General features: G+C 43.2%; 2 protein-coding genes across 2 annotated transcripts; both read right to left on the bottom strand.

Moving 5' to 3' along the window:
* Positions 1–11,703: 11,703 nt before the first annotated feature.
* On the bottom strand, positions 11,704–28,595 carry AP1S3 (adaptor related protein complex 1 subunit sigma 3). Its single transcript, XM_058031562.1, has 5 exons — positions 28,566–28,595; positions 15,525–15,703; positions 14,240–14,348; positions 13,134–13,271; positions 11,704–12,180 (listed from the first exon to the last, which is right to left on the bottom strand). The coding sequence occupies exons 1-5, from the start codon at positions 28,566–28,568 to the stop codon at positions 12,145–12,147; spliced, it is 465 nt and encodes a 154-aa protein (XP_057887545.1). The 5' UTR covers positions 28,569–28,595; the 3' UTR covers positions 11,704–12,144.
* A 7,026-nt stretch (positions 28,596–35,621) lies between these two features.
* Positions 35,622–58,857, bottom strand: WDFY1 (WD repeat and FYVE domain containing 1). Its single transcript, XM_058031561.1, has 12 exons — positions 58,694–58,857; positions 52,770–52,837; positions 51,966–52,039; positions 50,745–50,799; positions 49,248–49,398; positions 46,501–46,613; positions 44,051–44,177; positions 42,450–42,555; positions 40,995–41,096; positions 40,193–40,323; positions 39,127–39,235; positions 35,622–38,446 (listed from the first exon to the last, which is right to left on the bottom strand). The coding sequence occupies exons 1-12, from the start codon at positions 58,828–58,830 to the stop codon at positions 38,387–38,389; spliced, it is 1,233 nt and encodes a 410-aa protein (XP_057887544.1). The 5' UTR covers positions 58,831–58,857; the 3' UTR covers positions 35,622–38,386.
* Between the last annotated feature and the right edge of the window lie 983 nt (positions 58,858–59,840).

The raw sequence follows: 59,840 nt of genomic DNA, 5'->3' as shown, positions 1-59,840 counted from the left end.
GGGCACCAAGAGTCTCTTGGTTCATGGTCTCCAATTGTTTGTGACAGGGTATGTACAGAACCTCTCATTGCTGACATCTGTAAATTGAGCTCTACCCCTGCCAAAATCAATGCAAACCTCATTTCCTTCTGATCACACCTTCCATGGGGGTTTGACAATGCTCCCCACTCACTAGAGCATGGCAGTGACCTGGGAAGGTACAACCCTCATAACTAGAACTGCTCTCCCCACCCTTCTGGCTCTGGTTTCCCCACCCAGGACAGTCAATCTGTTGCTGGCATCCCATCCCAGATTTCACCATCCCAATGAACCCCCCTGCTCCCCTCCATAAGATTTCACGCATCGTCTCTGCTGGGCCTTGGCTGCTACCCCTAAATAACTAAATAGCCACCCCACCCGGAGGCCTGGCCCTGCCCAAGGAGCAAGGCCAGCTCTTCTGAAAGGGTCCAGACTGGCCATTGTATCTGCAGACTGAGAAGTGGGCTCTGGAATTCATCTCATTGCAGAAATGGCAAATCATCAGCTATTGCAGCTCCAGGACAGCTCTCTTCCACAGGGATGGTATCTGGTTTCATCTGCCAGGATTTTTTTATCTATCAAAAATAACTCAGCCCATTGAATGAGCACATTTTAGGAAGCTGTAGATGTTGGGGCTAATGTGGGTATGGAGGAGCTGATATGATCAGTTAAATTTTGCACAAAACAATTCAAGAAAGCAAACCCACAGTAAATTGGCCACAGTGCTGAAAGATGAAAAACATAGCCAGTTTTCAACAAACCATTTCAAAGTTTCTCTTTCAAGAGCTCTAGTTAATCAGGTTCTGCCTACATATCCCTGGGCTTTCACAGGTCCATGAAAACAACGCCCCAAGACAGAACGGTTCATGAGACTCAAATGGTTTTGTTGTGTGTGCTCTCTCTTATTTGTCTGACAGGCAGAACAACAACTTCCTCATCACATTGTACAGATAATTAAAGTCAGGGTTTGTAAGCACTCCTACACCCCATGGTCCCAGCACTCCACCTGTGTAGGCAAAGCTAAACCTCATATTTTGTCAAGACCAAGCACCATCCTGTTCTAAGGCAGCTTCAACTGACCACCTAGGGGTTGGGATTGCTTTGGGAGTAAAACTGCCCATCTTCTTCTACCTCTGGGTAAAAGGCAGCAGCTCTCGTCCAAGACATTAACAACTAGAGAGGAAAAGTTCAGCAGTGAATAATTCAGTATTTAGAAATTTATCCAGCTTTGACCTTGTCTGAAATAAAAGTCCTACTCACCCAAAGCAGATCCAATGAATTCTTTGATCGTGGCATGTTGGCAGCTGAAGTTTAAAGCTCATCACAACGAGTGCAACATCTCTTGTCATGACACCAATTTAGCAGCAGCTCCAAATGATCCAGTCATCCCCAGAAGATGTTTATGAACAGGAGAACTATCAGTGAACAAACTTGGACAACTCTGTGGGGGGATGGAATGTAAGAGAATAGAGATAGTGTCTCACCCCTGAGGAGTTGCAGCTGTACTAATCACCAAAGATTAGGAACAGGCCTGCCCTTAATAGGCTACAGCTGTGTCAAATAAGGATGAGTGCTATAGAAGAGTGGATGAGCTGGGTGAGGAAGGAGCTGGAGTTGGTTGTCTGTGGTGTGAGGAGTTACCTATGAGAAACCACTAAGAAGCTATGGAAGTTTTACACTAAAATGACAACACAACTCTGCTTTCTTTAAAAATACACAACTTTAGGCTATGAGATACATACAGAAACCCAGCCTTCCAGTAAAATCCATGTCTTGCCCTATCAAGGGCATTTGGTTTGCCAAGAACTCTCTTCTAGAAAACATAAATATGGTTAAAGTGGTTGTGGCAAGTGAGATGTAGATGATGGTCAGAACTACATTACATAAGCTTTACATGAAATTGTTAAGTCATGCCTATGCTTTACTGATACCAATGACTATCTAAAAGCTATTTACAGTGGTATCAACAAATCAGTGAGATCATTGTCCTCTTCTCTCACTTCCCAATACCTGGATTCTAGCAGATCCAGGTAAATCAACTGCATCTTCATAATGAAAACAGAAATTTAATTATTCACAAGCATTCCCCTGGAGCTTTCTCTGGGCTTTTTGTGAATGATTAACAGAGCAGCTGCTGCAGACAGCACTCTCAATCCCTGCTTGCTGGCCTGTTAACAGCAGTGACTCATCAGCACATGACGTCAAAGCCTCCTCTCCTCTGAAATGGCAGGAAGGAGGTTTCATTAAAAAGATAAAAAAAGGTATCAACATAACAGCCTGAACTTCCTCCCAAACACAGGGCTTTGGTCAGGGGTCATCTCTGCTGCTGCTGCCTGAGCATGTACCCACAGCACCTTCCAAGTGTAAACTTTTCTGTTGAGACCATGAACATCTTCAGGCACTCTGATTTATCAGACACTGGCTGAGAAATGAAACCAAACCTCCCAGCCCTAGGCCTTCTGGCAAGCCCTGCTTGTGCACCCCCCAGGAACCTCCCTGCTGGGCAGGGCAGTGAGTGCACAGCCTGTCCTGGCCCTCCCCATGCTCATGGCAAGGTGGGAGGGCCTCGGGAGATGCTGACACAGCCCAGAGCAGCTGTTCATCAGTCCTTGGAGAGCCCCAGGGATGCTGCCCAAAACACCTGGTGAGGGTGCCCAAACAGACTGGAAGAGAAGCACCAACAAGTCAGGTGCTACCAAACTGCAGAGTCCTCTGTCCCCTGTGCCTTGCTAAGGCTGTGTGAAATGTGAAGGCATGAAAATGTCATACATGAACACAGCCCGGAATTTGTGAAACAAATGGCACTGAGAGCCATACAAGTTAAAAGCAGAAGAAATAACCTAGAAAGGGGCTATTTCTAGGTAGTTAAAACTCGGATTTTTACTCAAGTCTGCAAGTCCTGTTAGATGGACCTTGGCATTTTACCCAGAAAACCTTCAAAGTGATGGAGAGGGGAACAAGCTGGGTAACTTGAGATTTAGCTCTTACATGAATTAATTACTAACACCTGTGATATATATTTTCCGTGCTAGCTTTAGGCAGCACAGCCAAGCCCCAGCCCCCTGTGAGCCCAGGCAGCACTCTCACTCCTCAGTTGGGAATGGCAGGGGATATATTTAGCTGCAATCCTGGCTGCCTGGAGGGCAGCATCACTTACAGCTCCTGAGTCCTGACCTCCCCAGCACGGTGTTGGAAGCAGAAATGCTGCTGTTAGCTCCATCTCTTCACCAAAGTCAGTCAATGAGGGAGCAAAGTGGAGGTTAGGAAAGTGCATGGGGCAGTGTGGGGCTGGCCACACCCAGGGGGTTCACACAGACATGGAAAAGGCTGCTGGGGTATGGCTGTGCTCCCACCCGAGCTCCTTCCCCCAGGCCTGCCCAGGCTGCAGCCACAGTAGGAAAGGCAAGGGTGTCTGAAATGGCAGACCAGACATGTAACAGAAAAAGTGCAGAAAAAACTGTCACACACAGGCCAAGAGTTGCCATGACACCAGGCTCTGCCCAACACACTTTTCTATTTAAAAATAATCAACAAAATCAACACCACCTTTCTGTCATTTTGGTGTGAAATGCATTTCCTGTCTGACCTTTTGGCTCTGTTAGCATTCTTAGCCTTGGCTTGGTTTAACTGCTTACTTTTCTGTGGGGTCTCTGTTTTACCTGCATTCCAAATCAGTTTCTCAAACAGATCTGCAGCAGAGATGGAAAGTTCACAGCAAAAATGCCCTCTGGGTGCCCAAGTTAACTCTGGACAACAAACATGTTGAAATGTGAGTGAAAATACTCTTGTTGCTCATCTTTCTAGTATTGATTAGCAATGAAGTCTAAACAATTTTCCATATGGCTCTTAATCTCATATTTGGACTCTAAATAACATTCCAGTTTGGAAAAGCACCAAGTTGCCATCTGATCTAGTAGCAGAAACATCCAATGCAAAGCATCACAAACTGCAAAACCCACCTGAGCTAGACTGAGCTCTGCAGTTACTTGAGGGGAGAAATGGGAAATTCAACATCAGAAATGTGGTCATTCCCCAAACAAAGCCTCCCAACAGACTTTGCATTCTTGTCAGAAGCTCACACAGAAGGGAGACAAGAGAGAAAGGTCGTGGAAGTGCCATCAGCAGGAGCTGAGGGTGAGCAGAACACGGGTCCCAGGCTCCACTGCTCTCTGTCCCTGGAGAGACAGAGCTTTGCCTTCCCCCTGAGGAAAGTCAGTTCAAAATGAGTAGAGAGAGGAAGAGACAGGAGGTGAAGGAGCCTTTATGCAAGACTAGACATCAGGAAAAGGAAAGGAAGGAAAACCAGGCTGGAGAAAACAAGGGAAGTTTACAACAAAAAAAGGTTGGTCAAGAGAATGGGGACAGCAGTGATGCAGAAAGAGAGCAGGATGAGGGAGAGCTGTGGGTAACACCACCAAAATGGTGTGGAGACTGCACCTGAAGGCCTCCTGCTCAATCCTCCCCCTTGCAAAAGCCCCTCCTTGCCCTGCCCCTGCAGGGATGCTGGCAGCAGGGCAGTCTGCCTCTGCTCCCACCAGCTGCCACTGGGCACCTCTCTAAGCTCTTGGCTGCCCTCCCTGGCTAAGAGATTTCCTGCTTCCCCAGCCTGTGCCAAGGGGAAGCTGAGTGCCAGAGACCTGGGCACCTCCCTCCTGCTCCTGGCTGGGATCACCTTGGGGCAGAAGGGGAGCAGGAAGCGTTTTCACTCCTCTTGACTTGTGCCAGTGTTACTGCTTGGCCTCACACACACACAGCCCTCAGCAGCTACACAAAGTCATTACTAGAGGAAATGGCAGAAACCCCTCAACAACCATCAGTACATTTATAAACAAATTTTGTGTTTTCATTAAGGAACAGAAGGCAAATGGAGGTTCTCTCTCTCTAAGGATCCATTTGCTTTTCTGTTAGTTTTTCCTTTTACCAGAGTAATTAGAGATATTTAGGGTCCCTGATTTTTGGATGCTCCAACATGGCTGTTATGACAACTTTCTTAGCACATGACACACAGGTTTCTCTGCCTGTTAATGCATGGCAGGACAGGCCAGCCAACAGCAAACCCTTGTGTCTTGCTGCCAGCCCCTCAATTCCTCCTGCTGTCCCAAAGGATTTCATTTCCCATTTCCTCTCCAAGCCAACACATCCTGGGACACTGTTACGGCACTTAGCTCCTGAGCAGGACTGACCTGGCCACCACTCTGTCAGAAACCAGCTGTCCATGGGTGCTCTTAGCCCTCCCCTCCACAGGCACCAGGCTGCAGCTGTCCCACAGGAGGAGCCAGACAGCCAGAAATCATCCCTTCTGACATTTCTTCCTTCACTGTCTTCCCTCAAACCACACCCCATTTCATATTTTCATTTCCTGCCATCCAGAAAAGCTCTGCCTGTTAGGGGTGAGCTCTTCCAGCTTCCCACCTGGAAAATTACATGTGGGAACCTCACACCCACAGCCAGAACCTGTTAGAATTTAAACAAGCTTCATTTCTCATTAATTTTATCTTGAAACATGACTCCAGAGTTTTAACAGTGAAAAGAACTCCCCTTTTCCTACACCTGGAAAGAAACAGCTGTTTCCTCAGTGCTGAGCCAGCCTGGCAGGGGGTAATTTAAACTCAAAAATGCAGGTACCCATTTAAAGCAGTCTGAAATTTCTACCATGTTTGTAACAGAGTAGAAAGCATTTGCTGAATCCAGGCCTCATGCTCAGCTGTTTTGAGCAGTTAAGAGTGTGAGAAAACAAGAGAAAGGAATGATGCTCCTGCTTTTAACTGGTTGAGTTGCTATTTACATTTTCTGACCAGCTCATCACCACCACGACTGAGTGCAGTTCAAGAGGACTGAGGTTACCACCACCCAAGAGCCCATTCTGAATGCACAGCCAGCCTTGAGCTTCCCTGCTGCTGAGCATTACCTGGCAGCTGGACCGCAGAACAGAGAGCCCTCAAAGGGCTGCTGCAGGGAAATGAATGGAGGCTTTTCTTTATCTCTGCTTGGTATCACAAGTTGTACTGGGCTTATGTTGCAATAAAGGACCTGGCATCAGGAAAAGCATCTCATCTCAGAAGGGGAGTTCAGTTTCAGGACAGATGCTTCAGGAATGTTCTGAAATGTCCACCACAGGCTGATTTAAAGATGTTACAAAAACATCACTCAGAATTTAAGAGCAGCTGATCCTGCCTGGGACTGAAGGATGAACAAGATTTCTTGAGGTCTTAGGCTTTCCACTCTTGTACCAGACTTAAACATAAATATTAGAATATACATTAGGACATAACCTTTTTGACAATTTTCATCATCATTCAGACAGAGCTGTCGTGCTAAATGTTGATGTTTCCTCTTATTAACCCAAGCAGAATGAATCCATGTTTTACTACTGTATTTTAAAATAACTTATGCTATTTCATTGCTCTCTGTGGTACCTTTTTGCCAGCAGAACATTCTTGTCATTGCCAGCATAACCCTGTGTCAGCCTTTGCCAAGCAAGAACTCATTATCCAAGCCAGTTTTCCCTCTGAGAACAAGCAAGGACCACCTTGTCCTTGACAACAGACACCAGAAAAAAACCTCCTTCACCCCAGCGTGGCTGTCAGTTTACAAACCCAGCCAGCTCCTTGTTCATTTTCCCAGAGTATTTCCTTCTTGCTGCATTGTCAGATTGTGCTTTCAGAGATGTTATCCAGCATAAAACTCACCTAGAACCCCACCCCAAGCCCTCTGGAGAAATAAAAAGATTCTTTCACGTGAAACTTCTGTGAAGATGTTGCCCTGTGACTTGTCATTGTTGGCTCAGCCCAGCTAAGGCTGACCCCTCGCTGTGAGCTTGGAGGGCCCCAAAGTGTGATCTCCACAAGGCAGGGAGACCTAGAGCTGCTGGTAATTTATTCATGCAAGATCCTGGTCCAGAGGGCAGCTGAAATTCACAGCAAGCTGTAATGAATTTGTCACCCTGTGTAAACCAGAGATTCTACATTCAGCGCTGTTTTTTACAGCAGACACAGAAATTCACTTCTGCAGGAGAAAAACATTCTATTCCCCATGGCAGAATCTGTGCAATGATACAAATTGGGTTTGGAGCAGGAACTCCAGAAGAAAGACATCTCAGTGGGAATTCTAAAAGGAAATGGCAGATGGGTGACACCAACTTCAAAACACCTTTTGTGTGTTTCCCTCACGGTTTCCTTTCAGCATTACAGAATAGCAACCTTACCGCACCAGTACACAGGACTGACCAGATTTCTCCAAATGGCTAAGTCCACAGAAATGTTCCCTACCTCATATTCCTGAACTCTACCTGAAACCTACCACTACAGTCAAAAGGCAAAAATCCTCAGCTAAACTGCTACTATCCCCTGGCATTTCAGACCAGCCACAAGTTTGTATTCAGTGTGTGTTTTCCACAAAAGTTCAACAAATTTTGTAGTGTACTGGAAGTGCAAGCAACATGCTATTTCTTTCTAGTCAGCCAGAGGATTAGCTTTGAATTACTTTTTTTGCACAAAAACATGTGATTATAAGAGCTGCAGAATAAGTAAATTAAAAGACAAGGTTAAGTGAACTAGACAACAGAATCTGAAATAACTAAAATTCATAGTATTGTATACTGCTGGTCTTGCTTAGGGTTTGCTGAACACTAATTTCAAGAATAGCTTCTCCCTTTCCCTTAGCCTGTGTCATTAATCATGTTCCAAGGCAACAGGTTTCCATGACAGCAAACATTAACTCTCCTGCAGCACAGCCTGTTATTTCTGCTACAAACACAAAGCTTTCACTCATACACTGTAACCCAGCCCAGCTACGCTCATGAAAAAAGATCCCTGAAATATGCTAACAGACATTTAAATCAACAGCTCTATTTCCTTTGTACTGTGATCCTGCCTAGGAGCACGCACACTGCTGAATTGAGCAGGAATGCTGTCAGCTCCCCCAGAAGGACACTGCTACCTGGTCTGAGCTCAGAGCTCTGCCAGCCCTCTAAACCACAAATCCAGTGATGCAGCAGGATGATGCAGACTCCACGCTCATAAAGACACTGGATAAAGGTAATGAAAACCCCACCATACACATCAGCTGCAGAACTGAGACCTTTGGGTTTAGTCATCTCAGGCAGGGTGAGAGCAACTCCCCCTCACAGGAGCTGTGCAGACAGAAATAAATTCCTTCACACGCACTTGCAGGGGAGCAGAGCGTCAGGGACAGGCAGGGATGGGAGCTCTCCTTTTCCCTCTCTCTCTGGGACCTGCCTTGTTATTTTGAGGGGACTGTGGACTGAACATCTCTATCTTTGAAAGCTCCACTCACATTTACACTCTGATCTTCCCTTATAAGCCAGCCCCACCCAACACCTCATGTATTGGTTCTGCATGCTCCATTACCAATGCAGCACTTACTCCTCCTAAGCAGAGGATAAAAAAATATGTTTTCTATTTAAAGGGCTGTGAAATAAAGGGAAAAAAATAGTAATTCACTCTTTTGTAAGTACATTATTCTGTCCAAGGAAAATTCAGATGCAGAATCACACCTGAACTTTACCTTGAGTTTCCCACTGGGGTTTCTGAAAGCACAGGTGGGTTGCAGGAGCAGCTGGGGAAGGTATTGAAGACATTCAATGGCTCTTGGTTAAACAACTGATAGGAGGCAACCTAAATGTCAGTTTTCTTAAATTATTTTGAAGAACTGACACCTTTTAATGAACACTCAGAAATTCACAATGAAAAAAGAAACAAAAATTATAAAAAAAATTCATGAATCCTGTGTGATCCTGCTGCTCTTGCCTCTCACTCATCATGATTTGTCACATCTCTTTCACTTTGGACACTATTACATTTATTTTTATCTCAGTCTAATGTTTGTCTCTTCTGCCATGTTATGTTCAGAGGTGTCTCAACTTATGTGCTGCAAATAGTTGCATGACAGAGAAGCAGCTCTGTCCCAACAACTGAGCAGCAAGATCACACTAAGAGTCCTCCAGGCAGGGATGCTCACATGAAAATCAAGCAGCTTTTTGTTACATGCAGCTGGTGAGAGCAAGGAAGGGAATCTAGGCTAGCAGCATAACTATGATTGATGGTTATTTTAGTAAATGCAATTTTGCAAACTAGGACATGTGCTGGAAGCTTGTCAGCAAGGTGAGAGTTTAGATAATGGCAAAATATTATCAGATGGGGAATATTTAGGAGCTTGCTAATAGTTTCTTTGGATAATAATTTCATACAGTTTCTCAGAAAACTTGACATTGAGCATTGCCTAGCATAGTCAGGCAAGCTGGAAAGAGAAACATCAACAGCAAATATAAATGGCAATGCTTCAGAGATTAGTGAATATGTACACCAAGATATATGCATCTCCTGCTCCAAGAAAAATCATGGAATTAAGACATCAGGAGACACAAATCCTCTGATGAGCTAGGCACTGCAGTGCACCAATCTGTTTAGGGTTCAGTTAGTGGCAATGAAGCTCACAAAGATGGGAACAGGTGCAGTCTGACAGCAACCTAAAGGTGACCCAACAACAACTGGGCTTCATTTGGGCTTCTTCCCTTTGGAGAAAGACCTGAGGTAAACTGAATTCCATTACAATGTTACTTACCTGAGTGATCTCTTTCTCACTGAAGGTTCTAAGAAGTTTAAATAAATGTTTTATGTTTCAAAGCCACCTGTTTTTAAGTATGCAGGCAAAAGTCACATCAGCTAAGGCTCACCTCCTGCTTTGTGCAGCTCTCCTACACACAAAAGCAGCAGGAGCCTATAGATGTTTCTTGAAGCATGAACATAATTCAGCAGTTCTTTTATAGTACTTAACATGCTTTCCATTCATCTTTGTAGCACAGAGGCAGGTGGCACAACAGGCACACCATATTCCCAGGAATTTTTGCACTAGGGTGAGGAAACCAGACTAACTCCTTCACACTTACCAGACTAACTCCTTCACACTTCTCAAGCTGACACTGGATACACCACTTTGGCAATGCTATTTACTTCAGATGCTACACTGATATGGCTGGTATAAGTACCTCTACCCAGTCCATTATTTTCTTCCATCAGGAATTCTCTTCAACTTGAAATGATGTAGCAAGAAGCCTTCTAGCTCTCCTTAAAATGACTGAAAAGAAGGCTTTTGTACCAAGAAATCTTTTTGGTACTCCTATTTTGATCTAATTCAGAATTCAACCAACATGACAGCTGTTAAGAGTCAGAGAATCACAGCACGGCTCCAAAAGGGAGTAAAATCAAACTACTGATGATTTCAGTTAGTAGAAGTCACTTATAAAGGCAAAGAGCAGAAGGAGCCTCTTTGCACATTCTGAAGTGATTTCTTAATCAATTAAACACTGTACTTAAAAAAACTTAATTTCAAACCATGAGAAAATAATATACTAATAACATAATTTCATTAATTTACTATTAAATTGGCTGTCTTCAGAGCTATTAAAGGCCCTTCAGAAATTTTCACTGTCTTTTCCAGGCTGAAAGTATGCTTTTGACATCAATACAGAGAAAACAGATGGATAAAATAATTATAAAAAAGAGCAACATGATGCTACAAACCAGTTTGTCACAGTTTTACTAACAGACTGGAAAGCACAGGCAGAATAGTGGGCTGACAATCAGCAAAGTTGTGTTGTGTGAAAGTGCCCCCACTTTCCAAAAAACCCCAGTGTCCCTTCTGTAGGAATATGCTAACTGATGAGGAAGGAGGGAGCAATACCAAAGTCAGAATAAGCATTCTTATTCTGGGCATTTAAAAGATTATAAAGGGCATATAAAGATTAGAAAGACCTCTGAAAGAAAATATTGATTGTACATCCCAGAAATCAAGGGGAATGTTGAAGGGAAAGGCAACAATTCTTACATCATTCTGGCATATTTGTCTGATAACTTCCCTAATTTTTGTGTAGAGTAATTTCATGATTGGACAGAAACAAAACATCTAGCTGAGAGTTATGGGCTCAGATACACAGAGTTTCTCTGAGCTTTGGATTCTGTTAAAGGACAATCTCTCTAAGGGAGCCAGTTCAATCAGTTTATAGAGTCTGAACTGCACTGACAGGTGAGTTAGCACACCTGGCTCCACACACACTCTGCTGCAATGGTTTGTAACACTCTGCCCAGCTGACTCCTCTCTAGCATGTTATCCTTTTCACAGCTTGCAAAGTTATAAAAAGCTGATTAAATTGCTCAACCTTCAAAAACCAGGGCATCTTCAACTACTAGAAAGCTGATCATCTCAACAGGTGAGTGAATTTGAGACTGAAAAACTCTACTGGGAAATACAGGTTTGGGATATCAAAAGATGCACAATATTATCTTCCAAAGGCTGATCTTTTCTCTTCAGATTTTCTCCTGCACTCATGCTGCACAATTTCAAAGTCTGGAGCCTTTGGAGAGGATCTAGGAAGGGGATAGGAAAATGAGAGGAAAGACAGAAACACGGCATCTGCATGCAGCAGCAAAAAGAGGATTCATTAAACTTAGGAGAAGCCTACCTTCAAACAGTCTTCCAGACTAAAAGGAGGCATGGAGTGCACTCTAGGAGCAGTTGGAGCAGTCTTATTAGCAGACTAGAGCAGAAAAGAGAAGGAAGACAGTGAAAGAAAGGAGCTGCCCCAAAGAGATGCATATTTCCTCATATACTTCAACAGTTAACCTTGTCACAACAAGTTTGTGAAATCAGGGCCCACAACAATTTGGCTTTTAGAAAAAAATTATTATTACAGCAGAATAACCATTACAGTCAAAATAATGGACATTTGTACAAAAGTAGAGTCATACAGTCAGCAGTGAACAGAACTAGTAAAAATACCTCTTTAAAGTACTGTCAGAAGAGCATCTTGTGATGACAAAACCCGTAGCTAAAAGACGTGGTACAAAACAAGAGTTGAGTCCAGCAACGAGAAGAGAAACTAGACTGGGGAAATAACAACTCTGAGAAACTCATGTACAGAGTAATGCAAAGCACAGAATTGTTAAACCCTTTGCTACATTAGCTGACCTTCATCTTCACCATTATACAAACAAACCCCTTCAGTTATTGGTTTTTGGTATTTCTCTGAGGATCTGGCACATTGGGAAGAATTTCAGGAAGTGCACTTCAGAGGTGCATACAGCAGTTTTCTCTCCAGGTAGTTTAACATTAAAATGCAGGCTTGTTCATGTATTCTTCCACTGTCTAGAAAACAAAATAAAAACAACAAAAAAACCCTGATGCATTATGGAATGGTACAGTAATATTCATAGAAATCCTTTCGTCCTCTTTGAGGACTGCTATATTTTTGCAGGAAATTATATAAAATCGATTAAAGTGCAGAAATAATTCTTCTTTAACATGTAACAGAGTGGTTTAAAATGTGCCATTTAAATCATGCCATAGCACAGCTGTGGCTAAACTCATCATGCCAGTGGCCTTTGCACACAGTGGCTGAGTTCCGTGTGCCCAGGGCAGAGCAGGTGAAACCTGCTCAAATCCCACAGCACAGCCCAAGCCAGTTCTACTACTGTGCTGCTCCCTTCAGGATTGTGATGGATCCTTCACTTCCAAGGAAAAAAATGAATGAAACCCATCACATTCAACTGGTTTTGCCATTCCTGCCTCAATGTTACTCATTACATTCCAAGTTACAATAGAATTCCTGCAGGGCTCTGAATAAGGGTTACATATCTGTGCCCTGCAGAAAAACTACCCAGGTGCTTCTGAATGAAAGCAGAGTTTGCCAGCAAATACTCTTTCCAATTTTAAATGTTAATAGTAGGTCATGTTTTCAATACTATTAGTGAAATAGAAGAGATTTTTCTGTATTTACATATACATATGCATACCTAAAATATAACCTTATATTATGTTCCTGTATTAAAGAAGTATCTTAGATACATCTTAAACTATTTCTTAATAAACTCTAGCAGTTAAGCTGCAAGAGAGCAACAGCTTTTTATGAAGACCCTGAAGATGATACCAAAAGGTTGAATTGAAAGCTTATGTAACTGCACTGCTGTACCTGTTGAAACTGAATGCAAGACACTCTTGGATAATTAAGCACCAGAAGTGCTTAGCTGTGTTTTCATCTCCTGTCAAACAAGGAAGATTAAGAAGATGAGGTGTTTGCCTTTTGTCCTCCTCTGCCTTACCTCCTGCAACATGTCAGAATCTTCTATGGCTTTCACTGCAGTTTTCTTTGAAGTCTCTTGTACTTCTCCACCAATTATAAACTCATCAAGAATAAAATAAGCTTTTTCAAAATTGAAGATAATATCCAGCTCGCACACCTGCCAGAACAAGAGGCCACAACTAGATTGAAACCATTTATACAGTATCATAAGCACTACTAGGCCAAAAGCTCTTGTGATGATCAAATATCCTCAGCATAAGCAGCCCTGTGCAGGTAGCAGGGTGAAGAAACAAACTGCATGTTATGTAATATTGAAGCTTCTGCACGTGTTCTCTCCACATATACACTTACAGCAGAGATATTCCACTTATTATTAACTTCAAGCTGGCTGTCAGAGATCCAAGCTGACTTCCTGGCCCACTAACCCTGTCACAGGTCCTACAGAGCCCTTGTAGTATGGGTTACCTGGGTTCACAGAGCAAGAAAATTCCCTGCCCAACAGGAGCCACCAACTGCTTCTTAGTTTTGAGGCAGTACAGACACGAGTCATGGCACATTGATTTAACTAAGTTATGAATTAAGGTAGGCAGGATCATTTCAAAAATATTCAGAGAAAAGATGGGTCTCTTGTATTCTCTAAAGACTTACTGAAAGACTTATGAGGACCTTCTCTAAGTCTTTAAAAAAGATTATTTTATCTTTTGCCTCTATGTCCTTAATTCTTACACAGTATTATGAGACAAACAAAACTGGTATATCTGAAGATGTCAGGAAAGAGAATTAAACCAAACAAATCAAACAAAACTAAAACAAACAAAACAAATCAAAACCAAACCTGTTTTGAGTCTTTTTAATAATTTTTCCTGAAGTTTTCCCTTCAAATTCTATACCAAAACAGACATACAAAGCATCAAGATTAATTCTGGGTGAGTGGGAAAAGGCTGAGAAAACAATCTTATGATCATTTCAGCACTGTTTTAAAAAGTACTCTAATAATTATTTTCATTCTGGATTGAGAGCTCCTGCAGAGCAAGTGCAGCAGATGGAACACAAAGCAAATCAGCTCCACATAATTTTGTTTATCAGACAGACAGGAATGAGTTCATGGGAGAAAGTGAAACCTACATTTCCAAAGTATCTGTCCAGGAGCTCCACGTATCGATGAACGACCTCTAGTGTCAGCAGCTCGTTGTCCTGGTCTTCTATTGCACAGCAGAAATACAAACTAGCATACCTGGGGAAACACAGCAAACACATGGCAGTGAACAGCTGGGACCTCAGTGCTCTGCTCCTCTCTTACAGGTCATTCACCTGATAGTTAATTCTTATCTAGTCTCTAAAGTAAACATTTTCTGTCACTCTTAGAGTGTCCCAGGGGACACTTTCAAAGATCAAATTATTTCAACAAATTATTATTTTAGTTAGAAGAATCAACTCCACTCTTGGTAAAGTGGGACACCTGTAACACTGAAACAGGCAACAAATCAGTAGTAAGTAATTCCTTCAGGTCTCCTCCTCCTGCTGCAATAGCACTGCAGTAAGTGGGGTTAATTAGACTGTAGGAGAAGCCACCCTTTCTAATTAAAAAATAAAAATAAGGCAAAAGTGAAAAAAGTTACATCTCAGCATTTGTCATCTGCTGGCTGTCAAATGACAGTGTTTTACAGAGGGCCAGAATGCATGAAGCTGCTTAGACCAAAGAAGCTTTGTAACTAACTTGCACCAAAACTATGTTTAAACCAACCCAAGATCTATTCAGCTTGCTGATACTGTGGCTGGAGGCCAACTTGTCACAGCTTCTGGTCAGATGTTTATATGCTTCCCATCACAGCAGGGAACTCAGTTTATTGGGAGATGATTAATTTACTCAGTGTACTACACATTAAGGCTACATTTGTTTGCTGCAACTGTAGAACAAACAGGCAGTTAACATTGGGCATTGTGTAACTGGGGATCAGTGATTTCTTTGGAGAAGGAAATGAGAATTAACACTTTCCAGAGCAACAAATATTTCAAAACCAAATTTGACAGAATTATGGAAGTGCCTTGGAACAATTTCTCCAATCTCCACGGTTAATAAAATCCAGCACACACATCTCAGCCAGGATACCCTGTGGAATTTGAAGGGGCAGTGAGGTCTAATGCCTTCTAAACACCAATACCCATTACATTACTCATGTTTTTCTCATTTGACAGACTGTACAAGTATTTTGCACCCCACAATTACCCTGCTGGTTTGTCCAGGGACACTGCCTTGCTATACCCAGATTGCCAATGGCAGGCTCCTAACTCAGCCCAGCTCTACGAGCGTTGTTTGCTGCTTTTCCTTAGGTGAGCCTTTGTTTTTCCTCTTCTAGCATGTGTTACTCATATGAACAGTGATTATACGTTCTTACAAAATTACTCACACCTTTTGTAAACAAGCTTGAGGTCTTTCCAGTCAACAAAACTACTTGTTTTTTGATTGCGAGACAAAATAATCTGAATAATTTCTCGAATGATCTTTTTCTTCTCTTTATCAGGTAGCGTCGTGTACCATTTCTGAAGCCTTAACTTCCCCTGCCGACTGAACAGCAGTATAAAGTGTATCTAGGGTAAACAAAGCAACATGGTTAACACCAGGGCCAAGGCCAGGGAAGAGCATTCCTCTGCCTGGCACCAGAAATCCGAGTCCTGGCCACACACCTCCAAGCCTGGCACGATGGCTGGACACGGTGTCAGTGAGGTCTGGGGGAGGCTTAGCTTGGGAAAGATCTCTCCTCTCTCCTGTTTCTTTCCCAGGCAGCTCTCCCCTCCCTGTGGCACATCTTCCCTAGGTAAACCCTTCACATCCTCTCCTACCCATCCTCCTTACCTTGTGCAAACAGCAGCTTTGCTTCCTTTTCTGCCCCTGCCCTAGGGAACAGGAGGAGCCCCAACACTTTGCAGTGGTGACAAGAGGGCACCACCCCCTCCTCCAGCAAAACAGATACCTCAGTGAAGGGAATAAAGACATCCACAACAGCAGTAGGGAAATCAGGGTCAGAGTGGCAGAAGGCTAGAAATATGAAGACTGAGATGGTAATCATAATCACTAACAACTCTGATATTGCACTATTTCAGATCACAAAACAACAGGTTCCTAGAAGAGGTAATAAGGGGCAGAAAAAACCTACTTTGGAAAAGAAGCTTGACTGGTTTTATTGAAGAAATTGGGATATTATGAAACTCAGACAACTGTAATCAGTGACTGATACTGTATTAAATAAAGGACAGTATCTATACTGTTCAAAACTTTCCACTTTAAAGTGAGTCATAACTTTACAAGGTTTGACCTATGATTGTTTCCTGCCCAGCATAAACAGTATTACTGAAATACACAAGAGCCAGCTTTTAAATGCCAGCGGGGCTTTGAGAGAAAAGTATCAATTCACATTTTTATAAAGAGTACTATTAGCAGGTTAAAATAACTGACCATAATGTATATTAGCAGTACAGTATCCCATTCACCCAGAGCATGAAAATGGCTTTAAGAATGCAAGACATCACTTTGAGCACAACATCCTTCTCCAACAGGACACCTGCTAAATGGGAAAAAACCCTACAAACCCACTGGGGGGTGGGGGGAGATAGAGATGTGTTTAATGGCTGAAGACATCTGAGTGCCCTGCTCTTGCCAGGCATCCTGTCTGGGCTCTCACCAGTACCAATGCCAGGCCCCAGGTGTCTGCAGGAAGGGTAGCTGCAGCTGTATCCATGTGTGTGACAGGTACACTGCCAGCTGTCCATACAGTGACTGCTGGCTTCCCCTGATCCTGGGGGAACCAGGGAGAAGCACAGGAGCCTCACTTTCCTCACTTGCTCCCAATCCTTGCAAAGCCCTGATCCAGCAGGTCTCTTACCACATCCGTGACCATTAGCCTGACCTTATCCTTCCCTAGAGGTTTTTCAATCTCTACCCTAATCCCTTCTGCTCCTTGCTTCCTGTTCCAGTATATTGCTGTACCTATACTTCACCACTACATTTCCAAATGAGGATTATAAAGTTAGTCTTCACAATCACTGTCAAGATTACAATGCAGATTTCTGTGAAGATACAATCACTCCACACTGGCAAAGTCTGAGTAGAGAAGTCAGAGAAGTTTCTACACAAGGAAAAAAAAAGAAAAAGCTACTGGATTTTAAACAAAGCATTCATTCATAATTCAGAACCATTCTCTAGCTATCGAGTTGCATAGTTGTTGAGTAATCTGGAGATAAGAGTTCTGACTATACTGAGAAAGACTTCAAATGTGGGATCATTTTAGGGAAAGGAGGAAGGTTTTAGTCATGTGTGTCTTTGGCTGGATATAAGGCTCTTGCCATTGTTAGTCTAATGTGCTTGATAAAATTACAAGGATTTTGTAGCTGCATTCTGTTGAGTCCTATAATACTCTCCAGACACGCTTGCTAAATAAAAACAAGCATGCTGCTGGCAGGGCACATGGCCTGATTACAGCGAAGAGCAAAGCACCATGGTTCTGCCTTTCTCTGTTCATATTACCAGCTGGGTTTCAACATGGGAATCTTGCAGCTGCCAGGGTTACCCCTTCCCAGGTGATGTAGGGACAGCACTCACCGAAAACACACTTGCACACTGAGGAGCTGGCTGAATGAAAGGCTGTTTTGCTTGCTGCACAGCACATTAACTCCAAAGCCCTTGTACAGATGAGGGTGTTTTGAAAACAGGGCATAGGCTCCACAGATAAGGACAGCAGGTCAGCAGGAGTCCATCTATAAGCCATGGGGTAGAGGTAGCAGCTCTTTGATAAACAAATTACTATAAATATGGTGAAACATCAGATAGGAAAGGATGATCAGATTTGACTGAAAATGCAGGGAAGGAGTCAATGAATCTATCAAAAGTATGTTCAGCATAAGGCTGTGAGCTTTGTGGCATCCTTTGCCTGCAGTGCTTCAATAGGAAAAGGAAATTAAAAGGTATTCTGGTTTAGGGTCAGCTGTTGGACCCAAGAGACCTTAAACTGGAGTTTTTAAACCTCATGCCTCTAAAGGTTAAATACCAACAAACCAGGGAATCACTGTGAATATTACCACCACTTTCTGCCAATTAGTTACTGCAGGATGTTATGCTTCATCCATAGGAAAGTGAGCTGCTCTCCACTTAAAACTGCTTTGAGAACTCCACTGTTTCTTCTACACTTGCAGGTGATGTCTCACCATCACTTTTATGAGCAGAGGCAAAGTTCTTTTGCAATCAGAAAATATCCATTAATGCTCCTAAATGCATAAATGGTCATACACAAACTCAAAAAATCTCATTGTTTAGGTCTCCTGTCCCATATTGTTTCATATGAAGACTGTAACTGCATACCTCACATGGCAATTTTATTATTACAGTAATATATACAGCTAGAAAATGGCACAATTCTAAATTTTATAGTCTGCAGCAAAATAATGCACCCTCAAGCCTAGGTACGTATCACTGACCAGCTAAGAATTACTGTAATAAAACAACTTATTAGAAAGCTGCAGGTACTCAAAAGCAAAAATATCCCCTTCAATTTGGGGAACTCTGTAGGAGGTAAATAATACATTCTTAAAAGGTTAAATGGTTTTCAGCATTTTCAGTTTCAAGATCCAGTGCAGTTCCATTCAGTTCAGCTTTGCTCTGCCCAGCCCCACTGTCAGGACACAACACATTCCTCACTCTCATTGCTCTGTTCATTACATCCCACTGGAAAGGCTCTGATGCATCAATAAACCTGCTAATATTGAAATACTGCACAAACACAGATCTAACAGCTCATCTGTTCCTTGCTCCTTGACTGTGAAAACATATTTGCTTTCCTGTAGTGCTGATGACAAGACAGATGTTGATTAAGAAATTTTTGGTTCGTTTTCAGCAGCCAAACTGCAAAGAGAAGTAGATTATCCTGCAATGCTTTACTCATCTTTAAAAGTTCTAATCCCAGAGGAAAACAAAGGTAAATAACTTGCTACAAGCAGAATATCTTAGAAAGCAGAGTGCATGCTTTCCTTTCTTACCATCCCAGGGCTGTGACTAACAATCACCAGAGCCAGGGCTGATGCCAGAGGGAATTTTTAGGTCCAAGACTGAGTGGGTTGGGATGAAGAGTACAGTTCCTAAGAGAGCATTAGCTTACCTCACATGTGGAGTCTGTGGAGACAAGCTTGGTCTGGGAGCTGAGACTAATTTTATTAACTTGTTTTACTGAATCAGACCAAACCACCCACAGCACTGTGCAAAATTACCTCCATAAACGTCAGCAAATAATCCAAATGACAGCATTTTTTATTTGTAGGCTATTGGAAAAATAGTTTGTTGGGGTACTTTTTATATCAAGCATTTAAACCATGGAACTCTACCCCCTTCTCATGCATCTATGAATCAATTGCAGCAGTAAGTTACCTAACAGACTGGAAAGTTATGGCCCTCTGTTCTATCAAGATTTACACAACTGTACCAGGATAAAAACCAACACCCTTAGTTTCAGGGCTACAAAAAGAAAATCAAATGCTAGACTTTGACATGAAATAATTTACCAATAAACAGAATAGACATCAAAAAGGCAAAATACAGAAGGTTTGCATATTCATGAACAACAAATACAAGAGAGACAAATGAAACTAACATACACTGTGATTTCTTTCCACCTTCCTTGGGAGACCTTTCCCTCCTTTAACTAATGGGCTGTAACAATCTGATAAGCAGCTCACCCAAGCCTGTCTTCTGGCCTGCTCCCTGCCAGGACTGCAGATCCCCTTTGGTGCAGCCTTCCCCACTGTTTGGCCATTACACACTTCAGAGTTATCAAACCCATTACAACTAGCTCAGTAGGCTCAAACTTGGATCATTTTTGCCTTTACAGAGGGTTTAAAATTTAACCTAATCTGCAACAACTAGTACAATTGTCTAAAGGGCTGCATTTCATTCCATACACAACAAACCACCTGCAGGGGTAGCAGATAAAAATGAATACATGGGAAAGAGACTTTCCTAGCTTTCCTTTCCTACAGCAATTTCTCCAGTTCACTGTTTAATAACACAAACATGTAAAAGATGCCAAATTTCTTCCTGCAAGGTGATCTCCAGAGGTGTGCAAGAAGCTCTAATTCATTGCATTGTGAGAAAGAAGAATGTGCACTACAACTGCTGCTCCTCTTCCTGTAATTCAACCTGCATAACATTTGCTGACTGGTTCCAAACCTGTTCTGTGGCATCTGGCTTCTCCATGTCCCTGGGGGAGGAGAGGAGGACAGAGATGGGAACTCACCAAGGAGCCTCAGGGGAGGGGAGGCACAAGAGGAAGACTGCAGAAAAAAGAGCAAGAATCCTCTTTCCTGTCTGGGTGTGTGGCTGGGCAAGGATTTGCTTGGTGAGGCAGCTCTGAGCTTACACTCTGCTTCAGCTGTAACCTCTCCAAATTTGGTTAAAAGCCCTCAAAAAATCAAAGCCACCTTTATAAAACAGACACCTGAAATGCACATGTAAGCAAAATCTGCAAATTAGGAATTGCTATCCTTAAACAGACATCTTGGCAAAGTGAGGAAACTTTCAGCTTTCCTTAAAACTTTCTCTAGGGCAACAGACAATGCAAGACATGCTAATCAATGAAATTTCCCAGACCACATAAAATGGGAAGTGGCATGAAAATCCAGAACTTCAGCTGCCAGCAGAAGCCTGGGGAAAACCAGCCTGACTGGCTGTACCTGGAGAGGAAGCAACTTGCTATGTGAAAGTTCTTTTTTCACTTACTCTGATTCCCCTGCAGTCTGCTTCATCTGCTGCCACTGTTTTAGTCTAACAGAGTTCATATTCTGCTTTTCTTTTACTATTCTTCATTATTTCCTCTGATATGAAAGAATCTATTTCCCAACACAGACAACGGTATTTTATCAGTATTTACTTTTACATCACAACTGAAAATGAACAAAACCTACTTTCATTAAATTTTCACTTTTAAAAAATGTGAATATTCACATTATTCAAAAGCCATCTGCTTTTTTTTTAATCTCCAAAACCTTTCAAGAATAAAAAATTCCTTTTAGTTTATGCTTTGTGTAGTGAGTTTGTTTTGTTTTGAGGAGGGGGGGGAGGTAAATACTGAAATTTAAAAAAAAAAAAAGTGAACATACAGTTGGTTTGGAATGCCAGGTGTTTAGGGTGAAACGAGAAGCATGCACTGAACAGACCTATTGACCTATTAAAAATCTACCCACATCAGGACCAGACAGAATACTAACACACTCAAGTACAGGTGTTTTGGTATTCTGCTCTTACATGAAATCCCATCTGGCTACTACTGACTTTTAATACACACTCTGGGGTTTCAGACCTAAAGCAAATATGTAAAATTCTAAACAGACTACTTTATTAAAAATGTTAATTTCCTTGTTTGTTCTGTCACTAAAACATTTATTCAGAGCAGCACAGGAGCTGACAGATGTTTGTTAAATACTGTTGGCTCTCAGCTTTAAAATTTCAAACACGTACTTAGTCTGCATGATGTAAGCAAATAAGGAAAAAGAAAATATGCACAAATCCAGCAACACAGAAATTCTGAAGCAGTGCATTGCTGCCTACCTGGCACAGGATTCTTCCTCACTTAATCTCCATTAGGAATATTTCTGAGCAATTTCCCCTGAACAATACATCCAAAGTCCATGCAATAAAAGCTGTGCCAGATCATTACAGGCACACGTGACCATAGTTACACATTGATTTTATGCTTTTCATGATGCAGCACTCACCCTTATCTTATTACAGAAGATTCTAAATGGACCAGCACACCAGCATTTGAAGGATATTTATAACACATGGTATCGATCCAGACAGCAACAACCTTCTCAATAGCCTCACTTGAGTTAAATAAAACTATAATCAAAACAGGATGGCTGAGCTCAAGCTGCTCCCTCCTGATCCCTAACTAAGGACCAGAAAACAAAGCTCAACGAGCTTTCTAAGTGCCCAAGCTCCCTCTAGCTCTGCTCCAGCTTATCTCTGCATCCAGCAGGTCCAGTCCTCTGACCTTGGCTCATCCCTCATAAACTGGTGACATTCCTTCACCTATGAATCAATTCCTCCCTACAGCACAGGCATGGACTGGTGACATTCCTGCCCAGTGTCCTCCTACAGCACAGGCATGCCTGTGCCTCCTCCTCACAGGCTGGGCTGTCCCACCAACAGCACAGATTTCGTGCTCTGGAGAGCAGAGGCAGCTTTCCAAAACAGCCCCAAAGGGGTAGATGCAGGCAATGGCATCCAGTTCTTACAGAGGATAATTACTCTTCATTTTCTTAAATTTTTATTCCTGCCAGTGGAATTACTCCAGTTTTCAGGTAATAAGCAAGCACAGACCAGGCTGGAGTTTGGCCCAGGCTCTGCCATAGGAGAGCAGGCCAGGGAAGCAGCCACAGCACTGTGCCTTCAGTGCCACCACAGGACACACACAGCAGGGATGGGAGCTGGCTGAGCTCACAGAAAGCAGCAGTTTGAAGAGATTTGAAACAATTATTAACTAGGCTATCACATCCCCTCTGCCTCCTAGGCTGGGCTCTTAGAGGTGTTTTTATTTGCTTACATGTTTTTGGGAGGCAGAGGATCCCTTCCTTAGGTTACTACAAGGAGGAAGGACCAGAGCTATTCCTAATTCACTACAACCCCAGTGCACTTTAAAGGCACAAGAAGCTATTTTTCCAGCCTGTTCTTTGAACTCCCAAGTGAAGAAACAGAGCTAACATCTCACCCAGTGGAGCTGCAAAAGGTGCAGCTCTTTTAGTTTCATTTCCACTTTGCCTTATCAGTTATTTGCAAAGCCCTGTTACATGGAGGCACTGCAGGCACTTCCCTTGCCTCTGACCTCTCCAGGAGCAAAGTTAAACCTTTGCTCTGGGACAGGGAGGCACACCCAGATGGTGACAAGCTAAGCTGGCTCCTCAGGAGCTCACAGACACTGCTCCAGCCTGGTGATTCCCTGTCTGGTGCAGCAGGAACAGGGCAGATGGGCAGCAGCCTCACACCCGTTCCTGAGCTCCAAAAGGACTAAAGATACATGTGAGTTCAGATCATGTTTATAACTCTGAAAGAGCACAGAATAATCTTATGGAAACACTGAAGCATTTAACTTAGTTATTTTCAATTGAGAAATTCTCCATTTTCCCTTTTAAAAATGGCAATTTTTCTTTAAGGTAAAAAACCAACATGGATTTAACCTAAGCATAAACATAAAAGCAGCAACCACTGTTTACAGAAGGAGGGGCCAGAGCAGAGAATCCTCCAAACTGCTTTATATCTTGGCCCAACATTTAGCCTGTAGAATGAGAAAGGATCACAAATTCATTCTGCTGTTTCTCCAAGTTCTGTCATGGGACTTCAAAGCAAGGAAATGCCTGAGGTACTGTCTCTTTCCCATCCCATCTCCTGAGCCCAGAGGCTGTTGAGAGTTTCATGCAGCACTTCCCACAGATTCTCCTGAGCTCAGAGCACACAGGCACTCGCCCAACATTTCACCTGCTCTCCTTCCAGCACACAGCCTTGCACAACAAAGGCACAACATGGTACATTTCTGCATTTTACTCAAACAGTGGGCTTGTTTCTCATTCCTTTGTAGTCTGTGCCCATCACTTACCCCAGGGGGCTAAGCACAGGATGGTGACCTCAGAGCTCCTGTGCTGCTGAGAACTGCTTGAGTGTCTGAGCAAAAGTATCCCAAGCTCCAAAGGCAAGCAGCAAGGAAACACCAGGCATGTACTGGTTAGTGAAGAGGGACTTTAATGCCCCCCCTAAGAGAGGAGAGCAGATGGACATCCTACACAAACTCAGCAAGCTAGAGAAGAGAAAAACACTGGTGAATGAAGTAGCTGGGGTTATGTCTGTAATACTGAGAAACACACTTCAGGACATTCCAGGCCAGACAGGCACGCCAAGCTTGCCCTCAAACACACAAATGCAAATTGCACCTTCCCATCCTGCCCAATGCCTTTGCATGCTGTGCTCCTACTCCCAAATGAAGTGCCATGCTTGCAGGACTGGATCTTGCAACTCCCCCTCTACATTGCAACATCTGCAGAAATGCAAAGGCCCAGGGGTGGCACTCAAGAAAGCACAGAGCCAATGCAGCCAAGTCCTCCTGCAGAGGACAGCCTGCAGGAATGGGACAGCAGGAAATGAAAGGGCAGGGATGGAAATCAGGAACTGGGCACACGTGATACAGAGAGAATCCTTTCACACAAGCAGCATTGTTTTCATTTAGGCATCACTAGCAAGACCATGGCTGGCTCACAGAAATGCCTGATGTGGATGCCAAAGCAGAAATCTTGCTAGTACTTGAGGGAAGGGCAGCTCTATCTGCCCTCCCCAACTCACCAGTTTCCTCAGTACTTTCATCACATTGTCCTTTTGCAGCTCTTGCAGGTAACTGATGGCTTCAGAAGGTCCGTGGGATCATTTACAAAGCATGGGATTTTGAAGTAACTAAAGATATGGATTTTCTTGCCTCAGGACAGACCCAGCTGCCCATTATCCCATTTGCCCACCCTAAATGCCATGGCTTTCTCTAAAGCCATCCCACATCCTAGTAACTCCTAGCTCTGACATGCCTGCAGTTTCCTTATTTCTGAGCAAAAAATAAATATATTTTGAAAAACAAGAATTATTACATTGCTGATTATTAAGAAAATAATCAGCAGATAATCTATCATAACATTTATTTTGCTTTCCAGAAATAAACTTAATATCCAGGGACAGTAAAGCATGAATGGGACTTCCTGCAAGGTCTGAGTGGGCTCCAGTATTAAACAGTGACAATCTGTAATGGTCATGGGCATTTGGAACATCCAAAATTGGCAAGTCAGAGATTACACACTTCCAACATTTTTCCTCACAAATCCCACAAAATGCTATTCCAAAATCCAACTCACTGACAGTGAGTAACAGAATGCGAGATTATGGATCTGCCCCTGAGCTGTACTCTGCTCTAAGCAGCTTCCAGAAGGGCACAAGCATAATGAGCAGAGCATGTGTAAAAGCATCTGGTAGTCCCTCCAGGAATCACAGGTTTAAGAATAAGGAACAGAAACTGCATGCAGACAACCCACCTGGGCCCCACCCTCCATGAACTGCCTAACTACTGGCACATCCACAGCAGTGAACTGAAAACAGTCATTTACACTGCGGGAAAGAGTATTCCTATTTATTTTTTATACGTTTAGTGCCTAAAAATTTCACAGGATGTACCCTGATTCTTTGTGTAGCAACCAATCTTCCTGGTGTTCATGCTTTCACGTGTTTCTATCACTTCCCCTGCAGTCACCTCTTTGCAAGCAGAAAGTCTACAAACTCAGGATCTTCTAACAGGCTTCTAACATAATTCCTTTGCCATTATGTACCACCACAGTAAAAGTTCACTACAAGGCAAATTAACAAAGAAATACCACATGAACTTTTTTTGTCATCTAGCATAAGAACTGCTGCCTTCAACAACACATTAATTTATTTGTCATTTTGTCTCCTCTCATCTGTTCTAATCTCGTGCCCTCCTCGTCCTTCAGAGGTAAATGCTTAGAGGCAAAGTTCATTGTCCACTGAGACCAATACACAGGTGTATCATGTGGAACATAAGGAGTCATTCTTAGAACTGTAAATAGTAAATTCTGTGCAGCACTGAAAATGTCTTTTGCAGATCTATGTCAATTTTCACAATTAAGGGCATTGAGGGTGTTGATGAGATCAATATTCAGAAGAGCTGAGAGTTCATTTCCAAACACTAGGGAGGTGTCACAGCTGCAGTCACAGCAACTGATAGTTCCACCCCAGCTTCTAGATCAGTGACTGGTTATCAAATGACTTGCTAAGTGGAAACAGTGCTTGCCAACTCCTTTTCTATTCAGGCCAAGTACATTTTTAGAGCAACTGTGCTCAATGGGATTCTTTTGATCTTTCTCCAGGGTTTCAGATCATGCCCACAAGTACTCATTTGTCTCCCTGTAGTGATGAGTAGCACACGTAGGAGGGAATCAGACCCTTTACTACAGAGGCACCAATTCTGCATGCAGAGCTACGCAAGCAGAGCCCTGTATTTATTCACAAAAGTAATCCTGATAACACGGAGGAAGCAGTAGGATCGAGGTGTTGCAACACTTACAGGCACAAGAGACTAACAGCAACACATGTCCTTGGGGAGACTTATCTTTTTCTCCTCTCTGCTCTCTCCCCACTCTCTTTGTTGAGCCAGCAATCCCTCATGACATGTAACTCTGCTGCACCCACATATGAGAGGAAGCAGAATTTAGTCTTTCTAAAAAGTAATTTTTAAAAAACCATGTCACAAAGCAGAAGCTGGGCATAAAAGCTTTGTTTCTCAGCTGGATATGAAGTCAGTTTTGGTAAACAAACTCTTCCCTGAAACTTACATGGAAATTTGCAAGAGAGCAAACAATAGGAACAACCCTCTTGCTAAGACATGGTACCATTTCCACAAGCACCTTTAATTCCATCCCAAAACACAGTTGTGGCAAGCATAACTCATTCCAAAATTTCAGAACAGAGGAACCAGTCTATGGAAAGTTTAAATTACCTATATAAAGTTCATCACTCATGAGTCTGGATAAGGCTAACTCTTGGTTTGTACCCCAGCAAACACTTTTTTCTTGACTCACAGCCGAGTGTTAACAAGCCCTTCCCAGAGACTAGATTATAGAGAATTTTAAAGCCAGAGTTCCCTGACAAAAGCACTGTTTCATCAGCACCAGATCCTCCAGAGAAGAACAGGGTAAGGCTGACAGCACTAATATAATGCAGGAACGCCAGAAAGCGTTTGTACTATGGCCTCAAAAAAAGGAAAAATAAAATTCTTACTTGTAAGAATGCACACTCACCTTGTAAAATTCTAACCATCAGTACAGCAGGCAGACTCCAGATCGTCAGTAGCAGCACTGCTGTAAAAGCAGTGCTCCCCCGGGACTATGGTGAGTGCTTTGAAAACTGGCATGTGTGAAGCACCCGCATCAAGGAGAGTTCTGAGATCAGATTCCCTGAAATCAGCTCCCATATTTACTGACCTTCAAGGGCAAAATAGGAACTCCAGTTGTTTACATAAGCTTTACCAGAGGGAACTGGGTATGTAGGGCTGTCTCGGGGTGTAACCAGAAAAGTTACATCTCTACAGGGACTTAAGGTGTGGAGACTGCCCTGCCATCTGTAAACTCATTACTGTGCATATTCTATTTGCAAATATAATGACAGGTACACCTTTCTAAATACAGGAGACTAACACATATTTAGCATTCTGGCTTAACCACTGAAGAGAAACAACACAGCTCTGCCTTTGAGGATAGAGACAAACAACAGCACTTGGCCTCCACTGAAGGAGTTGAGAGGCTTCTGTTCAGCTGCACTGCCAGTAACTGGTATTACAGGTGCACAATGGGCAAATTGTGCAAGACAGCAGCTCGGGGCATGCCCGCAGAACCTGCCTCAAGCCTGAATTATCAAGCACTGAGATGGTTTCTCTATTAAGAGGCATCACTGGCCATCTCACTACTTGGGAGCAGGCAGTCCCCCCACCCCGTGGGGAACATCCAGCTATTGCTCTCTGGATGTTGGCCACCATTCTTCACAGAAGAGAGCATCCACAGCAACCTTTTCTGATCTCAGCAAACCAACACCAAGGCAACACTGGAGAGGCAAAGGGTCCCTCCGCGGATCCTGCCCGTAGCCCTTCAACCCGAAGTGCTGCTGCCCCTTCCAAGCTCACACTCGCCGCTGCCAGCCCTGAGCCGGGCAGCACAGTGACACTGGTGACCGACAGACGGTTCAGAACCAGACCCACACACTCTCGCTGATGCATTACCTGATAGAAAGGTGCAGCCAAATCCCACCAAGCCCCATCAGACCCGGCAGTGGTGCAGAAGCACCCGGGCTGCAGAGCAAGCCCTCCACTTACCTGACAACAGGGAATACACCTGGGGAAAAGCTCTTCCCAACGATCCCGTCACAGGAAAACCCATCCCCAACACGGACCCGCCTTGCCCCCAGTCAGCCTAGGGACAGACACATCCGCACGAAACCTCACTCGATCCTTCTGCAGGCACTGGAGCCGACCTGCGCCTCAGCTCCTCGAGTTACAGCAAGACTTTATAAATAAAGCTTCTCTGTAACAGCCTTGCTTTCCTGATTGCCTGAGAAAGGCTCTCGGCGTGACCCGGGCTCATCCCGAGGGTCGGAAAACAAAGCGGAAGAGAACTTTCATTTCCCCGAACAGGTGCAAACCTGGTTCGAACCCGCCTGGGAATGGATTTCAGCGTGCCGCTGCCGAGGGCAGCCCCGCTCCGCCCGGCCTCGCTCCGCGCCCTGACAACGCGCCCGTCGAGGGGCACGGCGGCTCCGGCGGGCCACGGGCGGCTGCTCCGGCCCGGCCCGGCCCCGCTCCGCTCGGCCCCGCTCACTCACCATGGTGCGGCGGCTGGCTGGGAGCCGGCCCAGCCCGGCCCGGCCGCCTCCGTCCCGCCCGCCCCGCTCAGGTGAGGCCGGGCCGCATCGCCTTCCCTTCCCACAATGCCCCGAAAGGGAACTACCGGCGCTCCTCCCGCCGCTCCGGGCAGCGCCGCGGGGCACGGGCTGGGGCCGGGCAGGGCAGGGCACGGCCCGGCTGTGAGGGTGCTGGCAGGCCGCGTGTGCCGGGCCCCGCACGGGGTGACCGCACCTGCTGCCCCGTGCGAGCGTGAGCCGCTCAAAGGGCCCCTTTCCCGCCTCGGCATTCCCGACACCAATAAAACAGTTCGTGTTTTCACTGGCTCCAGCTACTCCCCTGTCAAGCATTCATGCCCTAAAGACACGAGTAGATCTACAGGCATGGTTGCTTTGCTGCCCATCTCCATCAAAATGGAACTGTGATAGTTTAAATACTTTCAGCGGATGGGTTTGGCTGAGCGGTGCTTTGTGATGCAGCTGCATGAGAGGGCAAGGCATCAGCAAATCCCCTAACCTGTGGCAGGGATTTGCTGATAAGCAGCTGGTGCCAAAAGAATGTGTAACATCCACAGACTCAGCACTTGAATCAAAAGCTCTAAATCCAGGCCTAAGGGTTCTCAGATTTGTACCAGGAGTCTGATCCATATGCAAACTACCACAGCGGCATAAAGCGAAAAGACTTAGCAAGCTTAAATCCCATGTCTGTAGTCTAAAGGAGAGGCATCTCCACAGCACAGCATGTATCAGTTCAGGATAAGGATCCCAACTGCTCAGGCAGGGAAGAACTGTGCCCTGCTCCTGGGTGCAGTGGTGCCTGTGAGCCATCAGTGAGAAAGGGAAAGAAATCCAAAGGGATTTGGGGACTTCAGGGATCCCTGAGGTGTCAGTGACAACCCCTCTGCAGCCTCTGGCTTCAGAGAAGGGAGATGGATCCCTGGCCAAAAGTAATTGCACAGTTGGGTTGAAACCTGCTCCCAGCTGGAAATGCAAATTTGCAGGAACAGAATGCAAGTGCAGGTGTGTGCTCCTTATGTTCAGTCAACAGCGTGGAGGTAAATTCCACATTTCTCTAACTGTGCATGACCCTACTCCCCTTAGCCCTCCCCTTAGTTTTGGTTTGATCTATGCCACTGTTCCTGGAGTCCTTCACTGCTGCTTGCTGAGCGAGCTCTGGTTTGTGCATGTTCCAGTCCCAGCCCACCAGGCAGCACGTGGCATGCTGTGTCGTGATGCTGCTGGCTGCCCAGTGCTCTGCTTTCACTTCTGGAGTGCACCACACTCAGAGATACTTCACTGGCCCAGCTGCCCCACAGATCTCCGAGATACATCTGCTCACTTGTCCCTGCCCTTCCCAAGTACACATCCCGGGCCCATAGAGCAGCACTATCTGCAGAGGGCAGGAACAGCTCACCCTTCCTGCTGTGGGGTGCAGCACACACTGTGGGGTGCAGCACACACTGTGCTGTGCTGCCAGACAGCACTGGCCTCACTGGTTTAACTGGGGCACCACCTTGCCTTCAGTGAGCCTGCCAAAGACATACTTAGTACAATCAGAGTCTCTTCAAGCAGACCAAAACCTTTTACCACATTCTCTGAAGGACCCACACAAAGTGCCACAGTAGCCACACTGCCTCTCCCAGGAGATAAATGTCTACTTTCCCCATTACCATGTTCATACTCCTGTCCCTTGCTACCCCAGCTCTGCCTGGTGTGGCCTGTGCAGAACAACAGAGGGCTGACTCTGCACTTAAACCCCAAACACTGCCTTGGTGAACAGGGAGTGCTCACAACAGCACTGCAGCTCTGGGAAAGCCAGAGAACTCAGAACTGGATTTGCCTCACACACAAGAATGTGGACACCACAGTGCAGCTGTACTGCAGATGTGAGGCATCAATACTTGCATTTCCAAAGGGAATTTAAAATTAAGGGATGAACATACTTCTCACCTGTCTAATTTACTCAGGTGATGGACAATAATATTTTTTTTTTGCTTAACAACTGTTCCCCAGTAATTTTACTTTTCTATGCAGAGATCTTACCTAATTAGGCCATAAACTCAAGAGAACCAGCCTGCTGCTTGTGTGTTTTTGCAAGTAATCAGAAAAAAGTGGCAGCAGCAGCAAACACAACATGCATAGAGTGAACATAAAGAGCAGTGGCCAAAGTCAGCCCGTTATGGCCAATCTTGGAAGCTGGCAGAAAGAAGCCCTAGAGAAACAAGCCTGCAGATACAGGATCATGCCTAAATTAGATGCTTTCCAGCTCAGAAAGCCAGGCTGCACTTAATGACTGCCTAACTAGCCATGGTAAGGATTTGGAATTCTCCCCTCCTTGCCTCTCTGCCACTAGGACTGTGTAGCTGCATAATTTCCTGATAAAGAAGATAACCATCAGCAGTTCCTAGCTGGGAAGTTTGAGCTGTTAGTGTCACTCAGCAGGGGGAGGCACAGTTGTGCCAGGTGAACCAGTGGGGTGAACTTGTGTCAGTTAAATGCCACAACATGAACTCCTTGCACTGCTTCCCTTAGGCTCAGTTAGTTAACTTGAACATGAATGATTGCAAAGTAATGCATATTTATTTCTCCAACTCAAAACTGCTGCAAAAAGCAGTTTTGAGACCCTTCTTTTTTGGCTTCCTTTTCTACATGGAAGGAGTATAAACATTTTCTTTCTTAAGGGTTCTTTGAAACAGGCTTTTAAGAGAGGCAAGGAGTTTTTTTACTGCTTTGGCATATTTCATCCTCTTTGCTTATATCCCACTCTCCTAGCAGCCTGTCATGTTCAGAAGTAGAAAACATTCACACCAAGAGTTGCAGTGGATTCAGTGAGCCTTGAGTGCCTACACCTGATGAAAAACTCTCCTAGCTCCTAAGTGGCAGTTTTGGTGGCTCTGGGCATTTTTTATGTGAAAAGAAGTCATTGCTAAAATGTCAGATGCCTAAATCTGCAACAGGCTTTGTCTTGGGTCCTCCTAATCTCTGCAAGCTTTGTGCACTTCAGAAGCTAATACTGAACCAATAAATTCAGCAGTTATTTACAATTAATTGGGAAGTTATTTTCCTGTGCATTTGAAGAGGAACAAATCCTGTCAGCTTCAATTAGGAGACACAAACTACTGTCTCAAGAACGGCAGGGAATGAACAAAATCTAATGTTCTCCTTCTAACAAAACTGCACAAGCTTTCCTTCTGAAAAATACCCAAACCAGCCTTTTACTGCAGGAAGAAGCCTTTTCACTGACACTGAATACCACAATAAATGAGACAGAGCACTGAACACTTATTCTGATTCTAGCCAGCAGATGCTTTGGTGTTGTTTTTCAGCACCTGAACTGAGCTCACAGACTCCCTCAGGTAAGCTGCCCTGTGCAAACCAAGGAGTTGAGGCTGATGAACACTCCACTTGGTGATTTTATAGGAGACCTGCTGTGCAGGTTTTTAACCACTTGATACTAGATCTGTGGGGGAAAGAAAAAAACTTTAAAAGCCCAATTTAAATTCAGCTGCAGGAGGTAGTTTTTAATTGCACTTTGGATCAATAGAGAAGCAATCTAACACTTGCACTTGGTTACTAGGCAGCATTTGTACTTTTCCAGACTGCTTTTCCTATGTTTCTTTTTCTTTATTTGCTCACAAAATCTGGATTCTCCACAATTTAAGTACAGAACAAAGTACTCATATCACTAGAGCACATACCAAATCATGTACCTGTGCCATAGATGTTGGTACCTTATCAGCAGCCCCATGTTCAGTAAGTAGTCCCAGCATTTATAAAGTATTAGAAAAGTGTTAAAAATAGCAATCCAAATAATTATAGCCTGAAGTGACAGGTGTACACAAGCATTTAAAGAGTGTCAAGTAGCATTTTATTTCATTTCCCAGCTGTATAAAATTAAAAGCAGGCCAAAGGTAGACAGGCATTACCAAAGCTCCATCGAGAATTTGTTCAATCCAGAGAAAACTTGTTCCTGTAGCCCTCTTGTGTTCAGCTGGATTAACAGCTATTACAGCAAGAGCACCCTTCCTTATCTCCCCAAATCACAGCTCTGCATGCCTTAACCACACTGCCAGTCAGTTCTTTGTCCTGTACACCTTCACTCAGTTTCTTTCATGGTTTTCCTCCTTCCATCCTGGTTTTAAAATCAAAACCCATTCAGGCTCCCGTGCTCCTGAAACAGCTGAGTGCTCAGTTGGTGTATTCATACCATAAACAGGGAACCACTGCTTTGGAGTAGGAGGACTAAAGAACCTCTCATTGCCTGTGAGCATGTTGATATTCCCAGCATTTCTTCTCCATAAAAGGACTGTAATGAACACAATTTACAGCCTTGTTTCTCTTTTTCAGTTAATGCCTGTGAGTTCAAGTTTTAAATTGAGTGTCCCACAAATACCATTTAGACACGTACAATTCTCTATCCTTGCAGAAATCACCCTGACATTCTCCAGACTCTGACTATTGACAGTTCTGTTCCACACCTTCCTGCCAGTCACCAAGTTATGGCTGCACTGCTGTGGGTGCCTAATGGGATGGAGTGTTGTAACTGAGGGTAAGGAAGTGGGTTGGTTTTCTAAACCACACTCACCTTCCATGTCTGCTGCCTCAGCCATCCTTCATTCAAGCACTGCAAGAGAGATCAGGAGGCTCTGGTGAGCAGGGCAGTTGTGCTTCAAGAGCTGCTGTCACCTGTCTCAGGGAGCCAGACTCCAGCATGGATGTGCTGCTGTGGAGGAAACCTGGAGAAGGAGCCATATACTAAAGAAGAAAGAAAGAGAAATGAATGAGAACAGAGAAAAGACCAAGGACAGCACCAGAACTGACAGCCAGCCATGGCTCAGCAGCAATGCCATCAAGGAGTACAGGCAAGCAGTGCCCACCCTTGATCAGCTGCACAGGTGCACTTGAGCTCATGAAAACTCAGAATTTTGACAGACATACACATGTAGAATTTGAGAGCTGCTGAAAATAGGCTTCAGAAAGAAGACTCAGTATAGATCCTGCAAGGCACAGAATCTTTACTTGAAAGACAGCTAAAGTAGCAAAGCCAGGAGCAATTTAAACCCTAATATGCATTTCTCTATAAACAAGGTAAAGAGGAGAAAAACATGTACCTCCACAACCCATATCATCTTTGTGATACAAAGCAATTTAGGAATGAATGTACCAAATTTTCTGCAGACAAACCAGTCAGTCCCACCAAAATTAATATACTACATCAAGAGTAAGTAAAAGAATATGCTTCTACTTCTTTGTGTGACCAGATAATGAACTAAAACTTGTCAGAGACCCTGAGTACAAATGTGAGTCAGACAGCAGGTAGCTACAGCAACTCAGAGCTGCTGATATGTTGGGGGGAAAAGGGTCATGCTTAGAAGCAGAAATAAGAATTTCTAATGACCCCATATATTTCACTTTATGATTTGATATTTAATTTTATGAAAAAAACTGTATAGATTTTATTACTGATATTATTTTGATACTTCCATTGCCAGAGGGATAAAACAAGTAATGCTGTCTTTGAGTCTGTTCAACAATTAACTTTTGCATATTAAAAGTTGAGCAGACTACACAGCTGCCTAGAGCCCATGGCCTTACATCTTCCAAAGGGGCAAAAAGCTTTATAGGATCACTTGATAGCAGTCACTTAAGAGATCTTGATCCTTGCCTTTTGTGAATGAAGGCCACATTGAAACTTCCTGTAAGATAGTTCATTGATGACAAAATCAGTTTTTAAATGTTAGGCTGGCAGAAATTCATCATTTTCTGTAGCATTTGATCATGGCATTTCACAGTTAGTCATGTTACTCATCACTGAGGACTTGGTCAACAGAGATAAAAAAACCTTAGAGAGCTTTCCTTCTGACTGTAGTAGTAAATCTTATCAACATTAAAATCTGTCCTTTTCCTGCATCTGATGTATTCTAAATCTCCTCAATGAGTAAAGTCAACACTACAGGTACTAAGACCTGGCACAGCTATCTGAAACTTAAATGAAGTTTTCAATATCAGGAATTTGAGAGGTGATCAACTGTGCATTCTCAGTTAGAAAACCAATACATCTATTTTTGTGCTTTGACTACAAGTACACCATTTGCAATTTTCCAGCATCTTCAACTTTAACTAAAGTTCATATGCCTTATTCAAAACATAAGATTATCTCCACAGACATCTAAACAGGCTTTTCTGACTATAAATCAGCAACAGCTTCATTTTTTCCAGTCGCTTTTCACTGGAAATGTGAGAAGTTTAAGCAGTTCAAAATGAGACATACCATGTTAAAAACAAAACCAAACAACTCTACAAAATTATTATATACCACACAGGCTCTTCAGTCCTCATTCAAAGCTGGCAAGTTTGTCAAACCCTTCCAGATTCCCTCTCTGGCTCCCAAATACCCCAAGGAAGCAGTGAGCCACACAACATACTGATCAACCAACATTCAGACATTCCTAGTGTTACACAGCTAGCCAGTGCTGAATTTGAGCCTGTGAGCAGCTGTGAGGGATAAGGATGCTTTCCAGTGTATCTCCATCCTTTCCCTGTGAGAAAGTATCATGACACAAGAGCAACCACCTTGTGTGGCTGCAGTTTGTGTCCTCAGTATATATATTTTAGGCTGTGCTCACCCCATCCAGCAAAATCAGCATTTCCTTGGCACCTCAGGCAGGTCCAAGGCATCTCAGGAAAGGACCCTGTGGTACTCTGCAGGTAAGAGCCTTTGCAGAGCTCTGAAGGGCAGCCAGATGAAGCAGAGATGATGTCTGTATGAGCTGGCAAGCAGAACACAACATAGGTTACACATCCCCAACTGGGATCACACAGCAGTTGCTCATGTCTCAGCTCACTGGTTCATTGTGGGCCTTTGACCTGCTGCAGCTCATTCAGTTCCAATACAACACACCCAACAAGCTCTCCCAGAACCCAGAATTGTAGCTCTCTCTACAATTTGTACATGGGGCATATAAAGGAAGAGCCACAGCACAAAATGCACATCATGTTTTCATAGGATGAAAAAAAAGATGGATCATCCAAATAGACTAAGTGAATATCAAGAAATATTTTATTGTACATGTAATCAAAATTTAAAAAACAGACAAGGAGGAGCAAAGGACAGTTTTATCTAGATTCTCTTAACTATGTAGGGTACAGAAATACAACTGGGAAAGAATTAACACATATTAGTACCCTTTGCTCCCCTTCCCTGCCCCAATGGAAGAGGTTACACAAGCGAGATCTGTAATGCTTCAAATCAAGGCTTCTCAGTAACTGCACACTTGAGCTGCCATAGCCAAGTATGTTCAGTTTGATGAGAGAATGAGTGCCTTCCAAGTAGCTGTTTATAAACAAAACTACTCTCTCTTTAGTGGTTTGTGAGCATTACTCATTCAACACCAAGAGTATACTTAAAAGACTAAAGATTTAGTGGCCATAACTGTCATTATATCTGAATTGACACAATCTTTAAGTATATCAATTATAGAAAATAGATTCCTTAGGCAGTAGAGAATATATTATCTAGTGGCAAAAACATAATGTAAAGAAACAGGAAGTATTCACAGGGAAGGGAGCGTGTTAAGCAGGGGCACATTGAGTAATCAGAACTAAAAGAGTTGAGTTCTGGAGTGCTAGCTGCAAAGGAGTCACACCTCAGCATCATGAGTATAGGTTTCACAATGTCTGGGTTGAAAAATATGGTACTCATTGCACATCTACATCAATCTCCCACCTTAATTCACACCCTAGATCCTCCTAACCTGTTACAGTGGGATATTAAACAATTCTAGCACTGTAATTCATGTTCTGCCTTACATGCTGTGAGGGAGAAGGCTTCTATTCTCTTCCAGAACCAGAGAGGACCTGAAAGTGAATGCAGAGACTTTCCAGAGATTATTCACCCCACAACACTTCCCTTCCTGGTTTAGAAGGGTGAATGCCTTCAGAACATAAAGCTGCAACTGTTCTTTCTCTCAACATCTTAGAAATAAGCCTTCCCAAAAAACCTACGCTATACAGCATGTAGGCAGAGTTGAATCAAATGGGTGTGACAAGTGCTAAATCCTGGACTGAAGGCAAGACAAGTTTTGGGATCCCCACAAAAGATGGTTTTGTTTATTCTTCAGTGGCCCAATATGGCCAGGAAATAAAAACTCTTCACAAAACTTCCAGAGAAGGCCCATGGAAAAGCAAAGTAACGGTAACTATCATATTCTGGATTCTAATGCCCTTTGGAGACTATCAGATTTTTGGCTTAAAATGCAAGTGAATCACCATGTATTAATGATCTTAATCTATTTCAGCCTACAGCATGGTCCAATGCAGATTATTAGTGTCAAGTTACACACCTAGGACTTGAATTCACTAACACTCATAGCACCACTTGATTGTTGCTGTAAGTAAAGACAGTCTAACCCTCAACTCTTCTGCCAGAAAGAGCACATTACCTTTGATAATTGTGTAACACCACCTATTCCAGGCCAACTGACCTACCTTTTTTTGTCCTCACACATATTGCATTTGTTTTCAGATAAATCTTAACACTCCAAGCTTAAACTCTGCGCCATATCACCTTAACTTCCAAAGTTACAAAATAAATTCTTCTTTACAGTATTCAAATATAGGAGATTCACTCAACTGACAAACCAGTTTACTGACAGTATCTCTCACCAGTTATTTCCTTTATGTGCCAACTGCACAGTCATAAAAGCCTCACAGCTATTCTTCATACTTCTCAGCTTTGAAACAGGAAATGATCAATATAGGTATCTCAGGATTAACACTCCTAGGTGCAGGGAGAAAAGCAGCTGTTCTGTACCTCAGTAATTATTGCTCAGTATTTATCTGTTTGAAGCAACATCAAGACAGTATTTGAATTTATGCTGTACTTTAGCAAAGACAGGTTCCCTAACATTAAAGAACATCAGCCTTTCCACAGAAAATCTCTAAAATTTAGCTGGCCATTTTTTCTTAACTGTTCCTTGTAACAAGGCAGATTTGTTTAGGTTTCCATTCTAACAACATTACAGTTGTCAGAGTACATGGCTCATACCTGTGGCCAGTCTTTAGAGTAGGTGGACTGCACGTTTTCATAACTACAGAAGTTTATCAGCTATGCTAAAACACTACATAAAAAGCCCAGGATTGTTTGCAGACTCACCAGCTACCTACACAGAACAGCTGTTCCACAAAAGTGATTTCACTAACAATTGAACTTGAAGACAAACACTACAAGAAAGCCAATAAAAGATCTTGTGTGATCAAAGGTTCTCTTACTATCTCATCTGAAAGAAGTTAACCTTCCACTTGAAACTATCTCCTCCTTCCATAGGAATAACCAAGATACCTTTTGGAGGCAATTTAGACAGTGACTGCTCAAAAACATTTCAACAGAACTGCTTTTTGGACGAGAGAATAAGTTATTTTACTATTTGCACAAATTGAATTTACTACACTCATTTTACTCTGGTAATGTTTTAGCTACAAGGTATCTGTACAAGATATATCAGCAGAGATAGCACATTGTTAACACTACATATGTAAACTGAGAGACAACAGGTCCTTCCACCCAGGTGTCATATTGCAGATTTGTGTCAGTCCGAGAGGCTGCGGAACCGCGCTTCAGCACCACGGAGAATCCCGGGGAGCCCAACAGCAAAGCTGTGCTCTACAAGGGTGACTGTCCATCCTGGAACAGCAGCAAGAGGAGAATCAAGCAACCAGTGTTTGCAGTAATATTCTTGAGGAGGGTTCCATTCATTCGGTGCATATTGCTGTACATAAGGTGCATAAACCTGCCACGGAGGAGATCAGCGGGAAGAGAACCCGGTGGCAAGGCTGCAACCAACTACTGGAGTCATGTCCCAGATCTGGAGGAGAATTGTGGAGAATTAGACAGCATCAGTGTCAGACTCACAGCTTCTTCTGCAAGAGGCACAGAAGCAAACAAAGATATCCCTGGACACAAGGTAACAACTCCTTTTTAACCTATGCTTGAGGAAAATCTCATAAAGAGTTACAGCAGCATTATAAACCAAAAGCCAAATTTGGGGCTCAAGAGTTTTGAACTCCTGTGTAGGTCTGTTTTAAAAAGTGCTATGCAGTTTGTCACAAACATGCCTAGAGCCAAACAGGATGGCACAGTCCCAGTTCTGACACGCATGGTGAATGTAGAGCCCAGACACAGCAAGACTCTGTATCAGTCTGAGCTCCATGTCACTGTCCCATAACAAGGGCTTTCAGTGGCCATGCTCCAAGCCATGAGCTCAGAGCAAAGGAACCTGCACATTTCCTCAGGGCTGTGTCTCTGGCAGATTCTCCTGCTGCCCATGCCTGCTATGTTTGCTCAGAGACACAACAGCTGCACTCCATATAGTGGAGTTACAAGGCATTTCCTCATTCAGCTGCAGAAGAACAAGTTAGCAAATACAATTCCTTCTTCACACAATAGATAACTTGTAGCAATAGATGTCAGAAAGAAAGGAAGAATACACAAAAATGAACTCTATTAAATATCTCCTAGAAATGCAGGAAAGAGAAGCAGCAATACCTTCACAATCCGGTCGCTCCCACAAGTCACCATTAGTCCTCTGGAGATGTCCATGGACATGTGTGAAATGTTGTGTTTGCCTTCATGAAAGGTTGCCAGGGAGGTACGGCTGCACAAGAACAATTGAAATGAAAACCAGCCATCAGATGAAGCTTCATGGCATCATTATAGCAGTGCAAAATAAACTTAAAAGAAAATTAGGTTGCTTAAGTACTAATAAATCCATTCCAAGAGCTGCAGTGCCACATTAAAGGGAACAGAATTAAATTAGCAAGTCATACAACTGCACTGCTTGTGGAGTTGTACAGGTGTGACATTTTCTGCAGCATGACTGTTAATAATACTAGAGCAGAAGTGAGACACGGAATTAATAAATACTTCTAATTCCTGGTTAACAAAGTCAAGTTCATTTTTCCCCTGTTGGCTACAGAAGCCAACTAGAGCACAGCATCCTACTTTTCAAAAAATCCCAACCCCAAGCAAACAAAAAGTCCCAATAAAGAAAAATCCAATAACACAACAAAAAATCCCAAACACTCACAAAATTTTCACATCTGATTACTCTGTTCATACCAAAAGAAAAGGGGTTCCTTCATTTTTAAGACAGGTTTAAGAAGACAGCAAATGATGTTTAACCTGAGTTGCTTGCATGGTGAAAATAATGTTGAGTTCTGAAGAATATTCCCAAAGTTTTAAAAAGTGCACATGAACTAATGCACATACATCCTGGCAGCTGAAATGCATTGCCTGGCACCCACTTAGCAATGTTAAGCGCAATCAATAGCTTTTAACTAAACTGAAATGCTGAGACAAATATATCTCAAGTCTAGATCTGGGCTCCTGGAAAAGAAGAACTAAAAAAGGATATAAATGTTGTAATTCCACATCTGATCCAAATGCACTTGCAGAGGCAGATGGGGCATCTCTGCCATCACAGTGCTTTCAGTCCCCAAGGCCTAATAGCAGAGAGTCAGCTCAGTGTAGCACTGTGAGTGGATGTGGAGCAAGGCCAAGGGTTTCTGCACACCAGCAGCGTTACTACAGCTTATTACTCCCTCATACTCACTCTTCATCCTTGATGGACTCATAACAGGAATCACAGACACGGACCTGGAACTCAAATCCCATGATTGGGTAGCTCGACCGTTTGGTGCTGCACTTGCCACACACTGCCTGCCCACATTTTCTGCAATGATGCTTCATGGAGGAAGAAGAAAATCAACAAGTCACTATACCAAGTCACTTGACCACCATAAAAGTGTCCACTGCACAACCAAAACAACAAATCTTCTGTTTTGCAACCTGTTAGAAAGCAACCTGCCAGGAAACCCCTGCTTTTTCAACCAAAGACCAACATCTCTGGAGTTCTGAGCAGTCACTTGGATCATTTATGGATTTATCTCCATACTCTGTGTCTATCCTCTTCTCTGGCAAGCTCCTTCTGGGAGAAGGGGAAAAAGAGGCTTGAACAAGGACCCCAGTTAAAAACATTCTGGTGCAGTAAGAACAGGGCCATTAGTGCTTCACTGGAATGAGCATCTACATTCTCAGTTATGGGGCACTGTTTGCCATTTTACACAACATTTGAGGATTAGCTGTCCATAGTTCCAAAGCATGGGAACATTCAGAGAAATCCAGCACAGCATGCCTAGCACAGCCTGCTTTGACCTGTGAAAGCAGTTTGTTGCAACACTTTCACAGAATTTGGAAATATCTTAGCAGTGCTTAGAAGCTGTAGCTTCTCAATATACCTCACTTCAAAGCAGCAAAAATACCAAGATGAAAAGATCTACCAGGCTTAGTGGTGTTCTGTTTACATTTTGCTCAAGTGCTGAAGTACAGCTAAGCACTGAAACCAGCCATCTCACCTGTCTCAACCCTATTGTCTTTGTGTCCCACATTTGCTTTATATTCCAGAAGAAAGGTTGCTCACACTTCTGACAGGAATCACTTTCTAGCCATTGAGGAGCCTAGGAAAGAGCAGGAAATGTAAGCAATCAGAATTGTTTTCCTCCACACAACACTCAAGAAGTTTAAGAGCCCAAAGGAAAGTCTTACTTGGAAAGATGCCCTGGTACAGTTGTGGACATTACAACAATAAATTGCCTAGAGCATAGTACAAAGAAAGTTTAACACAAAAACTTCAAACCCAAGAATTTGTTATCTTCTAACTGTAGATAACCAACAGTTACTGGTTATCTACACACCTCCTACACTTTTTAAGCTTCCAGGAATATTTATATTACTGCCTTAATAAGAAAACTCATTCAAACACCTACGTTACTAAACCTGCTGCAGGCATTCAAAGACTGCTGCTCTGGTTGTCTGGATGGCTTTTAGGGACCAGTGTAGTCCAAACTGCAGAAGCTATGAGGCAGTAATCCCCTTTAAGAAAGGGGGTGTCCAGAAGTAAATTCTGTGAGTAACTATCTTTTCTACTTTCATGGGATTGCAGTTTGAAATAAATAGTAATTCATCTGCATTTTCCATCCTGCCCCCATCTTCGTTAAGCATCCCTTCTCCCACCCACACACTTTTCCTGCCATAAATGGACTAGGCCAAATGAAAATAGAGCTTTTACACATTTCAGCTCTCTCAGATACTTTAACTGAACATCCCTGTAAGAGACAGAAAGAGAGGCACAATATTTTTAGTACATGGACTTGAATTTGATAATGTATATTCTATACAACTTTATACATCTCATGAGGAAGTCTCCCTGAAACTTGGCAGGAGGAAAGCTGGAACAACAAAGCATTTTTTTCTTTTCAATTCACTTACATGGCTAACAGTAAGAAAACAAGAGCATTCTCACTTGCACCACCATGGATATGAACTGATGCAGAAAGAAAGTGTTTGGCTGGGTCAATTGCTGTGTAGTGAGATCTTTAAAAAAAAAAGTTGTCTGGGGACTGAACCTCTGCCTTCTGAACTGCATCTCAAAATCTGCCTCTCACTTCTTTACCTGCTTTGACACAAATTGAGAACTTATTTCAAGACTACTGAAGCACAGTCCTTTGGTTTCTTTACTGCAAGAGTTTGATTGCTTTAGACTGTTCCAGAAGCAAAGAGCACAGCCATTCCAGTGAATCTGTTGTCTCTCTGAGATAAAACTCTAGGCAGTCCAAAACATCTCCTGCTCTTTTCCATTTACTACAATGCAGCATGGACAGCCATTAGAACAGAACAGGTTCCAATAATAACACTCAGCTTTAAAGTGTCAGACAACATGAGGAAAGCAGCCTGCAGAACTGACTAAGGAAAGTCACAGCAGTCTCTGAAAAGAGGAAAGAAAAAATCTTTGACCTATGACATGAAGTTACCTCTTCCCTGCTGATATCCATGTTCCAAACAGCAATTCCCCCATCAGCTGAACAGGACACCAGCTGCCGTGTCAGCTGGATGTAGCAGATAGCCTGCACCTTGTCACTGCCAACAAAGCACACACCAGTTACCCACAAGCATTTAAACAAAGCTTGGTTTCTCAGCAAACCCTGATTCCTACTTGTAAATAAAGCTACTGAGGAAGGCCAAAACTGATTTTCAGTTTGCTGAGTCCACTAAGTAGAGCTCTGAGGATGAGTGAACAGATGCTGTCACCTGAGCACTACCCTAGCATCAGGATGTTGAGGGTGTTCTTACAGAGGTACAGTTCCATGTTAACATTTGCTGGCAGTAAGCCCTGATGGTGAACTGAGGGTCAACTGACTCAGAGTGCATGTGCAAATACTCTTCTGTGCTGGCAAGGAGAGCCACTTGTCAAAACAGAAACAACTGAAAGAGAAATATTTGTTTCAAGGTGCTACTAAGCAGCAGGTTCCACTTTTGCTAACAAATCACAGTAAGTCAGGCTGTAGGTGCAAAGCAAAGTATGCATTCACCAATAAGACAATTCTAAAGAAAGTCATATCAAAACAAAAGTCTGCCCTGAGAATTTAACCAAAGAATGAGAGTAGTATCAAACTGCTTTGCAACATCTAAATTGAATTAAAAAGTCATTCTGCTTCTCAGAAGAGAACCTAGCTGTTACAAGTCTTCACCAGGACACATGAGGCAGCAGTAACAGCAGTATGAAGCCCTCCAGTTACTTCAGTTACTTTTTTGTAACCAAGGCTCTATGTTTAATTCTTTAGCCATAAGACTAAACCTTCAAGATTTAACAAGAGTTACAGAGCTAAAGCTATCAGTCTTGATCAAAGCTGGATGGAGGCATCTATGGAATTAGACAAGAGGAGAACACACTATACAAATATCTTTAAATATAAACAAAATCTCTACTACCAGTGCATTTCTAAGTAGAATATATCTTCTGTGGTGAACTGCTTGTCAGACTGAATAAGAGCCCTACATTTAAAAATGGCAGCAAGTGTTGGGTGTCTAAAAATCAAGAGTTGAGTTTCCGCCTTCAGAGGAGGGGAAACATGACACTTTCTGAAGTTAAGAGACTACCCCTGTCATTTAGCCAATCAGTTATCACCTATCAGTTATCATTGACAGAAAGACAGAGAACATGAACATATTGAAGCTTATTTTATATGCACACATGAACATGCTTATACATAAAAGGTTCTAGCCCTCCTCTCAAAGGTAACTCAGGGCAGTATTTACAATACAGACACATGCAATTTTTACATAAAGGCCAAATCAGATGATTTAGGATTTCTGCCCACCTTTTTCTATAAATTATTTCTGTGTTACTTCTAAACCATGGTAAAATGAACATATTAAACATGAAAAAGAAAAAAGTTTTATCAGTAAGGCCTTCCTAGTACTGATTATCCTTCTTTCCCTTCAAAGTACTCAGGGTTCTGCAAAGAGTAATTTTCTCCATTTTTCACAATGATTCAAATGTCTTGCCATGCTATTTAGTCTTCCTGGGACTGTGTGTTCATTACAGGATGAAAAATAAGAGTCCATTACATACTGGTGTCCCTGGAGCAGCAGCGTTCTCCCCTTCCTTCCACCAATATCCCACATGATAATGCTGTGGTCAGAGGCACCTGAGAAGAGCAGCCTTTGGACAGGATCCCACCACAGGGAAGTAATGCTCCCTAGGAGAGAACATTCTGCAGTTAGATGTAAGGGACTGGCTCCCCAACACAGTGATGCCCTCCTGGAGCAATTAAGTGAAACTTGAGGTACTGCCTTACACCAGTAACATACTGAAAGCCTTAAGGCAAAGGAAACATCCAACAGCAAAGTGCAGCCCTGAGAGAGGGGCAAGGAGTACTGGACAACAGAACAGATGTCCCTAAGAAGACAGATACAGCATAAGCCAGAAAGTCTGAGTTGTGCCCCTTGAATTTAGGAAGGTGATTTTAAGAGTTGCCAGGCTGCTACATGAGCTTTGGAAGATAGAAGCAGCAGCACCTGCCAAGCAGAAACCAGGATCTACAACACAGTGAGGTGCTTGGCCAGTGGCTGCAGCACAGCTCACAGTGCTCTCAGCTAAAGCTACTACCTCACATAACCACAACACCCTAAAACAGCTGGACTAAGAAACAAAGTGAGAACTTCACTGCTGTTAGCAAATCTGCCACTACTCACTAAATTACAAAACTAGATTTCAGAAGGCCCAGTGCAACTGTGAATTAGGGATAGAAAGAAATGAGTCATCTGACAGTAGCAGCCTTATGCTAACCCATACCCATGGTAACGTAGCCAGTACACTAAAGGAGTAATTTTGTTACTCATGCCACCTACAGTTGTGAAGCTGGGACATTTTATTTCCTTGCAGAAATCCTTCCCTTTAAAGAATCCTTCTATTGCTCAGTTGTCATCAAAAGCCTTGTTAGTCCAAAACCAAGATGATGAATGGAAATTAGAGCCCAAATCAGTTCTTCCCAATACTCTGAAGCACAAGATTTTTTTTTTCCTCCTTTGGGGCTATGCTGTTTTCAGACCGACCCATTTGGAAATAGCATGTGCACCAAAAAGGCATTAACTTTGAGTATTATCTCAGCATTGCACAGAGCAGGCTGTTATGCATGGTGAATTCTGGAAGCTGAGAACAAACTCTGAAACCATTTAAACTGCAAAGCAACTGCTTGCTTATGAAGTCACACTTTGCAAGAGCTAGAAAGCAAACAAGACTTTTAAATCAGACTTTTAAAGTCTGTCAAACACAACTGCACTCAAAGGAGAATTAGATGCCATTTAAGTTCAGAGTTACTAGATCTCGAGAATATTACACAAATATGGTGAGAAAAAAGTGACATATAATCTGATTTGCTTAAAAAAAATAAAGAAGTTGAAATAAATAGTACAATACCAGTTGAAGAAAAATCTGTTTCTGCCCCTGAAGTAATTTTTTATGGTGGCTCAATTCTTGTTTTAAGGATCACAGTCCCCATTTGGAAATATATGAGCCAAAGGTGGCTGCTGTGTGGCCACACTGCTGAAGTTGGTGCTTGGAAGCCCATCAGAACTCAAGAGACAGAACACAACAAGGAAGTGCCACACAGACATACTGCTTTCAGACTAACTGTAACATCTACCAAGAAGTTGCATTTGAACACAGACCAGTGCAAAAGTATAGAGAGGCAATGGAGTCTCTAGGGCCAAGAGAATTATTTTGTTCTAAACCAAAACAATCTGAAATTCTCCTTGAAAGCAGAAGAGACATTTATCACTAGAAAATCTCAACTTGCCTCCTGCATTCAAAACCAGCTGTATCATTTTACAGTCATCTGTAGATCAGGAGTCCACCCAGCTTTAACAAAGCCTACTCTCTATTTCCAGCTGTTAAACAAGGCAGCCTTTTCCAGTGGGTCAGAGACTCATGACCCAGTAGTTCATCCCTACCCACATGCAAACTGTCAGCTGATTTGAAAGTTGCAAATATCACATCGGAAAAGGCATTCTCTTGTTTATTTTTCTCAGCATATTATTAAGTTACACATTATTCTGTAATTTGCATTCTTGCCTTACTCATTGGAGCAGACAGTGGTTTTGTATCATGTTAGTGATCACCTGATTCTTCATTTGATGTAAGGACTTCAGCTGTACTGTAGAGGATGAGACATTTGCCTTAGACTCGGCAGTTTCTCCAATGCTGAGACTAAAGCTTTTAAAGGTGGCCATCTAGTGGACAACTTGTGTTTAACTCAATGCATATTTTTACTTTCGTTTTTCAGCTATAATAAAAATACCTGTAAGTATTTATAAGGCTAAGATTTGCCTTCAGCAAGAATGTTTGCTCTTTAACAGGAAGTCAAGTACAGCTTTTAACAGCTTATCATAACCACTACCCTGGACTGGTTTTTCAGCCAGTATCACCCTTAAGAGGCAGACATGCAATTGAACATCTCACCCCAACTTACAAAGAGGTACTGTATCTGGGACAAGTGGCTTTAAGACAAAGAGTTACTTTACCTTCATGCCCTTTAAGGGTTGTGATAACTGAACAGGTATTTTGCTCCAGTTTCAGAAGAGTGATCTGTCCAGAATAATCACCAACAAATGCATGCTGAGTTTCATGATCATATCTGAACACCAGTCAAGGAGAAGCTTCATTTGTTCAAAGGGTATTTTACATGACTGAAACAATCGGCTATAGAGTCAAAAAAATTGGAAAAGAACATTTTAATATGCCAGATAAATATTTACATAATTACTTTTAAAGAGGTTGGAGACTGTAATAAACCTTTTTAATTCCTTCCTTCTCATCACACTCTTAAGTCCCTGAACATATAGGGATATGTGCAAGTAAAACTGTATAGAAAAAAAGAGAAGAGTTTTAGAAAGCTACTGGAGAAAGCCATGAGATAATCCATGCCCTAGTTTAAGACAAGCCAAGTAGCTTCAGGCCATTTCTAGCAGCTATTTACAGAACACATTCATGGCTGTTTACAAGATGCCAAAACTCATCAGGCTACTTGTTGCAGTGCAGAGCTCTCTGCAACCATTAGGAGCATCTCACTGGACACTGGGCTGCATTCACTCTTACCTACTACCTTTTCCAATAAATCTTTTGTTTTCTAGCATGGTTGTAGTTGATATCCCCAGGAGAGGAAGACCAAGATACAAGGATGCTGACCCTCCACAACGAGTTTGCCTTACAGTGGAAGCACACTCCCAACGTTCTGGCTACTGCCAAGGTGAGGCTGTCCCATTTCTTGTCCTGTTCTCTGGACTTCCCAGTTTACCAGTGCAGGTCCTTGAGTGTGGTATTGAAAACTGACCTAATTTCAGCAAGGATTCTGTCAGTTAGCAATGAGATAAAAGCCACACTGATCCATTAACAAGGTGGCACCTTGGGAAAAAGCATTACTCCTCACAACAGCTCTGATACTCGGTTTTTGCCACAATGCAACTATGAACTCCAGAAACCAAAGTGTGGCAAGTCAATGGAACTAGATAATTTTCTGCTTTTAGAAGACTTCTGTTATTCAGAATATAAATAAGAGCTAGGAAAGACCCATGTAGCTGACACCACATAACCCAAGAGCTGCATATAAATTTAGGTGTCCTCCTTGAACCACACAAAAACACAAGCAGCAGCTAGAAAAGCAGCCTCTGGTATCCAAGAGAGGCTAACTTTAAGAAGACAGTTTACCAAAAGCCCACCACTCTAAGTGAAAATGCAGAGGCTCTGCCATCTGATGACATTCCAAAGTCCCTTAAGCCTTCAGGATCATGAGATAAACAATTTGCTTTCAACAAATCCTCTAACTCCCTGAACATGTGATCCTTTCTTCATCTTGAAGTTCAGGCTTGCCTTATCCCCACTAATCCAGTAAAGAATAGGCACTCTGCTGTGTTTTTCAGAAGCTTACACACAGGATCACTAACTAACTATGTTCTAAGGAACCTCCTGATGGGGAGGCCAAGCACCTGGTACACACACCAGCAAGCTGGTTCTTCCTAACACAAATCCAAAGGCAGATAAATTAAAATGGATTTTCAAATGTCAAGTTCTTCAGTGGAAATTTATTTTTATATTGATATAAAAGGTCATATTCTTTTCTCCATTTTAACAATAAACCGTGCCATTGTTTGCAATAGCATTAGCTATAGAAGCCACTGAATTCAGTGAGGCTCAGACTGCTCCCCAGACTGCTGTGAGCTGGTCTCCAACACACACACCAGCTTTAACCAGTTCTGTGCTGCATTTAGCTGAGGTGAGCTGCACATGGCATGTTTTGTGGGACACAACTCCCCTGGACTCTAAAAAAGAGCAGCAGTACAACAGTACACACCTGGCAGTTTTTCAGCCAGTAAGGCAGGGTCTGCACAGATGGGAGACCTCAGAAGCACAGACATGCAGCTGGCAACTGAGTTTTCCTCCAGCTTCTTACAGGTATACAGCCACTCTAGAGAGGGCTTCACGTTTGCAATAGAGGATGTTGATGTGTTTCAGTTTTTCAATCTTGCTACTTCTAAAACATTATTGCCATCAAACCTCCTACAGCAACCAATTGCCTTCAATTACTGTCTGGCCACATCTAAACTACCACCATTAACAAGTGCTAAAAAAGCAGTTTTAATTTAGTTTAGTTTGCTTTCAAAAACTTTGATATGTGAACTACCTTTCAAGCTACTGGGTTTGTAAGTCTTTTACATAGGGTAAAGAATGCCCTGAAGTACTTACAGCTGAATAGACAGGGTGTCTAAGCTGCAAATGCTGCAGTTAAATATAGTTTACAGGAAGCAAATTGTACACAGACAAATTACTACTGGTGAATAAAGTTTTGGTAGCTTAAAGATAGAAAATATTAACGTGAACAAAGACAGAAAAATTAAAGCAGTCCAAAGGGGTTTCATGATGTTTTATGCCCTAGAAGGACTCAAAGACACACTGGCATCTGTTGAACAAAGTGACTGGCCCAGGAAGTCTATGGGCCAGGCTGTAGGTACTGTCACTGCCACAAGATGCTAATGACAGACACCTCAAAATTAGGAACTAGTACAGACTGGGGTTTCTGCAGCTCAAGATCTCTTCTGCTATCTAATAACCACTAACAGAAATAAAGGTATGAAACTTCTAATGAGAATAAGAGTTAGCAGACTTGCAAAAAGATGTCACTCTAGTTTTTATACACGGAAAGTTGGGAACAAACTGAGGTAAAGGAACAAAGTACTCTTCCATTTCCAGGGTAGCAATCATTTTTAAAGGATACTGCAGACATGAAGCCCAAGAGGTGAAGTAATGTCTCCCCAGCATGCTCCCACTCCTGGTGCACATCCAGCTGATACACTTGTCATGACCTGTGCTGATAAGCCACTCTGATGCCAGGCAGAAAGTAATGGCAGACACTCGATTCTGGTGAGCTGCAACAAGAAAAAGATTCTGGCTATTTTCTCCCCAAAATCAAAGTGCTGTGTACTTCCATTCTAATTCAGACAGACAGAGGTTGAAGATGATATCGAGGCAATGCCCCAGGGAGATCTTTCACCATTATATTATACTTGCATCTTGGCTGAATGAAAAGGTTCCCATAGTTCTGTTTAGGATTTGCCTTCTGAATAGCTCAAGTGAACCAAACCCATCACTCAGGTGATGTAAACCTTTCCCCAGAGAGAGAGAGAAACTGAGTTCAGTCCAGATACCCAAGGAAAAGGAACAGCAAACCCTCAGCCTCCTCTAGTTAGCTCAGGACTTCTGGGGAGTAATGCAACACATCCAAAAACTTGAATTGCTTTACTAAACCCATCTTTTCCTAACCCCAGAGAGCTATGCTGACATTCATATTTCTAAGCACCTAAAAGGATATATAGTGCATGGCATTCAAACTGCCTCCTGCCACATAAACCAAATCCCACCCAGCTTTGTTGAGAATGCTGCCACTAAGCAAGAAGTTACACATGCTTTAGAAAGAAGCCTCCCCTGCCCCCCAAGATGCAAGCACTTCCCTTGACTGAATTGTCAAATCATCTCCCTTAGGATAAAGGGAGGTTTTGTTGCTTTAAGAACAAGGTCTTTTTCTCCTAAGCAAGAACATTGCTTCTATCAGTGTCAGGGAGTCACAAGACAAACTGCACTTTGTTTTGCTACATAATCTGCAGCCTTTAAGAGCTTCCTTCAGGTCTTTCAATTTAATATTCCAATTTTAACCAACAATGGAGTTTTGTATTTCTCTAAAGGATGAAATGTAGACAAATGCTGAAATTAGGATCTCTATAAATATCAGAACAATCCCACAAACCCTGTTTCCCACCTATTGGAAAAAAATTTGCTCTTTTTCATCCCTGTTGCTCTCCTAAGATGACAGAGAAGGTACAGACTCTTACCTTGAGCTAGGAGTAACAAAGCACATTGATTACAAGAAGTAAGGAGAGAAACTGCAAATACCAAAATCACCTTTATAAAGCTCTTACACCAACACTCATGTAGTACAACTACTGCAGCTGAAGAGCAAAATCCAGGCTCACTAGTTCTGGCTCTTTACATTGCAGGCTAATGATGTAGTGAACCTAAGTGTTCATGTACAACTTGTACTCAGCTGTCTGACAGAACACTCTTCTTATGGCAGTTATCCCCCAACTAAGTTGCCAACTATAAGGACAGTCAGAGTTAAAGCAAATCTGGATTTGATTCATGTGTGACTGTGCCCAGTTTCCTTATTGTAGATACCTTCCCTTTACACAAATGTTAGTGTAGATAGTTAACTCTTTACCTGGATAGGTTTTCACAAAGTTCATCTTATTGAAGTCCTCAGAAATGTGAAACTCCTAAAAGCAAAGGGAAATTGTTAGAAGATACCACAGTGGCATAAAGCAACACTGATACCCAAAAAGGAGCAGCAACCTCATAGACTGAAATTTGCATAGCAGCAGTATATCCCACAAAAAAACAGGCAGCTTCTCAGGCTGGAGCAAAGCACACTGAAATACCAACTGTAACTTAAGGTTTTAAGTGAACTGAATTTTCAACAGGGAACATCCTTTCAGAACTGAGTTTACTGAAGGGAGGTTATAGAAAGAGATAAGATCTCAGTTTCCCCAGCAGGAGCAAACAAAACTATCTTGTAGTACTTAAGATTTGCATGTTTGTGACTCCACAAAGGACAGGTTTAAGTGACAGAGTTCTCTGTAGACTTAATGAAATTTTAGAAGTCTCAACTTGAAATTTCCAGTAGTTATCACTAGAATTCTCTGCAGTTCTGTGTAGGCTATTCATCTGTAGCAGTTATCTGTAGAATCACTCTTTATGACACTCATGCAGTACCCTGGCTCCTTATGGGGCAGTTATTAATTTGACCTTATTTTCATAGAGAAAGGAAACCACTAAAGCATCCGAGAGTCACAAGATTTCCCTCCTTTACCAAGGGGGGGAAGAATAAAACCCAGTTTCTGTTCTGCCAAGTGTATGCTCTCCAAGACAGGGACAGCAACTACAGCAAGAATACACAAAGAGAGAAGAAAGAATTCCCAGCAAGAAGAGAGACGAACCCAGCCTCTTATTTTAGAGCTAGTGTTGAAATTTCTACATCATAAAAAGATGTGCAGCAAGCAAATCCAGAGATGTGTGCATGGCAGGATACACAGATCCATACCAGCTGCAGTTCACACCCCCTGTCAGAGCACCACCATGGCACTCTGCCCAGCTTACTGTACTGCCCTCAAAACATTTCCTTGGTGAAGTGAAATTGTTTGGGCCCACTGCTGCACAAATAGCTCAAGGCCTTCTTGAGGCTACCTGGCTCACATCTAGCCAGAAGAACCTTTGCTTTGCAGATCCCACATACATCTCAGCTGAGCTGCCAAGAAGCTCAGCCACTTAGCAGTAGCTGCATTCCAAAATGAATGGAAAGAAAACAGACTATCAGCTGCCAGCAACACATGGACAATCTGAGCAATTCTAACCTACATTCAGAAGAAAAGTCACAACAACTTACCATGATAGCTCCATTATCCTGGCCAACAAAAATCCGTCTGCTGTCATGATGATAAGCCATGGCAGAACATGGTGCTGTCAAAAAACAAAACAAGTACATCACAGTATTTAAATAGAGGTATTAGATAAACATGACTTTAATAAAAGTCAATTCTTTCACTCAGGACAAAAGCTGTTTAAATAGTTTGATAGAAACTAGTCTGCCTAGCTAACATCCCTTGGAATGACAGTTCAATTCCCACGTGTGAAGCTGAGGACAGGAACACAACTACTGTAACTCAGATACACCAACAGGAACCATATGCAAACATGATGTCCTGCCACAAGGTGCAACTCAGCAAGAGGAATTTTACACAGGCTGAAAGCTGAGCTAACAGCAACAGCTGGTTACACCTAAGAACTTGAGCTCACTAAAATTATCTCAAATGCAGCCTTGAAAGAAAAAAATGCACACCTTAGAAAGCTGAGAGTATTCTTACATCTCAGCTGTCAGCTAGTGGCTGGAAAAGCTCACTTAACTGGCAGACAAGTTATCTGCCATCACTTCAGGCACCTCCAGCTGCAGATCCACAATGATTCACCTGGTGAAGGATGTGGTTCTGACAGAACACTGCCACAGATCTCATCCACCATGCAGCTAGTTTTAAATCAAAGTCTGAGCTGGATTTGCTGCAAAGCTCCCAAAATCAAGATCATTGAGGGGATCCAGCCCTTGGGGAAATAGGAAGGAGGTGTTCCTACACACAGCACAGGTGCAAAGCCCATACTATGTGGCCACCACTGACAACACTCATATTGTACTTACAGGCCATGGTGTGGTAGATGCTGGGCCAGTACTGCCCACTGTCCCTCTTCAGCCATACCCGGATTGTCCTGTGCCATGGGAAGAGAGGGAGAGGCAGCTGTAAGTGCACCATCCCCTACATCTGAGCCACTGCATCACTGATGGCTCAGCTCCACTGCCCTCAGCTTTTGTGCTACTCAAATAGAACAGAGGAACAACATAACAGAAATAACAGCACTCAAATACTGCTCCAACAGAACAAGAACACTGGCACTAAGCATAGGCACCCTTGGATTTGGAAAAGCTTTCTTCAAAACTATTTATACATGGAGTTTCAATAGTATGAAATGGAAATACTATTTCAGCTCACCTCAGAAATTGCTACAAATTGCATCCCTTTACCTCCTCCTTGGCTCGGTTGATATAAGTCAAATTTAAACTGCAGAAACTTTCTATCTCTGGCAGAGCAAACCACAGTTTGTTTATAGCAGATTAAGTGTCTGATATATTAAAAAAAATTGCAAATAATTTCTTATGGAAGTCCAAACTTTTAACTTTTTACAGCATCTCTGTGTAACTCACCCTTCAGCAAGCCAGATACTGAATATTAATAACAGAAGCACCTCATCTTCAAGACCAGCACATTACTGACATCTCCATCCCCAAATCTGAATAATTAGAGGACAGCATATCTAACTCAGTATTATTTCCTCTAATCCCTCATGTAGACATGCAAAGGACAAGCAACACTAGTGGTTGATGGTTTGCACTGCTTCTCTGCCCTAAATATGATCAGGATTGATGAGCCAGTCAAACATTAACTGAAAAGCTGACAAGATGACTTGGGCAGCATGCCAAGATCCTTTATAAAATTGGCTTCAGTTTGCAACCTTCCAGAATCATCTCCTGGAAGGAAAGGATAAGTGGTCTCGTGAACATTTAGCATTATACTACTCTGCTGGCTGTCAAATCCTGGGAGGAGGGATGTGAGAGTATCAGCAAGGAAGTGGAAAGCTATTGTCAATTAAAAACATTCCTACAACAGACACATTGAAGGGATTCTACGTTAAGAAGTTAAGAGCACACATGTAGACAGTGTTAAGTTAAATCCTCTTGAAATTTCACCTCCAAACCATTGTTTGCCTTTTTGTTACTGTTTAAATCCAACTTCCTCGTTCCTAAATGATCTGTAAATAATGTACCTGGAAACACAGTCAAGAGGCTTCCCTGAGCTGTGCTGTTCTATTTACTGTCAGCTAATGAAAGTTCTGGTATTTAGAATTCTCTAGAAAACTACTAGGGGAGTGATTAGTTAGACATCGTGGAGGATCAACAGTAAAAGGTTTTACAAAAAGAGCACAGAAGGGCACCAGTGTCTTGCACCACAACCACAAGAACTTTTCAGAAGTTTTACTGCTCAAGAGACAGCAGCAGCATTCTAATTTTGCAATCCATTTAAAGGTTTTTCTTTAAAAGACCGCTCAAAAACAAAGCAGACAATGCCTACCCTTAATGAACTACTTTTTGAAAACTTGAAGCAATACAGGTAAGCATACACTGCCCCAAAACCATAATTCTCAGCTTTTAAACCAAGTGACTTTTTGACCAGTTTAGGGGCATATGTACATTAGTCTAGCAATTATTAGTCACTAAATGTTTTGCATGAAGACTGTCTCTCAAAAGCTATCACTTCCTCTCTACAATAATCAACAGCCTACCTTATGGCAGTCACCACTTCAGAAGAGCAGTTGCTATTTTTTGGTAACAGAATATGGGAAAAACAATGTTTTCAAATTATTCTAATGATACCAGCCTAATAGCACAGGTTAGCACCTTTATCAGCTTTTTAAAGCAGCTCCATCATACTCAAACTGTTCTGAACATTTCAGATGGTGGCTTCCATCCTTACTAATTCAATTCTTCACTTCTAGGCAAAGCCATGTAATCATCTTTTATTTTTAAAATTTACATGGTAAGTCATGCATTGCTGATTTTTCAAAAGCAGACTTAGCTTTCTCTCAGTATTGTGGTTAACTGTACTGAACTAGAATAAAGGAAGCAAAGATTTGTTTTTTCTAAGAAATTATTTAATGGGAGTGTAACTTCTGTGTTGATCATCAATGGTACAGCCCCTCAGTGAGTTGAGAGCCTAAGCAAATAGCTGCAAGAGTTAGCAAAATTAACTTCTGAAAGCTTCTTATTTTGGTTTAAGTAAGATTTATACTCTGCTCGCCTCATGCTTGCAAAGATAAGCTGTCAGACAGCTTTATATCTAATTATATAAAGCTCTGACTGAGCAAAATTTGAAGAGATCATTTCACAGTAGTCAGCAAGTGACCTCTGCCAAAATGCCACTTCTCCCTGATTCTCCCTCCTACAGACCTGGTTTTGTCATGCACCTCCTTATGTTGGGACAAATTAATTTGTGAAATACCTGTTCTTAAAGGACTAGAGAAGCCCTCCAGGAATGCTGCTCCCACAATCTCCTTCAACCACTCATTGTTATGTCTTTGTTATGACAACTGCCTTAGAGTCTGTAGCACTTTCCTCAAAACTTGGTCTTTATTTAATGAAGAATCCTGGGCTCAGCACCTGAGAAGAGCTGGCTACCACTCACTTCTCCTTGAGCATTCCCTGTTTGACAGCAGTCTCAGCAAGGATGTAAAAATGCTGAAACTCATAAAGAAGCACCCAGAGAGAGATTTGAAAATTCTAGACTCGTGTCTCTGAGAGTGGCAGGAGGAAGCAAAACATTTTTAAAAAATATTAGAAATTACCTCCAAACTTCCCTGTCATTCAGTACTGAATCAGAAGCTGCTTTCATTAGGGCAGCATGCACATTTATAGAAGCACAACTCAAAGGGGTTTTGGCACAAGATTTTTAATGTAATATAAAGAAAGACACTCAAAAGCCATCTTCAAGCAACACTGACTGTGTTTACCAATTTCTAACAGTTTTTATTGTTCTCAATCATTGTTTCATTTAGAGAGTGAGCAAGCACCCAACAGTGCTGGAGAAAAAGCCAGGAGTTTGAGAGCAGACAATGCTGTGTTCCAGCAGGGTTTGTGCTCCTGCTCCACCAGCTGCCCTCTGAGAGCCAGGGCAGGGAGGATGATGGCACACCAACAGCCAAATCCAACCCTGTTACAGTACCACCACTGCTGCAGGTTACTGCACACCTACACCAGCCCTGCTCCCAGCACTGCACCTTCCTAACTCTTCAAACCACCACCAACTGCTTCCCTACCAAAATCAACCACTGGCAGCTGTTTTCCTAGCAAGGACAGAACACTGCCTCTTTCTGGTAGCTTAAATCAAAAATATTTATACTGTTATCAAACTTGTTCCCAAAACAGGATTAGGAATCTGGTTTAATCACAGTGCAATGGAAGCTCAAAGACACAGCTGATAGTTTTAATCAAATTTCTGTTAAAACTAAACCATGTTTTGACCAATACTTAAGTTTCATTAGCAAAAAACAACAAAAGTTACTGTACTTTAAGCAGCTAGTGATGGTCACCAAACAGCAGCACTGAAATGTGCCAGTGACTGCAGAGCTCCTGTGAGCCTGTAGTGAATACACAACCTTCATTTTGCATTTAGGGTCTTGTACACAGCTGATCATCCCCCAGCACTCCCAGCTGCAGCTGGGAAACACTGCTCCTGCCTGAGCTGTCTGTGTGCTGAGGGACACTGCAACAATTCCCAACATTGTCTTGCAGCCAGGGTCAGACAAGATGCCAACAGGGACACAGAGTTAATCATCCTCTCTAGATAAGTTCTGAGAAAGCTTCCCAGATGGCAAGTGTCCTGCTGAAAAATCCCATTGGGAAAATTAACTCTTTGTCTCCTGCAGGTATTCTTTTTTCCTCTTTAAAACTTAAAAAAAAATAGTAGAATTTGGTTGGCATTCACAGATCTACTATGAAATATTTTGTATCCTCTGAAAAAATAAAACCATTACATTTCATTCTAAGAAATATAATTTAAGATAGGAAGAACTACAATGAGTAGCTCTAATGAGAAATAATCTACAACATTCCCAGGGAATGTTTGTGCACCAATGTTTTCCTCACTACCCAACTTGTAAACACATTCCTCTGACTGGTTATTATGAAATACTTGACAGCCTTAGCTGCATTAAGATGCAATAAAAAATACTTCAGCCCTGCTCTCAGTACACACAGCAGCTCTTGTGCTCCTTGTACTCTGCACTCTGCTGCCAGCAGCATGAGCAGTCAGGCAGTATTAACACCCACACCCCACCTGCAGCGAGCAAACAGGGGAGCACTGCTTGACAACATGCTGAACTGCAGGTGAAAGCTCTGATGAACTGTGGGAGGTATCCCAGATTAGAGAAAATACAGGTTTCTGAAAGTTTAAAGATTTAATTTCTCACAGTAAGGTGGGTGACACAAACTCAGCCACAATTCCACAGACCCACTTGGAAATGACACACACCAGAGGTGGGTGGTGGCCTCTCTCTGCTTGCACGGGTGTGTATGTGACATCAAAACTTGCCCATATAAAATGCAGCTCCATCCTTGGCTCTTATCAGCAGTCTAAGCATGCAGACTGCTTAACCTTTGGCATTAGACCTTGAGTTTAAACGCTGGCACTGTCTGCCCACTGGCAAACCTCCACCATGAAAATGTGAATGCTGAACCCTGATATGGAGTCTTAAAAATCATCATTTCCTTTTGTCTCTTTCAGGAAGCTCATCAAAGCAAACTGAACACAAACAATCACACCTAAGTGACAGGAATGAAAGGAAGCTGCCCATTCCCATCCAAAAGCTGTTATCCAACGTGTACTGCACAAAGCCATCTCCAGAGGAAGGGATGACACAGACCAACTAGACACGTGATCTGTTTGCACTTTTTGACCTCAAAATAAATGCCAGAAAACCCAGTTCAGATAACACTGCTGCTCTGATGATTTTCAGCACTCATACCCTCCTATATCTCACAAGGTCAAGCTTTTCAAACAAAAATTCATGCAAATATTAATGCAAATTTAGTTTTAAAAGTTTTATGGTATAACAGTAAAATTATCCCCGCACCAAGCTACATCTCAAAGAATGCACTTTTGTACTTTTAAAAGTTCACCGTTGCTTCAAATGGAGCCACAGTTTCCTAAAAAGCATCTCCCATCCCTCTTCACATTTAAACATCACTTTGCACATGGCACAGGTGAAATTCCATCTGTCATAAACAGTGCAGATTCCTCACCACAAACCTCTGTACTACCTGCTTCCTCATTTCCACTTTCCTTTCATCTGAGTAACTGTTTACCGACATTACAGCTTCTGTGGCAGACGAGCCAGCGCCGAGAACCAGGGCTAGACTGCGAAGACACCTTCCCTTCCAAGCAGAAAGCGCCGGGCACAGCAGCTCATCACCCCCTCTGCCCTCGGATCTGCCAACTCACTCCCTGAGCGGCTTCAGCCGGAGGGAAGCGGCTTTGGGACCCGCACACCGAGCCACTATTGTGGGCTCGTTCCTCAGGAGCAGCTCGGGAAGCTCCGACTCTCTCGACGGGCAGGGGAGGCAGCGACACCCTGCAAGCGCTTCAGCCAGCAGAGCGGAAGGCCGAGGCAAACACACTCCCTGACTGCTGGTTCTGCTCGTGAGCTCAGCAGGACCCACTCACGCACAGGGGCAGGACAGCGCGCACGGAGCACGGCAGCCTCTCCCCGCCGCTGGGAAAGTGTCAGCCCGCGTCCCGCACCGGGCCGAGCCGATCCTCCCTCACAGCTGAGGGCATCTTCCTCCCCGGGAGCGCGGCTCCGCGGGTCTCCTCACGGCGGCAGGCACGGAGTCCCTGTGCCTCCCGGCAAAGGCACAGCGCGCACCCGCATTCCCGTGAGCAGCCGCCGCTGCCCCGGCTCCCAGCCCAGCCCCGCGGCCCGGCCCTGCCCGGCGGGGAGCGGGCCCCGGGTCACCTGTCCTCGCCGGCCGTGATGACGCCGTCCTCCTTGGGGATGAGGAGCGCGGCGCTCACGGCGTCCTGGTGGCCCTCGACCTTGCTGAGCAGCACGGGCCGGCGGCTCTGCGGCCGCGAGTGGATCTCGGCGGCCATGGCCCGCACGGCTGCGCGCAGCGGCGCCGCCCGCCCCGCCGCGGAGTCCCGAGGAGCGGCGCAGCCCACGCGCGCCGCTGCCGTCACGGCGGGGCGGGCCGCCAGCCGTACTCCCTGGAATAGAGGGGCAACACGCCGTATTTCATGGAAGAGCGGAGGAATCAATCCTGCCGCCTGCCCTGGGCGGGTCGTGTCCCCTCCGGTGTCCCCGGGCTCAAACACGCGTTTCTGTGCCTCTCCCGTGGGCTCTGACCACGAAAAGCCGCCGCCGTGACCCCTGCTGAAGGAGCCCAGTCGCTGCCCGTCCCCGCTGGCATGCGGCCACCGCAAGGCGGCAAAGGAAAGGCTGCTTCCCTGCGGGAATTAACGGAGGGATATGGGCTCAGGCAGGACGTGTAGTCACAGGAAATACATTAGCTCCTTTCTGTCTGTTAAAGCAGCTGTAATCCTTCATCCTATAAGTTCTTAAGCAGCTGGCTTGTGCTGCTATTTTCTCTGTGTTCACTGCATGGGAATGTTGGCCACGTAGCTGGGTAACCAACAGCAGAATTCCTCCCCTCGGTGCTTGGTTTTTAGTCTTATATCTAAATACCAGTTTTTGTGTGTACCCATCACACACTGGGCTTAACTGAAAATGCCCAGACAGAGCTGAGCCCAAAGAGATGAGCTCCAAGATGAGGTGCAGACAAACCTCCTGGAGCAGGATGCTGGGGATTGTATCATTTGGTAAGCTGTCACAGACTGTGTCACACACCTGCAGTCAGGGAAGGTGAATGAGGCTTCCCCAGGACCCTGGGGGAGGGCAGCAGACAGCAATTGTCTTTCCTCTGATCTGTCCCAAGAGAGGAATTTTGTAGCTGAGAAAGCCAGTAAGGGAGATTGGCTATATAGCAAAGGAAACAGGCACAGGAAGAATGCCTCTAGCTTGAAGCTTCAAAGATACATGTGGTTAAATAGACTTTGTTTTGCCTCAGTTTTTTTCCCTGCTTCCTTATTTTTCCTTTATATTT

The sequence above is a fragment of the Melospiza georgiana genome, chromosome 10 (genome assembly GCF_028018845.1).
Source record: "Melospiza georgiana isolate bMelGeo1 chromosome 10, bMelGeo1.pri, whole genome shotgun sequence".
NCBI classification, from domain to species: Eukaryota; Metazoa; Chordata; class Aves; order Passeriformes; family Passerellidae; genus Melospiza; species Melospiza georgiana.
Note: the sequence above shows the minus strand (reverse complement) of the source record. Positions and strands in the feature narration are given on the sequence as shown.

Bases quoted from the DNA above. Each gene is read 5' to 3' on its own strand.
- AP1S3 (XM_058031562.1), bottom strand. The intron at 13,272-14,239 runs GTAGGTTTCACT...TTGTTCTGGCAG, and splicing joins TGGACAGATACTTTGGAAAT to GTGTGCGAGCTGGATATTAT. The intron at 12,181-13,133 runs GTAAGGCAGAGG...TTTGTTTTCTAG, and splicing joins ATTCTGACATGTTGCAGGAG to ACAGTGGAAGAATACATGAA.
- WDFY1 (XM_058031561.1), bottom strand. From the start codon at position 58,830: ATGGCCGCCGAGATCCACTCGCGGCCGCAGAGCCGCCGGCCCGTGCTG. The intron at 52,040-52,769 runs GTAAGTACAATA...GTTTTTTGACAG, and splicing joins CATCTACCACACCATGGCCT to CACCATGTTCTGCCATGGCT. The intron at 46,614-49,247 runs GTATCCTTTAAA...ACTGGTGTTCAG, and splicing joins TCTTGGGCTTCATGTCTGCA to ATATGATCATGAAACTCAGC.